Here is a 72,089-nt window from a genome sequence, read left to right on the forward strand (position 1 = left end):
CCGAGAAGGCCCTCTGCCTGGTTCCCTGTAACTTGGCTTCTCGCAGTGAGGGAACCGCAAGAAGGCCCTCAGTCCTGGACCTCAGTGTCTGGGTAGAATGATGGGGTGGAGACGCTCCTTCAGGTATCCTGGGCACAGGCCGTTTAGGGCTTTAAAGGTCAGCACCAACACTGAATTGTTCTCGGAAACGTACTGGGAACCAATGTTGGTCTTTCAAGGCCGGTGTTATGTGGTCTCGGCAGCCGCTTCCAGTCACCAGTCTAGCTGCTGCATTCTGGATTAGTTGTAGTTTCTGGGTCACCTTCAAAGGTAGCTCCACGTAGAGCGCATTGCAGTAGTCCAAGTGGGAGATAACCAGAGCATGCAGCACTCTGGCGAGACAGTTTGCGGGCAGGGAGGGTCTCAGCCTGCGTACCAGATGGAGCTGGTAAACAGCTGCCCTGGACACAGAATTGACCTGTGCCTCCATGGACAGCTGTGAGTCCAAAATGACTCCCAGGCTGCGTACCTGGTCCTTCAGGGGCACAGTTACCCCATTCAGGACCAGGGAGTCCCCCACACCCGCCCGCCCCCTGTCCCCCCAAAACAGTACTTCTGTATTGTCAGGATTCAACCTCAATCTGTTAGCTGCCATCCAACCACCTCCAGACAGGAGAATCGTCTCTGTTATGTACATTGGACAGAGGCATAGATTCACATTGGAGACCACTTCAGATGGCCAGCTGCAGTAGGCAGGCAATGAGCTGGATTGGTAGTGAAGTAATCTTTGAGTGTGGTTTTGAATTAAGGGAACCTATGGGCCTCCAGGTGTTGCTGGACTAGTTTTCACCAGGACTGGCTCAGGATGTTTTGCTGCTTCAGGCAAAACAGAAAATGCCACCCCCCCCCCACTGTTCCTGCCTTCATCTGCAGCTGCCCATAGCTGTGGCCGCCTCTTCTGTGTCCACCTATGGCAGCAGCTGCCTTCTTTGTTTACCTGCAGCCGCCAGGCACAGAGAAGGTGACTGCAGTGGCGAAGGATGAGATGATGAGATCTGCCACCTGAAGCAACTTCCTCACCTTGCCTCATGGGAGGGCTGGCCCTGGTTTCCACCATCCCTGATCACTGGCCTTGCCAGCTGGGTCTGGTGAAGGTTTGTTTATTTTCTTATATTTCTATCCTGCCTTTCTTCCACCATGGAACTAAAGTTGAAGTCTAACAACATCTGTAAGGTAAAAGCTTCTCCTCCCACCCTGGATATTGTGTGCATGTGTGTGTGTGAATAAATCTGTGGTGTGTCACCCTTTCCCCAATATAAGTTGGTCATGATAAAGAAGGAGCAGTAACATAAAGTTGGAAACGATACATTTTGGAGAAAGTTGCTTAAATTAGAAACGCCTACCTGAATAAATTGGAAATCTCTCTCTTTTTAAGAAGTGCAGCCCTGTGTCTTCTAAAAGTGACATTTAAGCTGCAATGATAAATCAATGCCTTATTGTTCACTATGTTATTCTTAGGCCTGAGCGCCCTAGTTGCTATGGAGTACTCAATGTAAGTGTCAATGAATCAATCTGGTCCCTGATGAACGGCCTGAGGCCTTTAGAACTGAGCTATTCAGATTATATTTCACTGTGCTGGGTTATACTCAAAGCCACACAGGGGGAGTCACAGAGCAGATTCATGCCCCGTATTTAAAGCACATTCAACAAACATTTAAAGCATATAACTTCTCCCAGAGAATCCTGGGAACTGTAGTTTGTGAAGAATGCTGGGAATTGTAACTCAGTGAGGAGGAAACCAGGATTTCCCAGGATTCTTTGGGGGAAGTCATGTGTTTTATATGTGCACCGAATGTGCTTTTAATGGATGTGGATGTGTTCTAAACTCTGCTATTCCACCCCCGCTAAACACTATTTTAATTTTTCGTCTGCAACACCTAGCATCTTTTCCCACTCACCTGCAGCAGGAGGAGAGCTCGCTCAGCCAGCAGATCCGCAAATGCTGAAAGCTTGCTGTGACTAAGGAAGTATATTTAGCAACTTCTAAGGATGACTCAACCTGTGGATGTGACACTTGGAACAGCCACCTGAGACTTCTGGAAAAGGTCAGCCTCTAGAAGGCGATCAGTGACCTATTTCACTCTCGCCATATAGGGACAGGGAAACTCCCAAGGTTTCACTTTACAATAGGGGTGGGGAACATGTGGCCCTCCAGATGTTGTGGGATAGCAACTCCCATCAGCCTCATCCAGCATCTCCTCCTTAAAAGAAAACGGTGGTTGTGCGCTTGGTATAATTCTATCCTGCAATTGTCCCTGACCCCTTTTTGAATCTTGACACACCAGTTACAGGCCAATGCCCCCCAGGGCTGTTATCTTTCACCTCTCTGCTGCTACTCTCAGGCTACTCTCTCATCAAGATCGGCTGCTCTCAGGCTACTCTCTCATTTCAAGATCGGCTGCTCTTCCACATGCAACCAGTTTCATCACGGCATGATCTCCTGATTCCCCGTGGTCTTAGCCAAGTAATGGAAGTGAACCAGAGTTCAGGACTGATGAGCAGATTATGAACTCACCTACACCGCAGCTCAAGGCTACCTGGAACCAATGTCCTTTGAGCCAGCATCTCTCCTCTCCAGCCGCCCTAATTTGAGCCCTGCAAGAGCTGACTGCAGTGACTCAGTGGCAGTGTAACACATACAGTCCAAACATACAAGTGAGCCTTGTAAAAAAACAAAACCCAGCCTTGAAGCTCAGCTGTACCACAAAATTGCCCAGGTTTACCAAGCACATATCAACATATCTCTCATTATAGTGTACGTCTGTGTGGACTTTAACCATTAGATCAGGAGTTGCGGAACCTCAGGCCTAGGGGCCCAACACAGCCCTCCAGGCAGCTTCAGGAAGTATGGGCCCCAAAATGGTGGGTCGCCTCCAAACCAGTGCTAAAACTTCTGTAGGGCTTTGTAGCACAAACCCCCCATTTTTAGCACCTCCAAACTGGGTAGCTGATATTCAAAATGAGTGGTTATAACACAGAAAAATTAAGCAACTGAGGCAAGCAAATATAGCATGTTTGATTGGAAGGGATCCAAAATTTTGAGGTTCTCACTTAATGAAGCTCCTCCAGGTGTCTCTTTGGGCCTTTGGAACTTCCCTCAGGTCACAAACCTCCCAAGCCACATTCTCCACCAGCCATGATTTGCACCCCCTTTGAGTATTTTTTGCCAGAACTCTGATAGTGCTTTTTAATTACCTGGATGGGAGATAGAGGGGTGTGTGAGAGAGTGTGCAGAAACTAGCCTACTGTACAAAAGTAAAATTTACATTCATTGCTCCACCCACCTTTGCCCCTGACTCCACCCACCACTGGCATTTCAGAAGGGAATGGGGCCCTCTGGGTAAAATATGTTCCTTGCCCCCATATTAAGTGCTTTTGGAGCTAATGTGGGGAGAGAAGATGGGTTTTAAACATAATAAAGACCCCAAAAACCCTTGTTGACACAGTGGAGACAGTTCCTCCTAGATTTGAGCCTGCCTGCCAGCTCATTCCCTTCCATCCACTCAGCCTCCTTCTCTCCCTTGGGTGGTTGACCAAAATGCAAATTCCACAGAAGACTTTTGCCTCATTTTGATCTTTTGGCAAACAGCAGAGAGGAAATCAGGAGGCAATAAATAAGACGCCCTGAAATCCACTCAAACCGTCACTGAATGAGAGCGACAGACCGTCAGCAAAACTTAAGCAAACAAACCCATCTGCTTCCGAATCATTTCCGAAAATGCTGCCGTACCAGTTTGCAAAAGCACACCCTGCGTAAATCTTCGCTTAAATCAACACGTGAGTCATAATAAATCTGTTAGTCTTTTCGTATGATTTTGGTCACACTAAAACTATAATTAGTGAAGTGCAAAGGAAAACACAGTTGAAGCAATTCTTTGGTGCTGTCAAGCACATGGCAGGCATTTTTCAAACTAGTTCATATTGGAAGAGGCTTTTTATTTTTTAAAAAAGATAGCTGCCTTTAGAGATTAGTGTGTTGCTGTTTTTAATTTTTAAAAAATTATTATAATGCATTTTATGTGTCTACTGGATTTGCATCCTGTTTTTTGAATGAAGCCCTGAAAACAGCTCACCCCACATTCCCAGGCATCTTATCATTTATTGCTTGGTCCCTTTTGCTCCTTTGTCCTTTATTCTTAATTCCAGTCCCCTTAGGGCTCAGCCAATCTTTATCCCCTCTCTCCCCCATCCCAAGTTCCTCTTCTGCTTTCAAGTGTTATCAGCTGCCTCTATCTTGGGATGATCAATTCTTTCCCTCTTTCTTACCCAATATCTTTGATTCTTTCCCCCCACTACTTATAACCATCCACTGAAAAAACAAACCAACCCAGAACTGGGGCACTCAAACCATTGCACCCAAGCCTCCCACCTAATTCCTTCTGATTCTTAGCCAAAAGCTTTCCTATAGCTTCATAAAAATCAGCGTTTTCCTTCTGATATCCCCTCCAGCCGGATCTCCTGCTTCCCTCCATTTAGCAAACAACCTCTCCCATTTCTTGTTCCAATTCTTACTGCATGCATCCTAGTTTTAATGTGTGCTTTTAAGAATATAATTAGTTTTTAACTCTATGAAAATTAGCAGTTAAGTGTGGTGCTTACTGGTTCTATTTAATTAATATCCCAATTCTGTTTTGCTACATGAAAATTTATGTTTATGTTTGATGCCCTTGTTAACTCTTGGGCTACCAAATTGTGCGCATTCAGGTCTCGATGTCAGAAGATCCGAAAAGGGGTATGAGGATTATGTATGAGAACTGCAAGTTTGTGGGCAAACTGCACACTTCATGGCACACCGTAGGTGGCTTTTACCATTACTGTACTATTCTTGTTTCTTAGACAAATAAAAAAATAAGGATTTCCTAGTTGGAGCCATACTGATTGCATGGCATTTATTGCATCAAGAATATTATGTTCCCATGGACATTTAAGTATGCTAGTTACTTTGTTGTAAAGTTCCTTCTCTCAACAGTTCCAAGAGATAGAAAGGTCAGTATCTGTTTTGTAATGGATACATTCTGTTACGTAAGTTCTAAGAGTAGCCCTGCTACTCAACTTTATCTTTTACTTTGGGGAGCGGAAGGGTTTATACAAAGGCTGTTATCATTACACCAGAGCGAAGATCTGGCAAACACACAATTAACCTTTCAGAAATGGTGTAACATTAAAGGTCCTTTAAAGGTTTCTATAAAGGACTGTTACAACTTTTTCCTCTGATCAGCAGAAAGGAAGACTGGTGGAAACGTCAGTCATCTTTTGCAAGCAAAACGTAACGGTAAGTCTTAGTAAGTTAGAATGGAGAAAGTGAGCATGCTATGCTGGTGCGGGAATAACGTTGAAAAGAAGTTATTGCTAGGGGTGCAATACATAAGGGTATTTAGCTCATTTGCCACAGGCAGTCAGCCAAACCAGTAGTTTTCTGACCACATCCTTGGGATGGATTTTGGTTTACCAGGGCACTTAAACCGTATCTTGTATTAGACATGGCATGCTGTCTCGCCAAACGGCATTATGACAAAGGTCCAAGTAACGCTGCTTCATAAAAATGAACTCTTCAGTGACCAGAAGAGGAACTGTGTGAAATGGCTAAAAGCCTACTGTTCCGAACCTTGCTGAAGAATATTCTCACACATTCTTCTCATGCTCAGAATTATTAAAATGTAAGCTTCTGGTCAGATGCCAAGCAGAACTGGGAAACAGACTCCAGTGGTTTCTGATTACTACTTATGTCGAGGACCAGGAAACTGCACACTTCACACACCAAAGCCAATAATATGTCACATGCATTCTCATGGCATGGGCCAAGCACTTTAGCATTAACTGGAACGAATCAGTAAATACAGTGTTAGCACGGACCCCCCAAAAATAAAAAATCGTCTGCTTTTACTAACGTCTTGATCAGACACAAACTAGAAAGGAAAATCATTACATAAATACCTTAGGGAAATGTTAACAGGTTTTACAACTCTGTACCTTCAATCAATCTGTTTCATTATAGCTGTAAAAGGTGGACACCCGCTCCCTGCACTGATGCTTTGGAGAAAAATCCATGCAACTTCACAAGCACGTTGAATATAAAAGATGAAGTAATGGCAAGATGGATAACTTTTTACTTGTATGAAACAAGTCTCCAGTTATTTTGCTTTTGCAATGCAGGTGGCTATGCATTACACAGCTATCCCAATTTTGAATATACCATCATTTTTTTTTTTTTTGTTTAAGATTAGAATGAAAGAGTCACAGGTAGAAAGGTCAGAGCTTTCTCCTCCTTCAGACAATGCTGGAAATGGCATGCTTTGCCTGAAATGCTTTGTATGAAAAACAGCACACACAAGGGGGAAATGTTTCCATTTTAATTCCTTACCCTGCCACAATTGTCATTTCCTAGACCTGGGAACAAGCTTGAAACTGATTAAGGCTCATGTCTTGCAATTACTCAAGGCTATCTGAAGCACTCCCATGTCAAGACAAAAGAATAATTTTTGCTGGCCATGTTTTTATTTGTTTCTCTTTAAAACAGGGGTGCCAATGATACATAGTTTCCCAAAAACAAAAACAACAAAAACCCAGAAGGCAAAACAAACTGTCAGAAGACCGAGATGCTACATGCTACATTTAACCTAATTATACTCATGCTTGCTTTGGGGATGAGACAAAGGGCATCATTCAGTAAAAACATACAGTAAAAACAAAATGTCTGGCCATATAGAACTTTCAACCTACAGTAATGTTGTACCTTAATTGCTTCCATGCACACAACTAACATTACAAAAAATGTTTTTAAAAAATTAACACAATTAAGACTTCTAGGAGCATTTTATAATAAAACAATTCCTAATTTCTTTGTAGAGAGATCAAGCACCTCCAAATTGCAAATTCCTATACACAGTGAGTGCCTTACTTGAAGTGAAATCTCTTTAAAAACTCATATGGATCACCTCAGAATAAGGGGATGTTATTTCATCTCTATTTCAGCTATGTAGGCAATAAACCACAGTGCTAACAAGAACTTTATCTGTAAAGCAAGTTCAATTTTTTTTTTTTACTTTCTATCATGACAGAAAATATAATTTGCTAAAATAAATAAAACGCTGCATATTAACATTTCCACTATAAAGAAGGCATACCAGAATATTTATAAATATTGAATGATTTCTCCATACCACCTACTACAATAATGTTGGCTAAATAGAAGTGCATTATGAAAAGCACTATGGGTGGTTAATGTTTTGCCACATACTGCTGTTACCTTGAGGTAGATAACACATGCGTACCAAATTCTGCATTTATTTTTCAGTTGCTGCTGGTATCATGTGTCTAAGAAATGTGTACAGTATGAAAAATTCTAAAATACATATGAATGAAAATGTTTCAGGGAAAAATAGATATTTTCATGCAAATATGTATAGTCTCACTGTGTAATTTTCAAGGCAAGATTCTTATTTTTCCTCTGCAAAGCATGAACTGTTTAAACTGAAGAGTGTTTCTACTTGGTTTAGTGCATTTTCTTCTTGTTTCCTCCTGCAATGTGCATTGTTTTGCTCTGTTCTTTACCTTTGTGTGCAAATGACATGCCAGTTTTTTAAAAAAAGAATTGTCATGTAAATAAAGTAATTCTGGATTGTAAAAACAATGGTAAACAGAAAACTAAGGAAATTCATACCAAAGTTAACATTATCTGATTTCAAGTAAAAAAATTACTTACAATAAAAAAGAACACACATTTCATGAATACAAAAAGAAATGTCTGCCGTTTAGTTTAGGTGTTTCAGAATGCTGCTGTATGTTTTGTGGGGAATCTGAGGAGATGATTTCATAGCAGACGGCGTTAGCGTGGCCTGTATGGATTTAAGTGGTGACCCAACGGGGCTGTGAAACTGAGGAATACCTATCGCTTCAAGGTGCTTGTTAAAGAGAAATTCCCCACTATTGCTTAAAAAGCTCCCCTCTCTCTCTTTCTCCCCAAGCTTCCCATCTTCTACTGGCTCAGTTTCTAGCATCTCAGCATCTTCCTTCTTGCTAAAAAACCTGTCCAGGTAACTGGTGTATGGATTCTCCTTCTCAATCTGCTCATCCTTTCTGACTTCGCAACAAAACTGGTCTATGAGGAAACATTCCTCCCCACCATTTACGAGCTGCCCATCCCATGAATTTTGGTAAAGAGCTTCCAATTGGGCCAAGTTGGCCATTCCTTTTTCCTGCTTCTCTCTGCTTACTGACTTGGATATGCCTTTCGACTCTAGGTGGGACACTGAGCTATTCAAGTCATTTAATTTGTCAATATCAGTTGACTCGTGCTGCAAACTAAGCTGAATAGTTCCTGCAATAAATGAATCAAAATCAAACCCTTGATTCTTCTCCTTCTCTTTTTCTGCAAGCTGCGAGGCTTCCTCAAGAGCTATCTGAGCTTTCACCAATCCATTCCTTTCACATTTTGACTTGCCTTTCTTATCTGACTTCTCTTTGCTCTGCTCCTTCCAGTTAGAAAGATCTATGATAAGCTTGGGCTCATAGTAATGGTTCACTTCACTCTCTCTCCAGACCAAATTATCTAGGTATGAAGAGGACCTCATTTTGTAATTACAAGTGTGGCTACATTCCAGATCGCAGTACTTGTTTTCATGATGATCTGGATACTGCCAGCAAGGCTCAATGGAAAAGTGGGTATCAAACGCTGGATCCTCTAGATACTTTTCACGATCGCCATCCAAATATTTGCGAGGGTCTACTTGTACTTCTTCCTCATCAGTCCCATCAGAAAGAGCCTTTGGATCACGCTGAACTTCATCAGCTTCAAAATTGTTATGACTAGGCCAGTCATGGTCTGAAAATTGACTGTCATGATATCTGTAATATTAACGGCTTATGTTAGTAAATTACAGGCATCCACTTGCTTACATAGTGCAGAAGAGTCAAGACAGATAACAGCAATGAAAACTATGAATAGCCACTCATTTTAGACTCAATGGTATGGCAAGTCAACTGGCAACTTCCCACACTCTTCAGAGAGCTTTAATTTTGAAGCTTTTCTCAGTGACAGCAGAACTCATTCCTTAGCATACAATTTGCGAAAGGACTGCATCTTCATTTAAGGTGATGTTAACATTTCAGTGTCCTATTTCAGTTGCAGATTTCTTAGCAGAAGGGAGAAGAGGAACCTTGACTCCCAACAATCATATTTTAAAAAATGGTTTTTTTGTTCTAACTGCTGCATTTAGCTTTAACCTGAAACTGCAACAGTTTGAGAACTGTTTCAAAATTACACATTTAGATAATGGTTCCAAATATTGGCAGGTGTCATCAATCAGAGTTATAAAGTGCAAACTCTTATGATAAAGAATTTGTGATGCTTCAGTGAGTACAATGTTAATTTTACTAAATGCTCACAGCAAGGTTTCCTCCCCATTGGGGTATTCACATATTGGTTATAAAATGGAAGTCAACGTATTTGGGGAAGTACATTAACAAAGATGCCACTATTCTGGAAAGTCACATTATTTTCCCAATACATATTTTGCATTGGAATGTACAAGATTCCATCATTCTGTTGCAAAACTAGCTAGAGAACACCCAGTGCACGTGGACTTTTATCCCCTTAGCTGGTCAGCTGAAGCTAATGGGGTAGGTGGTTTGGGACACCATGCAAATGGTAGCAATTAATTATAATAATTAGAATGGAGAAAATTCTAATCTAATTTATGGGGGCGGGGGGAAAATGAGAAGAATTTATGCTCCAAGATCCCTTTCCTCCTCGTCATGGAAATGCTTCTCCCACCTCACAGCATTCCATCACTGTTAAAAGAAGAAATCAACTGGTGTTTCAGGCACAGTTGCAACATGCAAACAGAATGATTTTGAAGCTGTTTACCTTTCCCAATTATAGATGTGGCTGTGACTTTCGTCCATGAGCAGAATATCGTCCACCTCGTCCTCAATGTGGAAAGGATGGCTTGAAATGGGCTCATCAGTTGGAAAAGAGTAAATACTCATATAAGGATGGGACAAAGCTTCTTCTGCTGTCAATCGATCCATGGGACTAAACGTCAGTATTTGTTCCAGGAAGTCCAGTGCTAAAGAGGGGAAAATGAATAGCTGGCTGTTTGTTTGTTTTTTAATCATTCTCTAGTAAGATAAAGTATGAAATGCAAAAACAATCCTTACATTATTTGTGGACAGGTCTTACTTATTTCAATTTTCTGAGCACTAGAACCAAATATTTAGTAGCCAGAAAAAATGATTAGAGTGCCAGTACTATGCAGAAGCAAGGATGTTTTCTTATTTTTTACAGCCTTTCTCTCATTGTGGAACCTCATTTGCTCCACTCTGCTGCTTGTAGAAGACTATATGATTTGTACGATTGCAAAAAGAAAGCACTGTAGTGTTTTTAGCTCACTTCTACAAGCAGCAATGAATCTGATAGAGACAACAGAAATAAGTGGGGTGGGTGTAAATATGCCAGGCTTGTCAATACTGTAGCTACTTGCACCTGGTTCAATATGAAAACAAAGAGTTAGATCCTAGCAGCTACATAGGTAAACTTTATGAAGGACAGCTCTTTTGTCTCTTTTAGGGCACAAATCACTAGTACTTCCCCAAGAGGGAACACAAGAAAAGCTTCTTAAGATTATACACTTTGTGGACTTGTTTGGACAAAATACATAGTGTCCACAGTAACAGCCATCAACGGTTTCTACTACCCACCATGATTATACATTTTTCCCCAACCAGTGCAATTCACTAGGGAACTAAGCTCTCAGCCTTGAACTGCCTGGTCTGATTCTCCACGGAATACTGAGTTTCTGTTTAACTCAGCAAATCAGACAGCTCAAGGGGAAAAATGATATTCCCACAGAACACAACCCTTTCCCAAGAGGACTCAGAAACTGGTATAATAAGACACACAAAAACAACTCAATCCACAATTCACCAGAGATTGTCTTGCCCCCAACATGTACGGAAGGCAGTGTCCATGGCATGCACTAACGGCCTGAAATGTAGATGCTGCTCTTGCCAAACCAGCTCTCTGATGACAAAAAGAAGGGGGAGAGGAAAGAAGCCAAATTACCTTCAGGGCTAATGCCTGGGAGGAGCTGAGTTAAAGGTTTGTGTGGCTCAGTCATATCATTTTTAATGTAAACTGGGATTACACTAAGAAGTTCCTGACGATCTTCCTCATGCACAACAGGAATTGATTCTAAAATCAGCTGCATCTGTTCAAGTTCATGGGCACCTAAATGTTAAGACAAAAAGCACATCAGCCCTGTTCCAGACACCCATTTATTCATCAACACAGCTAAGAAATTCCTTATAATGCTCTATGTACTAAATCCAGGCTTCAGAGGGAGAGTGTAGTTAGTTAGGTAGTCAAAGTAGCAGTACCCACACACATCACAGGCATAGAAGAATACCAAGTATAGAAGTAGTACAACATACATTGGAGGGGGGGGGGAGGCTTAAGTAACAGCCCAATGGGGGCTGAACATGCTCAGTCGCCACAGAACTATAGCTGACTGACTTGGGGGCAAGAAGCAGTGGAATGCCTGGAATCCTGAACAGCAACACCCCAAACTGGAACATTTTGTTGCAGCCTCTACTTACAGGACTCTCATTTCCTACCCTTGGAAAGAGTTAATAGACGTTTCCCATGCAAACTCCAGAAAAAGCTATCAGAGTTACCTCTTCCTGCCATTAATTAGTTACAGACTCTAGTTGGCCATTAGGTTTAACTCTTGACTTTAAAACAGGTTCCTCTACCTTAGTGGTGAGTTATCATTTTCCAAATTAAAATGCCCCCAAAGCAAACAGAAACACCACCCTGTAACACCCCATTCCTTTCCAACATTTCCTTGTCAGTCATTAGTTCAAACAATACATGAAATCATGAAAAAGATCTGCATCATTTTCTGTACATTTCTCAATCTGTAGCATCGAACAGGTACCAACTCACCTATTGGTCATGTTGATATATAATTATTTGCTATTAAAATGTTCCAAGACGGAATTGCTATGGATTTCAAAACAGCTGTTAATATGTCACACCTCTAGGCACTAACATTCATGAATGGATTAAAAGCATTGGCCACTTTGATTCCAATAAGCTCTTTGCTTTTCCAAACTGAAGTTTTACTGGCTACATCAATATAACGCACAGAGGTCTTATACTTAAAATGACAGGTTTGCACCCATCCTTCTCCACCAACCTGCAAAGAGAGTTTTTCCTGTGAGCATTTCAGCAAAGATGCAACCTGCAGCCCACATATCAATGGCTTTAGTATAGTTGTTGGGCGATAGCAAGAGGCGAGGTGATCTGTACCATTTAGTAACCAATCCTTCGGAAAGATGGCCCTACAGAAAGAGAAATTTTACTTGCATTTGATTTATCACATTTGTAGCCTGCCCTTCCTCCAAGGAGCTCGGGGCAACATATTTGGGGTGATTTCATTTTCACCTCTCAACTCTGGAAGGCCAAAGAGCAGCATGGAGAGGTTTGAAAGGCCTTTGTAAACCTCTCCAAGCAGCTCCTTTGTAGGAAATTTGTAGATCTTTGGCACCACCAAGGTGCTGCTGGCTTTTACTTTGGTTTTATTCTGATGGATCTTTTGTTTCTTATTTTATGCCTGTATTGTATTGCCCATCTTTACGTACCTTGTGAGAATAATGAGGATCCATGATCCGTGCAAGGCCAAAGTCACCAATTTTCAGCACCAAATCTTCAGTATTAATGAACAGGTTAGCTGGCTTGAGATCTCTGTGCAGAACGTTTGCAGAGTGAATATATTTGAGCCCACGTAGCAGCTGGTACATGAAGAGTCTGGCATGTTCTTCCAGTAATGGCCCCTGCTCTAGCAGGTTAGCCAGATCTGTCTCCATGTATTCTTGAACAATGTAAACACAGTTCAGTTCTGTAAGAGAGCCTACATCATCTGTCAGTTGACTTCCGTTGGGACCAAGGATTTCAAACACCTTGACAATGTTATCATGGTCAAGTCTTCTAATAATTTTGATCTCACGCAGAGCATGTTTAACGCTCTGAGGATCTGTCAGGACAATTTTTTTGACAGCCACTCGTTTGTCACAGTCATTATCGACAGCAGAAAAAACTAAGCCATTGCCACCACAGCCCAGAGGTTTCAAGTCCATATACCGAGAACCTACATCAAAACCATGAATGTTCATTAGGCTTTCAAACTTCTCTGCCATTATGTGGAAATTCTTTTGTGTTGTTTTTTTCCTTTTAAAACTACTAAGCTTCTGCAAACATGTACAGATGCTTCCACTGGTATATGAAGGGTCTTGCAGAAAAGGAGAAGAAAAACTTCAGGTTGAATGCACGATAGTTTTCTGACGCTCTCATTGCATTGCCAATCAGGCCTGTTGTATCCCCGTTATAATTAGAACTTGAGCAAAGATAGAGAGGTTGCAGCATTCATAGTTCAAGGAAGGTGCAGCATATCCGCAGACATTAAAAGGAAATACAAGGAAATCAAACGGAATGAAGTGACATACTATAGACTCCACTCTACTGTGCTAAACTGCATTTAACGAAAATGTGAATAAATATGCACGTAATAGGCTTCTATTAACATCCTCCTCACAGTGCAGATACATTCAGTGTTGGACTGGTCCTGAGCAGCTTCATTCTATGGTGTTAAATAAGCACTTTTCTCTCCTCTTCCTTTCTTCTTTTCTTTTGTTTAGTTTGTCAAGGAAGAGGCAGCTTACAAAAGAGGCTGTTAGTTAATGATCAGGTGGCTCCAGCTCACCACAATCACAATCAAAGCTACCATCCATCTTGTTCTGTGAAAACCTGAAGAAAAAGAAAGAAAAAGAAAAGCCATATATCAGCACTCCCAAACCATACATGCTTTTCAAACAAAGAGTGTTTAACAGTGCACTCTTTCATAATTGCTTGCTGTGCACCAGAATGTAAAATACAGGGGCAGAACTAGGCATTACGAATCTTTTGATCTACTGGAGAAACCAGAAGCAAGGCTCATCTCCTTATGAACAAGTTGCTTCTGGTTCATCAAGAATTCTCCACCCCACACACAGTAAAGAGAGGCTCTTAGTTGGTAAAGTTCTCAAATTTCTTCTTTACAAGCAAGTTGATATTCAACTACAGTGGTATCTCTACTTACGCGCACCTCTCGTTATGTATCCTTCGGGATACGCACGCAACAAACCCGGAAGTATTCTTCTGGGTTATCGTCATGCACGCATGCACAGAAGCGCTCTACTGCGCCGCGCGCACGCACAGAACAAGCACCTCTGGTTGTGAAAACCTCGGGATCCAACCGGAGCTCCAGAACGGTTCCCGTCCACAACCGGAGGTACCACTGTATCTGGTAAGAGCTTAGAGTTGAGGCTTCAGCTCACTGGTGTGTGTTTTTGAAAGGGAAGTTTAAGAAAAGCTATTGAACTACCAAAGTGGTGCATGTACTTAAAGGAAACTTGTGCCTCTATGGAGGAGCATTTCATACTTGAAAATAAAGTCTGGAAATAAATCTGAAAAACTAAACATGGGGTAAGGTAAAGGTAAAGCTACCCCTGCCCATACGGGCCAAACATGGGGTACAAGAAGCAAAAAAATTCAAATTCTTCAATTTGTTGTTGATTCATTAAGTTATGTATCCATATGCTTTATGATGTATCCAACATAAAATATAGAATCTTGGTTAAAACATCTATGTGGTCTCACCCTAGAATGGAGCAAATTTTACACCGTTTATGATATTTATAGTGCTGCTATATGGTGGCAGAAGCTTGCAGGAAATATGAATATTGAGATAAAGTACAGTAACTATAAGCTATTTAATGTGAAGAGGCCATATTACTTGGAAGTATTGCTGTGGCTAGAAAGAACTTTTATTTATTTTACTAAATTTCAAACTAAGTGGGTTGTGCTTGAGTGAAATATTAACCCCTCCCCCCACTATCCTCTTACACAAATAAGTTCACCATTTAAGCCAGGGGTGACTAAATGTCCTTGAGCTGAGGACCAGAATGACCCATGGTCAAACCTCTGTGTATGTTGAAGTGTGCATGGCCAAAGTGTAAAAATGGTCATATTTTGGAAGCTGGGGTGGGGGGAGGCCACACAAAAATTAACATCACAGCTGGGAACCTATGGGAATAGCCAGTAAAAAAACAAAAAATATTTTTAAAAGTTAACATATTTTTAAAAAAAATATGGAGCCACAAAGGTTTTTTTTGGCATTGTGACATCACAGTGGGACACCAAAAGTACCAGTTTTAAACATATATTTTTTTTAGTGATAAATTTGAGGGGCCACAGAAATCTCTTGGGAGCAGTAAGGCTGCCCCTACTTTAAGGTATATCAACCTTTCAGGTTAGACACACAGCTTCTCACAGCCTAGCTTGATGATGTTACTTCAACCAGTGAAATCACTTTATATAAAAATGGTATTATTTTGGAAATCTTTAAATTGTGTTTCAGTATTATCAAGTAGGTGCCTATTTCTCCAGAGTTTCTGCATCCAGCTACAGTCCTCAAAGTACATATTTTGAAATGATCTCACTGACGTCCATTTGAGGCCTACAAAATTACAGTGGTACCTCTGGATGCGAACGGGATCTGTTCCGGAGCCCCATTCGCATCCTGAGTAGAACACAACCCGCGACTGCGCATCTGCATGTGCACGGGTCGGGGTTTGCCACTTCCATGCATTACATCATTTTGAGTGTCTGCGCATGCGGCGAAACCCGGAAGTAATGCGTTCCGTTACTTCCTTGTCGCCACAGAGCGTAACCTGAAAACGCTCAACGGGGAAGCATATTTAACCCGAGGTATGACTGTGCTTTGAAGAAATACATCTGAGGATAGCAGACTTAGAGAAATGTTTAATTATCTCAAGAGTGAAATGCTGAAATTGTTTTTGGCAACAGAAGAGAAACCGTCTCTCAACAGTCTGTAGCTTCTAGCATGAGAATTTGTTCAAACTATCACCGAGAGTAAAACTGATCACTCAGTGTTGGAAGGAAAGGTAATATTTGCTACAACTTTTTCATAATAAAGATGAAACATGTCCCTAGCTTACAAACAACTTGATTCCTGTTTCCATTGCTTTGCAGATAATCCAACAGAAAAACCAAAGGAGCCCAGTAAGATATTGGCTTGTAGTTCTGTAGAACTACCCATGATTCGTTTGGTTTAGGCTTGTGACAACTTAAGGCTTCAGCTCTCAGCTTTTCACCCAGCTTCCCATAGCAGTTAAGCAATTATGGCTACAATCTTAGAGCTCGTCATCTTTCAAGTCGTGGCTGAAATTTAAACTATTAAATACAGAATGGTGCTTTGTCAGAAGACCACAGGGCAGAAAATCAAAATGGCACTTCTGAGTCACAGTTGCATGCTTCAAACAGAAAGCAATGCTATTAAAATTAACTCATTAGGCACACTTTTCTGCCCATTCATATTATTAGTACCAATAATAATAATAATAATAATGAAATATTCAAAGTAGCTTTCTGGATCTTCCACATGCAAATATTCAAAATTGCCAAGAGCTTCTTATGACACATCAGTATCAGCCCTAAGTTTTAGGATCAGTCACAGCTGCCTTCCTTGAAATGACAGAGGAGGGGAGAGTACTCTACAGGAAGTAAGAGTATTAATCATTTCTGTAGGGCTTTGCCATTTTCACCTCATTTACACCTACAATAACCTTTAGAGGCACAATAGGCTGAAAAACTAACTTGCTTAAGGGCCACCCAGAAAGTTTTGCCACCAAGCCAAGAATTAGAAGCTGAATTAGAATCTTCTATTCCACATCTAGCTGGCCCTCAACAAAACATCGGTAGTGCAACAAGTGCTGAAGGAAAAATAATTTTACATGATGTCATGATTGAAACAGAAGGAAAAGGCAAGTGAGTCTTTTCCCCCGGATCACTGTAATCGTACCTTATTGTATTCAAGGAGCAAAAATTACTTAGCTGGGCTTTTTTAGAATAATAGGAATATTATGCAGAACCCAACTACCAGCCCCACAACAGTGTTCCTGGTTTACCAGAGAACTATGAGTTACATAGAAAATAATGTACAGTTATTTAGGTTCTGAATATAGATTTTCTGTTAGTGGCAACACATGCACGGAGACGGCTACCTCAATACTGTTGGCAACATAACCCTTTCAAACAGATACCCATTAAAAAAGAATATACTAGCCTACCTTTACAAGGAATATTGCATTCCACTGATCACCATTGTGCATTACACTATTTTTTGTCAATTTCACAATAAGAGCTCCTAGCAAGGCTAGCATTTTGTAATGACAGTTACACAACTCACTGATGATCAGGTCATAATAGCAACTCCTATTTTTATTACAAGTAAGAATCTGCAAGTGTTAAAAGAAAGCTGTTATACAAGGGGATAGAAGTCCAATCTCCATATATGTAACTATACAAGTGCTTATGTGGATTCTTTTTTATCTCAGCCACGTTGCACACTGTAGGGAGTGAGTCATCATAAGAACTCATGAAACTGCAGCTCTTTTTCCTCAAACCTCCCACCGAGTCTCCACACATTCCGAAATTGTTAACTTACATATGCTCAAAATGAATATATGAAGACACAGCACTTTCTCACCAGAAACAAGGGATCAGTAATTCACATCATTAAATAAACCACTCCTTTAAAAATTGTATACTGTTTAATCCTTGTCTTGATTTGCTTCCCAAAGTTATTGCTGTTTTTACAAGAATGAACTGCTGAGGGGAAAGACCCCCACCAACCAGCAAATAAGACAGTTCACAAAAAGTAGATGGTAGCACATAATAGAAATTACTACTTCTGCTTGAATGTTGATATAACCCACTACCTTTTCATTTTCTATTCTAGAAAATAATTAAGTACAGTAATTAACCTGGATTAAAGGCAAGTGATTTTAGCCACCCCAAACTGCCTTCAGCACTATCACCATGAAGTTTCAATAGTTAATCTGAGATTATGGGCCCCTCTGGTATGGCCCAATGCAGGCTCATTTTCTTTCATTTAGCCTACAATCATTTGTGCATGCTTCTAAGTTCCATTGCTGGGACATACTTCTGAGTAAAAATGCATAACAGTATCCTGCAGTTACTTGTAAATTAAAGAATATAATTTTCTTCAAAAAGAGACTTCCAACAGAGCTTAGTAGGACCTACTCTCATGCCTCCATGTGCTTTCTAGAGAAAAGCTATATACAGGGCTCCTTCTGACTGAACCACACAAACTGGAAAGTGATCCTGGGCCCTCCCAATAGGAGACAAGGAACCAGAACAGCTCCTGCATGTAGCAATCCTGGAAAACCACTGGTAAAAAAAGTTCACTTGCCTGCAATTATTTTGTCTCTTAACAATCCTTCTGCCACAGCCTCTTTGCCACAATGGATATTTTCCTCCTCCATGTCACTGTTACACACAACTATTGCCCTCTACTAATTGGGTGGGCCTGATACTTTAAACAAGGTCTTGGATGCCACTCACAGAAAAATCTACATTCAGATGTCTTTCAGTTGCCACAAAGGGAAAAGGGGTGATGCGGGGGAACGAGAGAAAGAAAAGGTTCTGAAAAAAATCCACAGTTCCATTCAACCGCAGGGCCCCCCTTAAAACCTCCGTCGTTATTATAACGCAACTGATTTGCACACCACAAGTTGCTGCTTTCCTGGGGCAGTTTTTAAATAGAGGAGGCAAGTGCCCGTAAGATAAAAGGGAAAGGGGGCAGTCGGGTTCTCTAGTTCCTCTGGATGAAAAGAAACACTGCAGCAGTTGCTTTTAAAGGCGCAGAGCAGGAGAATGGAGGCCGGGAAATGAATGAAGAGTGTCCTAAGGGCGAGAGGGAAGCCGCAAGTGCCGCAGTGCCTGGTGGCCACCGGGGGAAGGGGGAAAAGAGCAGACGGGGACAGGCCCCTTTTGGGCAGAAAATTTTGTTTCGCAACGGAGACTTCCACGTCAGGCGACACCCGCCCAACGCATCCTTCCCACTCCACAGATGAAGAAATCCGCGAACGCGTCACTGATCCGCCCTCGTGGTGATCAGAAAACCCCTTTTCTGTCCACTTTAAAAACCAACAACAAAAGGTCGGCCAGGCAGTGTTTACTCGGAAGTAAGCCTCGCCCATTCCCAAGCAAAGCATGCCCAGGGTCGCCAGATTTCACAACGCAACCCTATGCGGCTTTTTTTTTTTTTTTTTTTACACGGAAGTAAGATCCGTTCGCGCGTTAAACCCCCGCTGGAGGGTTATGATCGCGGATCCCAGGAGGAGAGAGAGGCCCCTTTGCGGGGATCTACTGCTCAATGCCACCCGGGCCTTCGCGTCCTCGGAAACCCGCCCACCGCCTCCCCTCGAGCAAGAACACGGGGGCCGAGGGAGAAAGTCCCGCCGAACTCTGCCGGGCTTCCCCGCGAGTAACAAAAAGCAGCGCGTGCCTGGGATCGGGGGGCTGCGAGAGGCCTGGTGAATGGCCGCCACGCGGGACCGCCCGCCGCCCCCGAAGCACGGCCTCCATTGTCCCGGGCTTGGGGCGAGGAAACGGGAGACGGCGGGGCTTTTGCCCTTTCCCCGAAGCCGCCGCCTCCTCCTTCACCCCGCTTCTCAGAGGCGGGAAGGGCCGCCACGAACCGGCCCCAGGGTTTCTCTTCTCTCTTTCCCACCCTCAACTCTCCGGTCCTCCCTGGGCACGGAGCGCCGGCCGCCGGGGAGGCTCCGCCGCACTGCGGAAGGCCTGGCCGGGCTTCCCTCGCAGGGCAGAGGCCCCGGCAGGGCGCGCGAGAGGCGCCAGAACAAAGCGCCTTTGTGCAGTGGCGGCGGCGGGAGCGAGACCGCTCGCCCTGCGGCCCGAGCCTCGCCGCCGCCGCCGCTGCTCTCGGCCCTCCGCCTCCCATGCCGGACCCACCGCCCGCCGCTTTCCCGCAACTCACGGGGCTGCCCAGGCTCATGGAGAAAGGAGAGAGAAGCCTCGGAGCTCCGCCGCCGGGCCTTGGCGGAAGGGTCTGGGCGCCAACGACAGAAGCCCTGCTCCCGCCGCGGCTACTTGCCATGTAACCCGGCTACGAGGACAAGAGAAAGCGGCGGGCGGAGAAGCTCCGCCTTCGGGTGGAGCGGCGGGCGGGCCCGAGCTGAGGCGGCTCCGCCTCGCCAGGACGGGGAAACGTGGCGGTTGAGGTCAAGGCGGCGGCGGCGCGCGGCCTTGTCCCCGCTGAGGGGAATCTGCGCCTGAGAGGCTCGCGCCGACCGCTCGCCGCACGAAACAGCAGAAGCGGGCGACGACAGCCGGGTCATGGCATGACTGTCATACATAATAATAAAAATAACATGACGACGGCGACAGAAGGGGGATGATATGTTAAAAGGCAAACATGATAATGAAGCGCGAGAAGAAATTGGGGGGGAAAAGGATGCCTTCTCTATTCTGGATGTGGATGAGGAGAGCTCACACGGAGCATAGTGGCCCTAAAAGGGAATTAAGTGCAGAAATCAGGCATAGGCAAACTTGGCCCTCCAGATATTTTGGGACTACAACTCCCATCATCCCTGACCACTGGTCCTGTTAGCTAGGGATGATGGGAGTTGTAGTCCCAAAACATCTGAAGGGCAGAATTTGCCTATGCCTGCCCTAAATCATGTCTGGACAGATTAGGAAACATCCTCCTTTGCTGAAGGATCCTTCATCTCCAGGCCCACTTTTATCTGCAATCCTATGTCAGAAGTAAGAACCAACTGTATTTGCTGATGAGGCCTCCTTTCTTAGGGAGTTTAAGCCTAAATACATGAAAAATTGAAAAAAAAAATCCTACAATTTTAACTACAGCCTTCATTTTCTTCTTCTTTCTCTGTTCCCTAACCTGTATCAATTTTTTTACTTGTAAGCTGCTTGGGGCAGGGACTTGTTCTCTGTGCAGAGACAGAGTACAGAGAGAGATGGTGCTATACATAAATTGGGACTATTTCACAAAGCTTCGAACCCCTTATAGTCTGGGTGATTTAATCTGAAGGAGGGCTTAAGTTGAACCAAGTCTAGGGATTTTATAGAGTTTAAAACCACTTATCATAGCAATCGCCATCTGGCACTCAAACCTCATTGAAGCTTGAGGCCCATCCCTTGATTTTAAAACCAGTACAATATGCCATTACATGAATCAACACAGATAAATTTACTCCTTAAAAACAAGTTTGTTTTGTTTACTCCTGTTTCAGTGCATGCTGTAGACACATCTTATTAGAAGTTAGGAGGAGGCTATTTAGTATTGCCCCCTTCAAATACCCCAAAACATTGTGCCAAGAACAGAATGAATGATCTGCCATAATGGTGGAAAATATATTAGAACTAGAATAAAAGAGATGGGAAGAGGAAAATAAGTAAGAAGAAGAGTTGGTACCTGAATTTGCTTATTATCCTCTTCCCTCCTGACCCTTTTTCTTTTTGAATCCCATCTATTAGATTGTATGTCATTATTTTGAATGACAGACCACCTGAAGGGCACCAGCAGAAAGACAGTAGGTTAAACAAGTAAAGTACAGTAAATAAATAAATGCGTAAATTGTTACATAATGGCCCCAGTGGAAAGACAGTTCTGGGACGGGAGGAGTCAAATGGCAGTTGGTCCCAGCCAGGCTGATGGAGAGAACTATGTATGGCACAATAACATGGCATCATAATGCAGAGTTCAAGGGTGTGATCTTATTATGCAGCAGTCAACCTGTATGGGGATCAATGGGCTAAAACTCCAATCTTTCTATCACCCTGATTGTGAGGTCAATAAAAAGGTATCTGGATAATGGTAAGAGCAATAACCTTGATGAAAGGCGGTTAAATCTGGAGTAACTATGGCCATAACAAAAACATATATGTAAAGTATTACTGTACCGGTTTAACAATCAAAAAGGTAAAGGTACCCCTGACCGTTAGGTCCAGTCGTGGACGACTTTGGGGTTGCGGCGCTCATCTCGCTCTATAGGCTGAGGAGCTGGCATTTGTCCACAGACAGGTCATGTGGCCAGCATGACTAAGTCACTTCTGGCGAACCAGAGCAGCGCACGGAAACGCCATTTACCTTCCCGCCGGAGTGGTATATATTTATCTACTTGCACTTTGACGTGCTTTCAAACTGCTAGGTTGGCAGGAGCAGGGACCAAGCGACAAGAGCTCACCCTGTCGTGGGGATTCAAACCGCCAACCTTCTGATCAGCAAGCCCTAGGCTCTGTGGTTTAGACCACAGCGCCACCCGCGTCATAGCTTTCCCCAAATAATCCTGGGAACTAGGGTGCTGAGAGTTATTAGCAGACCCCATTCCCCTCACAGAGCTACAATTCCCAAAGTGGTTTAACAATCAGTCCCACTTCCCAGGGGGACTCTGGGAATTGTACCTCTATTTTTTCCTAGCAGGACTCATGCATGACAGACTGAAAAGTAACAGGTGAAGTGCTCCCTGGCATGATGGAGAATTGCTTCACCTGTTGAAGCCAGAGGAGTCTTAGCATTCTGTCTTCAGTGACTCATTGGATAGCTCTGTGATAGGGGAATGGGATGTGACCTTCTAGGCCATCCTTTTTTGGTCCTTCAGCTTTGCTCAATTAAAAAAGGAACCTGCTAAAATGAGTTGCTGGCCAGGGAGGTAGATTGATGACTTGACCATTCTTCACAGTGGGAAAGTGTAAACATTACGTTTTGAGGAGCTATGACACAAAATCAGAGCTTTTTTCCAGGTGGTCTTCAATAGTGCAGTGGACGCTCGGGTTGCAAACGTGATCTGTGCAGGATGCACGTTCGCAACCCGCAGCGTTCACAGCCCACAGCTGCGCACATGCACATGCGCAAAGCGCAATCTAGCGCTTCTGCGCATGCTTGACCGCCGAAACCCAGAAGTAACCCGTTCTGGTACTTCCGAGTTTTGGTGGTCCGTAACCCCAAAAAATGTAACCTGAAGCGCCTGTAACCCAAGGTATGACTGTATGTGGTACCAGCACAATTTTTTCTTTCGATGGCTGCAACAGGGCAGGGCTTGGGAGGTGTCCCCAATACAGGCACCTGACTCACGCTTACATATTGCCTTCCCACCATTTTAAGCTGTGGCAGTAGGTGGGGCCCAGAGCTTTAGGTGGGCATGGAAGGACGGAAAAAGAAGCCTAGAGCGCAGGGGTGGGGGATAGATGTGGCTTCCATGGTCCCACGCACACACAGTGGTTCACCTGTGAAAAGAGTGGCGGATCACCATGGGCGTAGCCAGTATTTATTTTTGGGGGGGCAGGCTTTATGTTAGGGGGGCAGGACTGAGTTCTCTATGAGGTAATTGGTCAGATAAATATTTTTTATTTATTTACTTGATTGGTGGGGGCAGTTACCCTCCCCCCCCCCCGCACAGCTACGTCCATGCAGATTGCCATGAACCTGGTGATTATTGGCACTTTTTTTCTAGCAAAAAGGCACTGCACAAGACCATGATTAGGGTGACTGGATGAAAAAGGGGGGGCAAGGACTCTGCTCTTTAAGAGTTGCATACAAGAAAGCATATCAGTAGGCATCATGTGCAATGCATTAAAGCAGCTCTGTTCTCTTTCACATGAATATCCTATTTCAGTGGTCCTTTCCCAAAGTCCCCTCCCCCCACTTGAAAATTGCTGATGGTCTTGCCGGACCACTAAGTGATTTTTCTGTTTGTTGTAGCAATTGTAATGTGTGATGCTGTCTGATTTTTATTGTCCTTTTATTGTCGCTTTTATTTCTTGTATTGTATTCACTATTTGCACTTCCATATAATTCGAATTGTTACTCAAGAACATGCAATATAAAAAAATAAATGAAGCAATAAAATGGAGTTAAACATCACAATGAATATTTAACATGGGTATACTGCAAGCCACCTGCATGAAGTTTGTGGACCACCACAATTTAGGAACCCCAGCCTTATGCATTATCAGGAAATCGACATAGATGTGTGAACAGGGCTACAGTTATGATCTGTAAGATGAACCAAGTACGATCTTGCATCTATCACGCTTCTGCCAAGTTCAGACAATAAATCGTATTCTCAGCAGCTGTCTCAGTGGGGAACTCCCTTCCCCTAGTGACTTGCCAGAACATGAGCCTCTGTATCTTTTGGAAGCACTGTAAAACCACTCCTCACAGATACCAGTAAGGAACTATACCTCACACTGGAGGCTGCCTATTTAAGCTAGTAGAATTAGTTGGCCCAGGTGAAAAAGAGGACAAGGCTATAATACCTTTGTTGTGTAAAAAAGCACATTTCAGCAGATGCAGCTCTGGGATATAGGAAAGACCTTGGGAAGGAGGGGTGAGACACAGAAAAGAACTCCAAAACTGTATGAAGCATCCTACTTTCAGCAAACTTTAGGTCAAAGAGAGGTCACATCCAGCTCCCCAAATGGTTACTTTTTAGAAAATATTTTTTTGTAAAAATTATTGTTGCTCCCACAGATCCCGTTAAAAAGTTCAAGACCCTCCAAATTTGTCCATTTGTCCATTTAATTTTTACGTATTTCATTCATACACACACACACACAGACAGTTATTGCTCTCACACCCCACTGTGATACCAAAAGTTGTCTTTTTTTTGGTCTCTCCCTCCAAATTTCATAATTTTTTAAACAGTAATGTATCCAGTGCTAGTCTTACTCAAAGCAGACCCATTGAAAGTAATGGACATGGCTAATTTAGTTTCATTACTTTTAACAGATCTTCTCTCAGTTAAACCTAGTTGAATACAACCCAAGAATTATTGAAACAGATCACTCCCATGGGTCTTCTACTATGATTTTGTGAAGCCAAAAGGTTATTTTTGTCATCCCCTGAACGTTTTCCTTGCTCTGAAAAAAAATATGAAATTGACCACACCCACTTTTACACTTTGGTAACACCCATTTTGACACGAGTGGGTTCATTTTGGCCATTGTTGGCTTGTTTGAGGGCTGGAACAATTAAATGGATGATATTGCATAACTTTGATTATTCTTGGGACAGTGCTTGGGTTCTGGGAAAGGAAGGATAATAGCAGGTCTCATAGCTGGTCCCTTATCATATGGCAGGTGTGAATTCCTTTTGTTGCATTGTAGCTGACCTTCAACATAGCAAAAGAGACAAGGCCTGAGATTTCTAATCATGAGCTTATTGGAAAATGACAGGCAAATCTCCCTGTCATGTTCTCTGAATAGAGACATATACAAGAGATGCTTTGCAAAATTAGTGACAGAAATTGAGGCTGGGTGGTATTCAGCTAAGTTTAATGCACAGTGGACCTATTGAAATTAATGGACCTAACTTCATTAATTTCAGTGGGTCTACTTTGAGTAAAAAAATAGCTGACTACCCCCATCTCTCTCTACAGAAGGAAACAAGAGGGACCTCCCTGGTTGATCGCAGAGAGTAGGCAAGTTTATGTCAAAGGATTTGATCTTAGGATCCGTTAAGCAGTTAAAGGATTTTAAAGTCCTAAGCAGAACTTTGACTGGGCCCGGAAATAGACCATTAGACAATGAAGGTGATGTAAAAGGGGATATACATGCTCCTCAAAACTGACTGTGACCAAAGGTTTAGCTGCTGAGTTTTGAACCAGCTGAAGTTTCTGGATATTTTTCAAAGGAAGGTCCACAGAGTATAGTAATCCAGTTTTAATGTAACCTCCATGTGTGTCACCATGGTGAGATCTGCGTTTCCCTGAAACTGTGAACAGCTATTTTAACAGCCTAAGCTGGGCAAAAGCCCTCCTGGTGACCCAGCTGAACCAAGAAGGATGTGGACAGCTTTATAATAGTAAAGAAGACTCACTTTGCCACTGATGGATCGTCCACACTATCCCACTACTCAGAATGGGGTAGGCCAAGAAAGGCACACTGAATAGCACTGCATGGATACGAATGGTGAGTATTGTTTCTTTGCTAACTGCCACTGCCACAGAGGAAGCAACTATACCCTACTATATTGTTTGAATCACACACACCCCTCAAGGACTTCTGGGAACTGTAGTTTACTCATAAGGGAGTTCTAATTCCCAGCATTCCTTTGCAAACTACACTGCCCATAATTCGTTGAAAGGAGGAGAGTGCTTTGGATGTGCTTTAAAGGTATAGTGTGTACACAGCCAGAGTAAGCTCATATATGGGCTCTTGTGTTTGTTCAAATTCACCCCATGTTTTCTGCCACCTTCATTCAAGTCATGATCATGTCTTCCTGGTTAATCAAGGAACTGAATGAGCTGTGCTCTTTGGGGGTTATCACGTCAGCCACCATACTTGGTAATGGCTTGAAGACAGAGTTAATGAGATAAGAGATTGATATGGAGCAATAAATGTCAGGGTCAAGCTTGGTGGCATCAAACTGCAAATGACATGAGGGAGAGGTGGCATGAATGATCACTCATCCCCAAACTCACATTGACAGAGTGCAGAGGGGAACGTTCCCATTTTTTCCAGCATATATTGACACACAGCGGAAGCCTATAAGCTCTACCAGAGATTTGTAACTCATGGCACTCCAGATGTTGTTGAACACCACCTCCCACTAGCCTCTGACAGCATTTATTGATTTAGGAAAAGCTATAAACCACTATAGACAGCATCTTAAAAAGAAGAGACATCTCCTTGCCAACAAAGGTCCGTACAGTTAAAGCTATGGTTTTCCCAGTAGTGATGTATGGAAGTGAGAGCTGGACCATAAAGAAGGCTGATCGCTAAAGAATTGATGCTTTTGAATTATAGTGCTGGAGGAGACTCCTGAGAGTCCCATGGACTACAAGAAGATCAGACCTCTCCATTCTTAAGGAAATCAGCCCCGAGTGCTCACTGGAAAGACAGATTCTCAAGTTGAGGCTACAATACTTTGGCCACCTCATGAAAAGAGAAGACTCCCTGGAAAAGACCCTGATGTTGGGAAAGATTGAGGGCACAAGGAGAAGGGGATGGCAGACGATGAGATGGTTGGACAGTGTTCTCGAAGCTACCAGCATGAGTTTGACCAAACTGCAGGAGGCAGTGGAAGACAGAAGTGCCTGGCGTGCTCTGGTCCATGGGGTCACAAAGAGTCAGACACGACTAAACAACAACAACAACATAAACCACTTAATATAAAAAAACTTCTAAGTAGTGTACATAAACTACTACAAAGTAGTTAGCAACAACACAGACATCAAATCAGCTAAATTCAAAAAAACAAGTATATCTGCTGTCTCTGAAATAAACAAATTTTTAAGAGGCGTCTAAAACAGGCAAGGGTGCTGATACTGACACATTAAAATATTGACCCCCTCGGGTCAATAGAGCACACATAAAGTACAAGTTCCACAGATCTAAGTGGGCAAATAGGCATGTAGGGGACAAGGTGATAGTTCAAGTAAACTAATCCCAAGATGTTAAGGGTTTTATATATTAACTATAAAACCTTGAACTTGGTCTGGTAGCAAATCATCAGCCCCTGCAATTCTTTGAGCAAAGCTGTACTACACTGATAGGATCTCATTACTGTCAACACTTGTGCTGCAGCATTCTGAACTAGCTGTTGTTTCTAGACCAATGGTAAGAGAAGCTCCGCACAGAGTGCCTGGCAATAATCTAGGATTGGTCACCAATGCCTGGCCCATTGTGCTATCCCTGTCTATGAATGGTTGCAGCTGTCACACTTGCTAAAGCTGATAAAAGGCACTAGTAGAATAATGGCCAGGAGTTGCAGTCCAGGAATGAGCAGCGAATCTTTCAATTTTGTTTTCTCTCAACTTCTCATTTGTCTAATCTTAAATTCAGTCTTCCACATTTCCACATAAATTTGAGGGGTTTTTAAAAATTGTAATGAAGATTCATCAGCATTTTAGTGCTCATGTCTTCTAATAAACACATTTTTGTAAAGCAATCTTTCCTAATGTAATGCATTTTTAAAAGTTGCCTTCACTAATATATGCATTATTATGCACCCTCTACCCTAGTATATGCATTTTTGTACACATTATGTGCCTGGAGAACTGCACTGAAAAATCTGGAAAAAGTGCAGATTTTGAAATATGTATGCATATTGTTTGTGCATTGTTTCAAAAAGTGCAAATGAGGTAGGTTTGCCTTTAGATGTGAACAGAAGTGATTTTCTCCTTCATCTCTAATATTCTGTAGAGACACAGGTTCCCCACTCCTAGGCTATACATTTAACCACTGCACAACAATCAGTATGAACTAAGCTCAAGCTGACTGAAGAAACTGGCAGAAGTTAGTTGTTCGTACTTAGGGCTCATCCACATTTCCACTTTCCCCAGTCTTTACCACTGAATTGGAGCAAATGTCGATCAAATGAATTGGAGCAAATGTCGATCTGGATTGACATTTTTTCTGATTTAGTGCTAAAGAGCAGGTTTTCTGAGGGAAAGCGGCAGGACAAAGGCACAACCGCTTGGACCCATACCTGGAAAGCACGGGGCAAGCAGAAAACCACTCAGACCTATGCTTTTTAGGCATGGGGCAAGCAAAAGTTTGGACAAGCCCCATGTCTGGTTAAAGGTGCATCTGCTTTAAAGAGACAACAAATTTGGTCCAAGACTTATTTGACCCAGGGTGGGGGTGAGGGGGTTGATGTTAGGCGGCACCCTGAGCGATTAAAAGACACTTAGAATGGAAACCGACAGGTTTAAGGGTTTTCTTGTGCAACCAGAAGCTTTTCCAAACATAGTTTTTTTCCATGTGACTCACTTTTTCCACTTCTCCCATGGTGTGTCTGTCTGTTGACCCCGATGCCCCTTTCACCCCTTTCACCTCCTGCATCAACCACCTACTTTCAGCAGCCAGAAAACATCATAACCAGACACTGGAGAGACCTGTCAGGAGTAAGCATGGCCCAATGGTACCAAATAGTATGGGAAACAGCCTCACTAGAAAAATTAACCAATAAACTGAAACTGACACAGGGACAAATAGAAGAAGACGCCTTCAGTGTGGCTCTCCTTTATCACATACACAGCCCAACAAGACAATGACAAAAATCCACCAACAACATACAAATCAATATGGCTAACCTGATCCAAAACACCCACCCACCAAACTCACACCTGAAAACAAAGACCACCACAGCCAACCACAAACAAACAACCACACCCTAGGCCAACCCCAACCTCTCTCACCACCAAAGAAACCACAAGTTAATAGCAGAGAACCTGCACAAGCGATGCTGACACAAAACCCCACATATATTACCGTAAGTAAAATAGAAACATCGCCACCTGACCCCATCCCCACTCACCTTCCCCCCCACCTCTTCCCCACTTTTCTTCCTAATGTCTCAACAAATGAAACAGATCTGTAAAAAAATGTTACGGGGGGGGGGGGAGAGACATTGCACATACTTTTGTAAACCAAGAAAACCTTTAATAAAAATACATTTTTTTTACACACCAGACCTTCCTTTGCATACTACCTTCTACATGAATCTCTCTTGAACATGCACATTCTTTTACAACATGTTTACTCAGACGCAAGACTCACTGCATTACTCAAAAGAAGTTGGCGCACACAAGATTGCAGTTTGGACCTGCCAATGTCCTCTATTTAAAAACTAACAAAACAGTAAAGCAAAAAAGATGTCTCAGTGTTAAAGAACTTAAATACCTTTTCAAAAGTTTGGCCAAAATGATCTATACCCAATATAGTTGTAATCTGATATATGCTTACCTGATAGCTAGTTCCACTAAAATCAGTAGAGCTGGCCATTGAGTATTTATTACCTAATTTTCCATGCTACTCTATAACCCAGAGACTGGGAATCTGTGGGTATTCAGGTGTTTTTTGGACTCCAACAACCATCATTCCTGACCTGGGCCAATGGCAGTTGGAATCAAAAATAATCTGGAGAGCCACAAGTTTCCCAACCTTATACAGCTAGTGCTCTCATACACATACTCAACAGAACATGTCCCAGCCATGTACATTTTAGATGCTGTCAAGTAGTATTACACTTCCCTTTTCTCCGAAATTTGGTGAATTGCCAGCTCTTATTTTTTACTATTTTTACCCCCACGTGCTCACAGGCTGACAAGGACTAGACTTTTTTCCTTTGCTGGAAGGTTTTTATAGTGCTCCCAGCAATATGTCATAACAACTCTTTGACATAGTCTGAATTTTCTTCAGTATCACCTGGGCCTTTTAAGCATTTTATGAATAAACCATTGACTGTGGATCTTTTTACAACGCCTCTTTTTGATGACGCATTTCCTCTTTTTTTGATGATGTACGCAAAAAGTCTCTGCACTACAGGTACCTATGAAAATGATGCCTCTTTCGTCATTTTTAACCTAATGACCCCGGATTCTTGCATAAAATTTAAGCAATTCTATATTTCTTAAGCAGTTTGTTGTAAGGAAAGCAATATCAGTCACTTCTGACCTAAAGATACGAGAGCATTGCTTTCCATTGCATCTGGTTGCTTATTTTGCATGTTCCATCTCAGTTACGAAAACTGACATGGAGTTGTACTATAAAATCATACATAGTAGTGTAATCCATAGAAGCTGGGAAGAATTTAACTGCTGATTAATTTGTTCAAGGTTCAACTTTGGCATAAACCGTGTGTTAAATATCTGCTTTTAACTCCACCCATTAAAACAAACCCTTCAGCATTCAGTAACCAAGAGCTAATGAAAATATTTAAGTTGTAAAGTTTGCCAAGAAGGACTGGTGTTTTGCTAACGTTCGCCAACTGAACAAATCATTAGAATTTGACTGGATACATTCGCTAAACCCAGCAACCTTCCCCAACCTGTTGCCGTCCAGATGTTCTGAACTATAACTCCCCGTACTAGCTAGGGCCAATGGGAGTTGTAGTCTTAAAACATTTGGCAGGCAGCAGGGTGGGGAAGGCTAATTTAATCATCTTGGCATTTGGGAAGTGATTAGATCTTTATGCTCTTGTAAAAAGCTAAGGTCAGTCTACGTGGTCCCTGTTAAGTTGTGGGTGAACATATCAGACAACAAAGCGATTCTTCAACAGCTCTTGTTTATTCAGAGGCCAGAATAGAACTGAACTGAAGAGCTGTCAGCCTGCTTATATAGAGCTCCAGAACAACGTACCTGTTGCAACTTTCTAAAACTATCCAATCACTGAATGTCACTTTCAATCCTTCATTTGCATACAAACTATCCAATCACTGAATGTCACTTTCGATCCTTCATTTGCATAACTATCTACAGTATCCCCCTGCTGGCCCAGGGTGAGAACTTCAGTACATAACAGTCCCCATTTCTATTTTATCCTCACAACGACCTTGTAAGGTAGGGAAGCCTGACACAGACTGCTCCCGACTATTCAAAAGCTTAATGACTGAATGAGGACCATCTACCTGGCTTAAGTCCTTCCAACGTACCAACTACTAGATCGTTGTTTCATGAGAACTAAAACCTCTCTTTCATTCACAAAAAGGAAATTTGCCATGCTACAATTTTTGTCCCAGTAATCTGTCCAAGAAGTTACTCAGTTATTAAAATCCATAATATTTACATTGATTATAAAGGTGACTGGACTGTGATTGCACTATTTGCATGATATCACTGTACAGAGATAATTACTAAAATGGAGAGAGAGATTACTGCTAGTGATAAACATACTGAACTGCAGCTATTTATCAACTTTGCTGTAATTTTATAGATGCAATATCTAGTATCTCGTATCCTGGAAGAATGAACATACCTCCTTCTGCTTAAAATATACAGTGGTACCTCGGTTTTTGAACGTCTCCATTGATGAACATTTCCATTTTCGAATGCCATAAACCTGGAAGTAAATGCTTCGGTTTTGAACACGACTCGGAAGTCGAACATGCCACGGGGCTTCCGCTGAGCGCAAGATCCTGAGGCCTACCTGTCGGCTATTGAGTTTCCAGTTTTTGAACGTTTCAGAACTCAAACCGTCTTCCAGAACGGATTATGTTCGAAAACTGAGGTACCACTGTACAATAAGTTGCAGCTTAATTACTGTCAGTTTGAATTACATAGAAAGAACCTCTACCAGAAAACTCTTACTTGAAAATCTGACAGATTACAGTTTACAAGCTAAAAGCTCTGTTCAGGGGGAATAAGTCATTTTGAAATCTTCTGGAAATTGGCATTTGGTGCAGGGGTATAGATAGAAATGCAAAAGGCTCAAAGCATAGGCCAGGTAAAAATGCACATGCTAATTTATATGTATAGATGCATATTTACTTATTTTTTGTAAATTTCAGATGAGGAAAACCAGCTCTGGCTATCAGGACTTACTCTGAGCTGTGGGGGCAACAACAGGATTTTCTGGTCCCAGTACAGTGGTACCTCGGGTTACATACGCTTCAGGTTACATACGCTTCAGGTTACACACTCCGCTAACCCAGAAATAGTGATTCAGGTTAAGAACTTTGCTTCAGGATAAGAACAGAAATCGGGCTCTGGCGGCGCGGTAGCAGCAGGAGGCCCCATTAGCTAAAGTGGTGCTTCAGGTTAAGAACAATTTCAGATTAAGAACGGACCTCCGGAATGAATTAAGTACTTAACCTGAGGTACCACTGTACAATGAATGTGGTGAATAGGCCACATTCTGGATTAGTTGTTTCTGAGTCATCTTCAAAGGTAGCCCCACATAGAGTGCACTGCAGTAGTCCAAGCGGGAGATAACCAGAGCATGCGCCACTCTGGCGAGACAGTCTGCGGGCAGGTAGGGTCTCAGCTGGCATACCAGATGGAGCTGGTAGACAGCTGCCCTGCACACAGAATTGACCTGTGCCTCCATGGACAACTGTGAGTCCAAAATGACTCCCAGACTGGGCATTTGGTCCTTTAGGTGCACATTCACCCCATTCAGCACAAAAGATCTGGGGTTCAGACTCCCCAGGCTAGCCCCAAACACCCTAATTCTAGTGTATATACTAAAGATCACAAACACAAAGGGAATTGCAGAAATTTAATTCCTGCAGGAAGATGCCTCTACTTTACTACGTCAGCCCGTTGTGTCCTTACTATCTGCCGCAGTGTACTCTCTTGAAAAAGGCAGTGATAGATTTACAGTGGTGCCCCGCAAGACGAATGCCTCACAAGACGAAAAACCCGCTAGACGAAAGGGTTTTCCATTTTTCGAGGCGCTTCGCAAGACGAATTTCCCTATGGGCTTGCTTCGCAAGACGAAAACGTCTTGTGAGTCTTGCGATTTTTTTCGCTCCCCCCCCTTTTTCTAAGCCGCTAAGCCGCTAATAGCCGCTTAGCTGCTTTGCTGCTTTGCCACTTTGCCACTAATAGCCACTAAGCCGCTAATAGCGCTAATCCGCTAAGCCGCTAATAGGGTTGCTTCGCTAGACGAAAAAACCGCAAGACGAAGAGACTCACGGAACGGATTCTTTTCGTCTTGCGAGGCACCACTGTACCATATTTTTCGCTCCATAGGGCGCACCTGACCATAGGGTGCACCTAGTTTTCAGAGGGGGAAATCAAGGAGGAAAATATTATTCCCCCCCCCCCAGCTCAAGGAGCAGCCTGTCCGCTACTCCAAGGGCTTCTTGGGGCTGCCAGGTGAAGCCCGGTTTCCTTTCCCCCCCAGCCCCAAAGAGCAGCTCAGGGAGCAGCGGACCCTCTAATGTGGCCAGTCAGTCCCTTCTCCCTCCTCGGGGAAAAGCCCCCAAAAGTGGCGTGCTCTTTAAAGGGTGTGCAGCTGCTACGGGCTTTTCTATGAGGTGGGGGAATTCTCCCGCAAAAGCTGTGGGCTCCTTAAAGGGTGCACAGCTTCTGTTGGCTTTTCTACGAGGAGTGAGAAGGGACTGACTGGCCGCGTCAGTCCCTTCTCCCTCCTGGGGAAAAGCCCGCAAGAGCCGCGGGGGCTTTTCCTGCCTGCCTCGCCCCTGCATTCGCTCCATAAGACGCACACACATTTCCCCTTATATTTTAGGAGGAAAAAAGTGCGTCCTATGGAGTGAAAAATACGGTAGTTACTGAAGAAATTCAGGCAGCGGTTACACTTTCAAACATTTCTTCCTGAAGTTATTGCATGAGCTTAAGCCCTGGAGGAAATTTTGGGTTTGTATCTGAAACAGAAATAAATTATCTCTATTTGCTACTACCCAGACAAACAATGAAATCAGAAAGTGCAAGCCAAAATGGTTTCAGGCCTTATATTTGTGCTCTGGGCTGAATAATACATTGCCCAAAGCAATGATGGGGGTGGAGACGCTCTTTCAGGTATACTGGGCCGAGGCCGTTTAGGGCTTTAAAGGTCAGCACCAACACTTTGAATTGTGCTCGGAAACGTACTGGGAGCCAATGTAGGTCTTTCTATGACTCCCGACAGCAGAATTAGGTAGCAAAACGGACTGTACCACTTCAGATTGTAGGTGTAGGCTTTAGAATTTTGATTCTGCCCTAGCAACTGATCATGCCTCCCCGAAAACTTCACCTCCCCTTGTGCTTTGTAAACCTTTGCTTTAGAGATGCCCTCCAATTCATTTGTCATCATAGGTTTTGGACCTGCCTTATTTTGCGCTATGCTGCTATAAGCCGTCAGTAAAACAATCTCCTCTGCCCGTGTGCCTTGAGTGAGAGAAATTTCCATTCCCCTTTTTGCCATCGTATCTCACATTACAGCACTTACTACAGCTTCTTAATTTAAATTACCCTGCATGACAAGGCATTTCTCAGACGCTATCCCTGATTTACAACTTGGCATTCGAATTATATTGCACTGGCAAAAGATAATTTCTAAAAAAGCAAAGTGTGGACTTTGATCTGAAATGGTTATGGGCCCATTCCTGGAATTGGTTTACAAGAAGCAAAGTTATAAACATTTGCTCTTAAAAAAAAAAGTTATTAAAATGTTACTAGGTAGAGTTTACTTTAAACAGTCTTTGCCACTATGGAAGTAAAAGCCCTGCCTATAAAATGCTTTATTCCGGGCAAGTTTTTTTGCACATTCGGAGGGATGAAAACAATTCCTGCATCGCCTTGCCCTCACTCCGACTGAGCTTAATTGGTCCTTAATGATATTGTCACTGAGACTTCCCTCCCACCACACACACACACACACACACACACACACACACACACACACTGTAAACTGCTCTAGAAATATTTATTGAAGGGAGGTATGAAAATCTGTAAAATAAGTTCACCTATGTAATGTCACTGATGACAGCAAAAAGAAATCAGGGTCAAGTAACAAAAAGAAAAATGGAAGGTATGAAGGTATGAAGTGAGAAATGCAAGTCTGGGAAAAGAGTTTGGACCCCACAAGAGTATGATCTTCAGGTGAACATTTAGCACAATACCTAACTGATGCTCCAGAGCCAACTGTGGGGCAGGTTCGGGGTTTTGGAGATAAGGCAGGGTGCTTTAGCTGGACCTGGATCCCTTCAGGAGAAGGCTGGACCTCCTAGAACAGGCACCCCCAACCTGTGGCCCTCCAGATGTTTTGGCCTACAACTCCCATGATCCCTAGCTAACAGGACCAGTGGTCATGGATGATGGGAATTGTAGTCCAAAACATCTGGAGGGCCAAAGGTTGGGGATGCCTGTCCTAGAAGTTGATGCTGGCTGTTCTCCACTAGCCTTCCTGCAAACTGATGCTCAGCTGATAAAAGCACACTTTCCATAGTAGGAGTTCCCACAAAATCACTCCTCTTGTTTGACTCTTTTTTCCCTTAACCATACTGAATACCCAAAAGGCGACTCATTCCCATCCGTGGATTACTTTCCTGCAAATGCACTGATGTCATCAATCTCTCTCAAAGTACCGGTACTTTCCTAGCCTGGGACATGATTCCGACCATTTGAATCTTTGATAGTTGGTGGCTGCTGGAATTGTGTCGCACCCATCAGCCAGAAGGGGGGCGGATGGAGGGGATGCAAAGTTTTGAGACTGGAGCAGATTGGAGAAGTTTAAGAGGGCTTTGGCTGGCAAAAGTAAACTTCTGGGACATGCAATACTGTTCTGAGAATTGTGCTTCTTTCACACTAGTGTACTTCCTTGGTGCCACAGCACTGCTTAGTGGGAAGTGGGATAAAACTGTGATGCCACAGAGCACTAAACATAGTACAGTGGTACCTCGGGTTACAGACGCTTCAGGTTACAGATGCTTCAGTTACAGACTCCGCTAACCCAGAAATAGTACCTCGGGTTAAGAACTTTGCTTCAGGATGAGAACAGAAATCGTGCTCCGGCGACAGCGGGAGGCCCCATTAGCTGAAGTAGTACCTCAGGTTAAGAACAGTTTCAGGTTAAGAACGGACCTTCAGAATGAATTAAATTCTTAACCCGAGGTACCACTGTACTATGCTCTGTGGCATCGCAGAAGAACGGTATCAACCCAGCATATCGAAGAAGACCAAAGACCCATCTAGTTAAGAACATATGAAGATCCTGGCCTATCTAGTTCAGCATCTTCTTCCATACCCTCCAGCACGTTGAGGCAAAACCCCCGGAATGCACGTCTTCCAGGGCCACTTTCATGTGCGGGACTGTGACCTGTGCGAGATTGTGGCCCCAAAAGACGTGCTTTTCCCACGAGCACAGTGCCCAAATGTGTGCCTTTTGGGGCACCACAAAAGAGTGCTGTCCCCCCAAAAGCACAATTTTGTGGGGTGATATCATGGTGCTGTGTTCTTGTGTGAGAAAATGGGATGTCTTGGTTTTATTGGGACAGTTAAGGGGGTTATCATTCTCTCAGTGGCCAACCAGTTTCCTATGAGGAGCCTAGACATGAGCACAAGAGCACCCGCTCAGAAGCTGACATTCAGGGTCATATTGCCTCCAGTGATGGAGACAGATCATAGCCATCACGGCTAGTAGGCTTATCCAGTGGCTGACACACATTTTTGTGGCCCTGAAGCTTGAACAGTTATGGGGGCCCCTTCACAACCAGTAATGAGATCTGGGTAACCACTGTAATCTTCTTCAATGGGGTTGTTCCACGACAGATCACCACATTTTAAAAAACAAACAAAAAACGACTACATCTCAGATTTGGGTTAAAATTGTTGTACAGTGGTACATCGGGTTACATATGCTTCAGGTTACATACGCTTCAGGTTACAGACTCCGTTAAGCCAGAAATATTGCTTCAGGTTAAGAACTTTGCTTCAGGATGAGAACAGAAATCGGGCTCCGGCGGCACAGCAGCAGCAGAAGACCCCATTAGCTAAAGTGGTGCTTCAGGTTAAGAACAGTTTCAGGTTAAGAACGGACCTCCGGAACGAATTAAATACTTAACCCGAGGTACCACTGTACTGGATTATCCCACATGTCAGAGTCACTGGTGTGAATAAAAATTTCCTATGCCTTATAGTTTTTGGGTTGTGCGACTCAAACTGAGTCTCCTAGACCCCAAATTTTTGAGCAATAAAGTCACTTCTGGGGCCCCTCTGGGACTAGGGTCCCTGAAGCTTAAACTTTATTAGTTTCATGGTAGATTCGCTTTATCCTCCAATAATTTGTCTAATTTTGTCTATTTTTCTTTTAAAGTCATAAAAGTTTGTTAAAAGGTTTGTTTACTTTTGTAGATAGTATCAAAGTCATGGCAAAATGAACCTCATGTATGGATTTTCAGCTCTTTCTGCAGATCAAGCAGAGCCTTTGTGAAGAATGGCAAGTTCAAAGCAAGTCTAAAATAAAAATCCACCAGCCTTGTTCACTTAAGAAGCTTTTGTTGTTTGTGGCCATTTGTCTTTTCTGGAGATCTATCTGTTAAGTGTTCCTGACCCTGGAGAAGGTATTTCATCAAATGTGTTAAGTAGAGCAATCCGCTTAGCAGCAGCAGAACATTTTGTGAGAGCTTTAAAATGGGTTACATAAATTTATTTGTAGTTCTAAGTGCAAACTTCTCTTCTGATCACCAGGTTTTTTGTTACAAGGCTGATTTGCAATTCCAGCAGATAATCACCTGACCCGATTTGGGAGTTCAACTTTGAGGATACGCATGCTGAAACACTGACGTCTGTGCTTTCCAAAGTAAAGTGTGTGTTTTTTTTTTTAAAGTACATTGATTTTCATCTGGTGCACTGCTGCAACGAAACTTTATTTTCAGTAAAAAAAAAAGGAGCAGCAAGTTTCAGAACATGCTCCAGGGTCCTTTCCAGCACTAGCAATGCACAAAGAATGTGCACTGCTTTGACTTCCAGCAGTGGGGTTTTGTAGGCAGTTCCTGCATGCACTGATCATGCTCAGACTTATCACCAAACTTAAAACCATGGAGAAACCTGGTCTGAACAAAGACCTTGGATTCTTATCTCATTATACATGACAAAGCCATTTTTCACCTTTTCACCCCTTGCTTTTTCCTGTAAGACCTATTGCAGTTGTTAAGAGTCGTCAACAGGCTCATCACAGCTATCTGCCAATCACCCATTCCCACCACCCTTCTGAGTAATACCCCTCCCCACCTTCTCACTATATAGAAGGGTCTGGAAACTTCTGTTTCAGTGTATCTGAAGAAGTGTGCATGCACACGAAAGCTCATACCAAGAACTGACTTAGTTGGTCTTTAAGGTGCTACTGGAAGGAATTTGTTTTGTTTTGACTATGGCAGACCAACACGGCTACCTATCTGTAACATGCTCAGACTGTAAAGGTAAAGGGACCCTTAACCATTAGGTCCAGTCGTGGCCGACTCTGGGGTTTGCTGTACTCATCTTGCTTTCTTGGCCGAGGACCCGGTGTACAGCTTCCGGGTCATGTGGCCAGCATGACTAAGCCGCTTCTGGCAAACCAGAGCAGCGCATGGAAACACCGTTTACCTTCCCGCCGGAGCGGTACCTATTTATCTACTTGCACTTTGACATGCTTTTGAACTGCTAGGTTGGCAGGAGCAGGGACCAAGCAACGGGAGCTCACCCCGTTGTGGGGATTCAAACCGCCGAACTTCTAGGCTCTGTGGTTTAACCCACAGTGCCACCCGCGTCCCACTCAGACTGTAGTTCCCTCTAATAATGAACTTGGGTGTTGAGGGTCAACTGAAATAGAGTCCAAGTAGGGCCAACTGAGAAACTAGAGGGAAGCTATCCCCAAACTCAGGGTAACTTTGAGGTTTTCAAAGCTACGAAAACACTTTAAAAACAAAAACAAAACCCCAAACCCTAATAGGGCATCAAACTGAAGAAAAACCCAGAGCAAATGAGTCACAGAATGTCAAGTACTAGTTGGAAAACTGTGGTGTGTGGGTTTGTATGGAAGGATGTAAGGAAGTACTCTAGACTGGCCAGAACCTTGAACCACAGTGCTCTTATTAAACGGGGAGGACACATTTCAGCATTGTACCACAGGTCCCATTTGTTATCCTGAAGATAAAAGAAATGTCCGTGGAGGAAGGGCAAAAAGTAAAGATTACACCCAACAGGAAGACACAATTGGCACGGGAATGTGTAACATCAGTAGATACAGATAGGCCAGAAGGGACGAGAAGATGACCCACACTTGTTATTAACCAGGTAATTTCAGCAGGAGTGGAATGGTTCTCCTCTTTTGCATCTAAACAATGTCTGAACTTTATACTGCAGACGGCCCTACCATTAGCAGGAGTGCAGCAGCCACCTTAGGCAGCAGATGTTGAAAGGTTTGATTCATAAGGGGTAGAGCTGTGTGAGCTGCATGGTGTGCGCTGCACACACCCACCCAAGCTAGCATGCTGTCCTCGGGTGCAGTGAAAGTCTGTTTCATGGATGGGAAGTGGGGGGGGGGCACCATCTTCTCCTTTGCCTCAGGCAGCAAAATGTCTTGGGCTGGCCCTTATCTAGCCAGAGTCCTAAATAAATGATGCTGAAAACAGGTGCATGACTCAGGAGATCCACGGTTGGATGTTTATCCATATGTATTGTCTCTTTTTGCTTTTATACCCCACCTTTCCTGTCAGGGAGCTCAAGACGGCATTCGTGGCTCCCCCCGCCCCCTCTTCATGCTATCCTTGAAACAGCCTTGTGAGGTAGGTTAGGCTGAGTCCAAGGTCACCCAATGAGTTTCTTGGCTGACTGGGAATTTGAACCTCGAGTCTTCCAGGTCTTAGACCAACACCCTAACCATTGCACCACACTGCATCTAATTTAAAACAGCAACATTAAAGCAGCCAGTGAAGGCTTCCATCATGACTGAATCAATGGCACCAGGGAAAGGGAGAGTTTCCCTATAGTTTTCCCAATCAAAACCACCCACTTAATGCAGCTATTTATTAACTCTGCTTTGGGAAGAGGGAGGGAAGAGGTCAAAGTCAGGTGGAATGCAAGTACCTGTTATGAGTTGCAGGGTCAGACTCCCTATAATTTATGGAGTTACAAAAAGGTAGAATTAATCAAGGTAGAAATTGTGGGTGGCCAATAACACCAATGCAACACCTGGGATTTTCAAGAGGAATAACAGATGAAGCAAAAGGGTTAAACACGCACAGAGCTCCCCCCCACCCCATTGGCTGTTTAAAAAGAGAGAGATCCAAACAGAGATCTCTTGCATCACATGTTTTGACCTTAAGATCCAACCCTGGAAGAGAGATTATATTGCGTTACTACTTGCATTAAGAACATCCTGATGATGTAAGCTCAGTTTAAATGGGGAACTTTCAACAGAATGTAATAGCCACATTGTGGTGGTGGGGAGATTAAGAGACACATTAAAATGAAGGCATGCAAATAAAAATAACTTGGGCTGCAATCCTATACGTGCTTACCTGGGAGTAATTCTCAATGGGTTCAGTGGGGGTTGCATATGTATATATCTCAGTACAATGCACAGAACAGGATTCTGCCCAGAAATCTTTTTTAAAAATCTTTTTCAATGTGTTGAAATAATAATAATAATAATTTCCCACCCTTCACCATAAGATCCTAGGGCAGGTTTCAGCAATTTATAAATACAATATTAAAATCGGTTTAAAACATGATAATGCTAGATAACATGATATCCCTTTGCATATTGTCTCAGATAAGCAAACTAATTTGGAATAATATGGGATCTTCTCAAGTCTTGCAGGTTCCAGTGCCACGAGCACTGAGTGGGCTAATTGCCACATGAGTGACGAGAGTAATATCAGATTATATGTCATATGTAATCATATGTAGTAGCTTCCAAATGGATCATGCACATTTTAACATACACAGTTTTCCTTCATACTTTGACAGGTGTTGGCAATAAAATGCCACTGGCTTGATTTCAGGACCCCCCCCCCCATTTTATTTCATGAATAAAACCCCTCAAATAATTAAGCAGTATATCCTTTCCCATTGATATCATGCTAAAGAGACACTTGTGGACTAACTGCCAATTCCCACATGCCAGAAAATGAGTCTTAGAGCTATTTCAGCATGCTGGTACATTTGACACAACACATTTCAACAATTTCCTATATAAGTTTAATTTTAGCTGATTTAAGCTTTGCAAGTCATAACAACTACGAACCTCCCACCCAGACAGTTCTTCTTTTGGCTTTTGAAAGAAAAGCGCATGCAAGCCTCCTTACCATTATTGCGATTATCCTGCAGGCTCTTGGATTGCATTTCGACTCCCTAGAGTTAAAAAAGAAATGATTTGAACTGGAAGTGAATTTTTAAAGCAGGCACCCTGAGCAAATGAAATCTTCCACCAAAAGATTGCTGGTCAAAAATAGAAGTGATCTGGAAGAGGAGAGGAAAGTTATATTGCTGTGATATGAGCCCTGCTAGTCTACAGCTGTTATACTAGCAGTCATTCATCATAATATTTAAATGAGAGAGGAGGGGCGGGCATTTGACTGTTTAGGTCCCTCCCAGATCTTACACAGAGCAAACTCAAACCCATCCCAAAAGTGAGTAGAAATCAATCTGAGCAAATCAAAGCTGCAGTTTTCAGAACAGAGTCACAAATAAACAACACGATTTTGCATTTCTGTTCAGGGATCCATGCTACTGAGTGGCAGCCACAGTGGGCTAAATTAATCCACAGTTATTCATTTCCTCAAACCTTAATTAAATTACATCTAGAATGAATAGGGTGCTTATTGTTGGTCAGTTGACGTTTGCTTCTTAATTTTGAAAGTTTCTCTGCCAGGGCTACAGGTAATGAAAGAATAAAAACAGCAATTCTTTAAACCGACAAATACACACATACATGTGCAGAAGTTAAATCAAAGCCATACATTTAATGGAAGATTAAAAACCATAATCCAGGCAAATTAGATCCAGTGTTGAAATTTTTCTAGGCAAACAGAAGAGGTCTCTGGCTGGTGCCCAAATGACATGAGTGACATGCCCTCCATGATGCAACCTGGGGGTTTTGGCCGACTAAGCTGTACTCAGAGTAGACTCATTGAAATTACTCAGTGCTTTCTTTTCTAAAAAAATGTTTAGGGGTACTCTCATTTTCCTACTCATATTGAAATACTGCCCCTCAATGAGCCCAAACTTAGATTCACAAAATGTTTAGGGGTACGCATCCCCCTGTGTCCCCCCAGAAAAACGCACTGAAATTAATAGCCAACCCTTTGCCTATTCATGCTTACTACAAAATTTTCTATAAAATTCAATGAGACATACTTCCAAGTAGCATGTCTAGCAGAATGGGGCAGTGGGAATAAGATGGCAGATTGCAGTGGGAGGGGAGGCTCTTCCGAACACTCCCCCTGGATGAAAGATTTCTTGCAAAACAGAAATGGACACAGTAGGGCTTAACTAGAAAATTTCCCCTAATATGCTTACTTATTTATTTTTTGCATTTATACCCCACTTTTCCTCAAGAAAATTGTGTACGTGGGTCTCCCACTCCTCATTTTATCCTCACAACAAACCTGTGAGGTACAGTGGTACCCCTAGTTACAAACTTAATTCGTTCCAGAGGTCCATTCTTAACCTGAAACTGTTCTTAACCTGAGGTGTGCTTTTGTTAATGGGGCCTCTTGCTGCCGCTGCACCACTGGCACACAATTTCTGTTCTCAGCCTGGGGCAAAGTTCTCAACTCGAGGTAACTCTTCCAGGTTAGCGGAGTTTGTAACCTGAAGCGTTTGTAACCTGAGGCGTTTGTAGTCGAGGTACCACTGTACTGTAGGTTAGGCTGAGAGTGAGTGACTGGCTCGAGGTCACACGGTGAGCTTTATTGCCAAGTGGGCATTCAAACTCTGGTCTCCCAGGGTCATAGTCCAACACTCTAACCACTGTGCCACACTTTTACTTGTGTTAAGTTTTTATTTGGGATATCAGTGATTGTTACAGGCTCCCACCCTTCAAAACATGGCAATGGTGCCCCTTGTTTGAAAGGAAGGATCTTTATTCAGGTTAATTAGCAATACAGGCCCAGCAGCAATCGCATGGGCCAGAAGCCAAGGTTCTGAGATACATGAGCAAAGCAAGAAGTTCAGAGTCAAGAGGGAAATAGTGGAATGTCCCAACAGGTGATACGTCCCTCCAGCCAAGCTTTTAAAGACTCTCTCCCTCTACAGTCCTGCTGTGCTCATGCATGTGTGTGTGTTTGGGGGGTGTATCTCAGGGATGCCCAATCTTTTTTCAAAGAGGGCCAGATTTGATGAAGTAATAATAATAATAATAATAATAATAATAATAATAATAATAATAATTTATTTATACCCCGCCCATCTTGCTGGGTTTCCCCAGACATTCTGGGCAGCTACCAACAAAACACTAAAATATAATAACCTATTAAACATTAAAAGCTTCCCTAAACAGGGCTGCCTTCAGATGTCTTCTAAAAGTTTGGTAGTTATTTTTCTCTTTGACATCTGGTGGGAGGGCGTTCCACAGGGCGGGTGCCACTACTGAGAAGGCCCTCTGCCTGGTTCCCTGTAACCTCACTTCTCGCAATGAGGGAACCGCCAGAAGGCCCTCGGCGCTGGACCTCAGTGTCCGGGCAGAACAATGGAGGTGGAGACGCTGCTTCAGGTATACTGGACCGAGGCCGTTGAGGGCTTTAAAGGTCAGCACCAACACTTTGAATTGTGCTTGGAAACATACTGGGATGAACATGCATGAGGGCTGACCATTTTTTTTACGATTTTACCCCAAAGTTGTTTAGCTTTCTTTAGGATCGAAGTTTTGAGCTTTTTTAAAGGATTTGACCCCAATAAATAAACTGCCACAGGGGCCGGATATAATCAGTCAGGGGGGGCCGATTAGGCCCCCAAAACAGACTTTGGACATGCCTGGTGTATCTGGTCCCACCTACAAAGGTCGTCAGAGGCAGATTTAGGGCAGCGTGACCAGTTTCCCCTCACTGGTTGCCAAACCGAGGGGGGCAATGGAGGGTTTCACAGCTATGACATGCACAGGACAGAAGGCGGGAGGTGGGACTGCTAAATTTGAGGCTCGTGCAGGGCACCACTGAAATTTGAAAGATCGCCTCTTGCCTGGATCTCAGCGACAAGGGTGTCTCCTGCCCCTCTGCCTCAGGCTCCAAAGCCACCCACTCCTGTTCAGCCAGCTCCTACCTCTGTCTGATCAGTCACGCATCCTCTTTGGCGAGGCTTAGTGCTCCATAGTAGGGGCGTGGGAGAGACACAGAGGAAGGAACTCCCCCCTCCAGCTCCAGCTCTAGCACAAGCCTTCCGGCCCCCATCTCCTCCTCCTCCTTCCTCCTCCTCCACCTTCTCCTCCATCTGCCACGGCCAAAACATGCCAAGTCCTGACGGGGCCCACAGAAGACAGTCAGTACAAAAAACCCCTCTTCTCTGAGCTTGGGTGCTCAACAATCCCAGGGAGCGGTGTCGCAGGAAACCGCCCCCCGCCCCCAAATCATTCAGTTTCTACAAACTCCACACACACACACACACACACACACACACACTTCTGTTATAAATTCATAGAAAATCAACCATGCATCGGATCTGCACCGTTCCACTTTTATTTTACTCCATGAAGGAAGGACTACAAAATAGGGAAGGTTTGATACAGGCCAGCCATAATCCCTTGAGCATACCAGCACATACACAGGAGCCCTATTCCAACCCTGATGGTCCTAGACAGAAGACCATCAAGGTCACAAAGGACTTGCATATGGGAGTGGATTCAATATGGACTGGAACAAAGGTCAATGATCAGATCTTCTCTCTGGGGGCAGGAAACTGCCAACTCCCCTTTGTCCTCTGGAAATGACTCATGGGGAGGGGGAAAGGAGGAACCAGCCAGGTGACAAGATACTCAGGTTACCTCCACAACTCCTCCCTCAACCCCTCCTTTTTGTGATGTGTCAGTGATGTAGTCCTGATGCAGTTGTGATGTAGTCCTAGGGGTGTAGCTTGGGGGATTAGTAACTCATAAAAGTTGGGGTCTTCTTTTTTTCTGGGCTTCCATTTTGTTTCACCTGGTGGCAGGTGGGAGTCCTGTCGCGACAGTCTTCACTAAAGATGAAGCCTACTGGCTGCTGTTTTGCTCTGGTATTCCTGGCTGGTGTCCTTGTTTTTTGTCCAAGGGAGCCCTCGGATTTCTCCGTTAACAGCGGAAAAATCAGCACCGAGCCAGGGGGATAAATGATGCCAAAGGGAAGGAGACAAATATAGGTACTGTGCCTGTATGGTCAGTAAACCTGACCATACTGAGCCATTTATAGGATTGCATAATTTTATTCAGCCGCTCTGCCTAAATGGTACCGCCCACCACCGATTCTGTGTTGGTACAGATTCTTCTTGTTTTGCTCAAGAAAATGACGTTGCCAAGGCATCCCTAAGCAGAGGTGTAACAATATGTTGCTTTTCTTTACCTTTAAAAGAGAAAAGGGAAATATGTACCATTGCAGAGGTCTGATAAGTGCTCATAACCGCGGAACAACAACAGAACACGCCGTGCCAAACCTGTTTAAATCAACTTCACACAGGGGCTGCTGTGAACGCACTTTGGGTGGCCTTGATGCAGAAAAGCAAACTGGCTTTCTGTGCCTCTGACGTTTGGGAAAGGAGGGTTCTTTTTTCTCCCCTGGGGATGTGAAGATTCTACTCTCTGTCGAACTGCAAACGGCACAGGCAAAGTGTCTGTGCAGGGCTGGAGTACACACCGTGCAATTAAAACACATGACACCCCACCCCAAACCTGGGAACTGTAGTTTGGCCCCTCACAGAGCTATAATTCCAGGGGAAGACAAAATCCAGAGGGAATAAATTAGGAGCAGCTACTGGGAAGGGTTGCCAGTACAGACCTGGCCATACTGGGGAGGTGGCGGCAGGGCAGTGGTGAGGTTGGCGTGGTTCGAGGGCACCATCAGGAGGCCTGCGTCCAAACTGCCCTGACCTCACTGCCACACCCTGCCCATTCTGCATGCCAGTAGGTGGGGATGAAGCAGCTGCAAGGAGGCCAAGCTTGTGGCACTACCCATGGCCGCCAGCTGCTGCTGGTGGAAGGAACAAGCTCCTATTTCCCATGTATATATATTTTCTTAATTTTGTGCAGTGGTGTAGCATGGTTTGCTGGTGTCTGTGGCGGGCACAACACAGCCCTTGGTGGGCAAATCCCCCCAACACCTGTGGATGGGGTGAGGAGGGCACAACAACCACGTGCCCTTCAACCCCAGCCTCACAAAGCTCATTATTTCCTTCAAAGAATTCTGGGCACTGTAGTTCACCCATCGCAGATGAAATATACTTGGAGTCGAGAGTGGATTTCATGCTCTTTATTCAGCTCATAGTGGTGAGGAGGAATGGAAGTCCCCCCAGAATGTCTGCCTTATATACATTATTTACACAATGGGCCCCACATGATTGGCTAATTCCAGGATTCTCTTGTAGGCCAATCAGGTTGCGGATTCCCTTCCACCTGGAGCTGGATTGGGTGGCTCCTGTGGACCAATCAGACTGCTGCATTCTGGATCCTATTGTTCTAGGACCAATCAGACCGCTGCATTCTGAATACTATTGTTCTAGGACCAATCAGACTGCTGCCTTTTGGATCCTATTCAACTCAGTACATAACAGCAGAGGTACAATTCCCAGCACCTGCCCACAAATTACAGTGCCCAGAAGAATGCACTTGGAATGTGCTTTAAAGGTGAAGTGTGTATGCAGCCTAACACAACTTTTTTTCTTAAAAAGAAGAAGACAGAATTGTGGAGGGCCACACACACACAAGATAAATAGGTACTGCTCCAGAGGGGAAGGTAAATGGTGTTTCCGTGCCTGCTCCGGTTTTGCCAGAAGCGGCTTAGTCATGCTGGCCACATGACCCGGAAAAACTGTCTGCGGACAAACGCCGGCTCCCTCGGCCAGTAAAGCAAGATGAGCACCGCAATCCCAGAGTCGTCCGCGACTGGACTTAACTGTCAGGGGTCCTTTACCTTTATCTTTTTACACACTTGCCACTGGAGGGCCAAATGGAGCATGGCGCAAGAAGCCCCAAATTTAATAGTGGGGGGGGGGGGAGAATCAGATTGAGGCTGCAGTCCTGAAGGATAGAGGGACTCATTTTCCCCATGCTGTTTCCCTAAATTTTGGGGGCGAAAGCTCCCCCTGAAATTAACATTTGCTCCATGGTGGTCCGGAGACACAGCCTGGGAATGCCATTTTGGATATATATGACATCATTTCCAGGTAAAGTGCTATTGTACTCATGTGGACTCCTCCTTTGTTGTAGGATCCCCATAGCTGGGAACAGAATGCTGGGCCTTTGGCCTGATCCTGCAAGGCTCTTCTTATGTTCTTATACCAGGCCTAGGCAAACTCCAGATGTTTTGGGACTACAACTCCCATCATCCCTAGCTAACAGGACCAATGGTCAGGGATGATGGGACTGTAGTCCCAAAACATCTGGAGGGCTGAGTTTGCCTATGCCTGTCTTATACCCATCAATTTCCAACTCTGCAGTTGTTAAGATGCTACCAAGGCGAGGTACCAATCCTTGCAAGCAAATCTGAGCTGCAGTGTGGACAAGTTCCACAGAGAGTTGTTTCCTTCCATCTCAGAAGTGCAGCATGCTATTCGGTTGATTTGATCTTGGATGTCAGCCTGACATCTTCCTCTCCACAACCATGAATTGAAGCCAACTCTTTGTTCTTCACCTCACATGCAAATCCCCACTCTCTCATTTCAGGCTTATGAATATGCTACAGAAGAGCCTTTCTTTGGAACATCTTAGTGTCCCACACAAGTGCTGACCTCCTTCCAGCTGGTCTTCACAATAATAAGTTGTTGTAACAAGCAATTAAGAGCCGTGCAGTGAATGCTAAGAACATTCTAGTAGGCTCTGAGAAAGGACACCAAGCAAATATGACCTCAAAGGACTGCTTTCTCCAAAAGAAGGACTGTGGGAAAGCAGTCGTCCCTCCTGCCATCTCATCTCTTTCTTTCTTCCACAAGGCAGGTTTTATTATTGTGAAGTGCACCCTTCCAAAATGCTTTAGGGCCTTTCGAGCCAATAAAACTCCAGCAACTTTCTCTTAGCACTATACTCATCTATTGCACATAATGAACCTGTAGCCTATGCAAAGGAAGGCCAATAAATTCTTGTACCGAGGAGTTTGTGTGTCCGTGTGTGCTATATTTGCTGCAACAGTTTTGGATCATTTATAGGGATGAATTTTTGCTCTGCTGAATATCCAGGACCTGTATAGGTTCTGTTGCACCTATATGGGTCTTCAAGGAGTGGGTTTCATGGCTGGTTGGATGTTTCGTGGCTCCGGAATCATGACTAGGTTGGGATTCGAACTCTAGTCTTCCAAGTCCGAGTCCCACACTGTAACCACCACCTCATACCGGTCTGGTGATTTCACTAGACAGATGAGTTGTGAAGCTGGAGAAACAGTTAAATATGCCCTTGAGGAAATAATGTTTCAAGGAAACCAAAAATGCAAATAAAAGATGTGATTGTGGTGTGGTGTGTGTGTTAAAATAAAACTGTGATAATGGAAATTGTGTTTTTTGATGGGGGCAGGAGGTGAAGTGGTGCATTAATGCACATTGGGCTATTATCATCCTATAATTACAGGTGACAAATAATGCTTCATTGACCCACTAGTACTGCTTCTTCCCGTACCAATAAAATGGTTTGGACAGTAATGGCCCAGAGATTCATGGGTTCTGCTATGTACAGTCCCTTAAATGGAAAGTAATAATAATGAATATACACTATTCAGCTCCTCCAACAACTATACCGTTGAAGGAAATAATGGGCTTTGACCTTATGCACAGGTGCGCTGGTGTGCAAGTGTGCATTCAGTATGGTTTTTTTAATTAAATAAACTTCACAAGTGAAATCAAACGACAGATACTTCCTTTACCACTCCCAAATGCCCAAGGTTAAAAGTCAACAGGGAAAGGAGGAAGGTGGAGGAAAAAAAATAGCCCAGCCAGTTCTGCTGGTTCTAAGACACTCCCACCAACTATGGTGATAATTCCATGACTTAGCAGCACACGAGAAGAAAGGCATAACTAAAATGCTACAACTGGAAAAAGGGTCACAATAAAACTAGTCTTAGAAATCCTGGACTCAAAGGGTCCATTGCCGAAGGGTCCAGTGACTAAAGGGGTCCATTGCTGGAAACCCCAGGAGGTGGGGCTCCTATGGTGCTCAGATCTTGTGGGCTTCCCATGGGGATCTGGTTGGAGACTGGGAACAGAATGTTGGACTAGATCCAGCAGCTGGCCTGATCCAACAGCTAGACTCTTCCCATGACTTCCCCTTCTGGTTCTTTAAATATTTACTACTTCTGCTTAATTATTATCTTATTTTTATAATCTTACACCTTAATACTCTTATTTTCTTATCAGTTTTATACCAAATCTTCCTTCATGATTACATCTTACAGTCAATTTCATTCCATGTTGTCCTTACTTAACCTTTGATCTTATTTTCTTACTTGTAGGTGTTTAATCAAACCCTGCTAGTGAGTCCATATCTTTACAGTATTTCCGTAAATACAACATAAAAGGTTCCCAGTCTTTTTAAAATTCTTCATTATCATTGTCTCTCATTCTTTCTGTCAGTTTCGTCATTTCTGCATATTCCATAAGCTTGATTTGCCATTCTTCTTTCGTTGGTTTCTTGTCGTCCTTCCATTTTTGAGCTAGTAGAATCCGAGCCGCCATTGTAGCATACATAAACAACTTCTTCCAGTCTTTTGGTAGTTCCTTTCCTATTATACCCAACAGAAAAGCTTCTGGTTTTTTAAACAAAGGTTATTTTAAACATCTTCTTCAGTTCATTATATATCATTTCCCAATAACTTTTAATTACAATTCCACCACATGTGGTAAAACGTGCCTTCTTCCTCGTTACACTTCCAGCACTTACTAGCACTTGTTCTATACATTTTTGCCAGTTTGACAGGAGTTAAATACCACTGGCACATCATTTTCATATAATTCTCTTTTAAAGTTGATCTTCTTAAATTATTGTGTTCAGATGTAGCGGTGCTAATTCAAGTGTGTGGTGGTGAGGGGGGCACTGCTTTCATTGTGAGTACAAATAGGGAACGAATTCTATTCAGTTCACATTTCAAGGTGATGCTACCTCATTCTGACTTCCTGAAAGAGCAGGAAGCATCTGAAACCTAGCTAGCACTTGAAATTTGCACTTTCCCAAATTTTGCAATGCAACTTTCCAGCCAAATAATGTGTGCAAATACTGCATAAACTACTGTATTTTTCGCTCTATAAGACGCACCAGACCATTTCCCCTTACTTTTTAGGAGGGAAAAAGTGAGTCTTATAGAGCAAAAAATACGGTAAGTGTGCCTTGAAATGCATATATTAATGTTTAATAAGTTATTGTATTTTAATATTCTCTTGGAAGCCGCCCAGAGTGGCTGGAGAAACCCAGCCAGCTAGGCGGGGTATAAATAATAAATTATTATTATTATTATTAGAGTGATAACATGCAAAAAACGCACTGTATTAGGGGGAGTTGCTTGTAAAAATGTCTGTCTTTGGCAAAAATGCATGCAAGAATGTGTATACTATATTAGCAGTCATGGATTCTAAAATATGAATGAATTTTTATTGGACTCCCCCCCCCAACACCCCATTCCCCCCCCCAAACCCCCTTGCATGTGGAAATGTGGAAAGCTGAGCTTAAAACTGGGGAAATAAGAATATGAAACTTGTGGATTCATCCATCCCCCACTGCGATGAGGCAAGAAGCAGTAATGCCTGTAAAAGGAACCCAAACCCAAATGTGGATCCAAGCTGGGCTTTTTTTCTGTCCCTTCCAGCTCTGTAAAAAGAGGGTAGGTCAAACCAGTTTCTTTTGGGAGTCAATAGCCCTGACCAAGTCTGTTAAGTATCTCCTTTTGTAATCTAAGTTTGGGACAATAAATCTCTGGAGACACTTCAGGGAGGTAATAATAGCCAATCTGACAAAAGAGGGCAAGTGTTTGTTCCCCGCTCCCATGGCTTCTGAGGATGTCACCAAGGGTAATCTGTGTGAAAGAGAACAATAGGCTGTGGTCCTGGAACTGTGTGGCTTCCAGACTGTCACTGTTTTCGCGTGGGATTCAATCACCTACTGGCAAATCCAGGGGACACTGCCAAAGTTGATTTGGTGCTTTTCTGCCACAAACCCACTTTCCTTAAAAAAAACACAACTAGACTGTTTGCAATAAGGAAAGTGACAAGGAAGTGTAGGATAACAATTTCTGGATGTGATGTTGGCTAAGACCTCTTGCAAACAAATGGATGCTCAAATTAACAGCCACCTCGCTGTCTCACCTCACTGCAAACTTTGTGCAGACAAATCAGGATAACCGCTCTGTAAACAAGTCATCTGGAAGCAACCCGAGTCTAAGAAAAGCATAGAGGCCCAGATTGCTCTCTGTGATGAATTTAGTGCTGTCAGGGCTGGCACAATGCATTTTGGTAACTGAGATGAACCACAAAATGGAGGAGATTTACCTCAGGCAGCAGGGTCACTGCCACTACAGCAGCAGCAGAAGCAGGCAGCGATGCATTCTGCTGCCCCTGTGAACCCTGTCACCTGAGGTAGGTAGCTTCACCTTGCCTCATGGGTGGGCCTGACCTGAGTGCTGTGACACAGGGGATCCCCTGGTAACTTAATGGGCAGCAGGATCTCTTGGGGTGTTAATACTGTGAAGTGATCCCTCATGTGATGCTCAGTCTATCTATCATCTATATCTATCTATCTATCTATCTATCTATCTATCTAGCTAGCTAGCTAGCTATCATCTATCTACAGTAATACCTCTGTGAACGTCCACCCTTTCTAGTGTCCATTTCAGCAAACGTCTGTGGCAAACCCAGAAGTACCAGAATGGGTTACTTCCAGGTTTGCTGCTCGTGCATGCACAGAACTGCTAAATCACGCTTTGCGCATGCGCAGAAGCACAATCTGCCCCGAACGCATGCGCAGCCGCAGCACTTTGCCCTGTGTCCTTTTCAGTACGACTCTATATCTATCTATCTATCTATCTATCTATCTATCTATCTATCTATCTATCTTTCTATCTATCTATCTATCTATCTATCTATCTATCTATCTCTATCTATCATCTATCATCTATCTACCTATCTATCATCTCTCTCTCTCTCTCTCTCTCTCTGTAAATAAAACTGTATCTCGTAGCAAGACGAGAAGTCTCCAGTGATCTCATTCAAAGGAAATCAACTCTGGATCATGTACTGGAACACCTGAAACCTCTCATCACTTGCTGGCTAGGGTACATGTATGCATAAGTTTGTGCTAAGGATGCTGTAAGATGTCATATAAGCTGCCCTGAGGTAAGTTAGGGACAGGGCAGGCCAATAAATTTTGTTGCCTGAGTCAGAGCAAATCCTAAAATCTCCTCTCCCACTCCCTGGCAGTAAAAGTATAATTGTAGTAAGTTTAGCTACTAACAGTTTGTTGCCCTGTCATGAAACCCTAGATCTGCGACCTAAGGGTTCTATCCAGCTATGTCCTGCTCAGAGGAGACCCACTGAAGGTAAAGGACATTACTAATTTAGGCCCATTAATTCCTAACTTTTATTTTCCATTTTTTGTTTGTGAAGAAAGAAAGAAAGAAAGAAAGAAAGAAAGAAAGGTGCTTAACCATCATAATAGTAATAATTTAAAAATCAGGGTCGATTAATTTCAAATGGTCTATTCTAAGAATAGCTTAGTTGGATACAACCCATTGATTCCAAGAGGCAACTGCTCCACTCTGTCCTACGGTAGAGCCGGCCCAAGTTTGAAGTCCTTAAAACAAACAAACAAGACTTTTTCAAGGTGCCGAGATACAGTAGTTCTTCATGGAGAAGGCTAATTGAATACCACCCCCTGACTCCATCAAAACTCCTTCCCATCTTTAACTAAAGATTGCTAGTCCCATTGCAGTCCCCATACAGAACGTTGACAATATCTGCAGGCAAGACCCCTCTCTCTGTGCTCTCTGCTTGCATGTTCTGCTTGCCCATTAAAACGGATCTCATGACTTGTTGGCTACCCAGCTTGTTGCTTCCCTGACCCACAAATGACCCAGTTTTAAAAATAGACATTCGTTTTCATTGCAGCAACCAGACGCTCAATATTATGTTACAAAGCATTTACACAGTAAGGAAAGCGAGAAGGGGGGGGGGGGAGTCAGTCTCTTCCTTTCCTGTTAAGTCACAAAATTTACCAGGAAAACTGGTACAACTTAAAAAGTCAAGGTCTCTGGCCCTCCCTTTATGCCACTCTGCTCTTTGTGGAGTAAAACATGACTTTGCCCTCGCACAATGAGTCCACTTTGAAACAATGGCAGACCTAAAGTGGTTAGAAAAGTGATGGGCAGATTCACGGGAAAACGTGGGAACATGAGAGAATGTATGAACACAACACAAGCAAATCAGGATGGGCGCTCATTGTCATCTAACTTCGCCATAAAAAAGGCAGAACAAATGTTCAGGAAAGACCAAACATAGCCTCACCTCCATTCAAGATCAATAAACAGGCTATCCAGAGGAACCCATGGTCTCTTGCTTATGAAGATGAAGTTGCAGGGAACCAGGCAGAGGGCCTTCTCAGTAGTGGCCCCACCCAGTGAAACGCCCTCCCATCAAATGTCAAGGAGATAAGTAACTTTTAGAATACATCTGAAGGCAGCCCTCTATAGGGAAGTTTTAATGTTTGATGTTTTATTATGCTTTTGTATTTGTGGGAACCACTTCATGGATCACTGCCTTGCTGTGGCGAAGGGGCTTGAATAACTCAGAGAAGCTATGAACTATGCCGAGCAGGGCACCCACTCTGAATTATGGTGCTGGAGGAGACTCTTGAGAGTCCCATGGACTGCAAGAAGATCAAACCTCTCCATTCTTAAGGAAATCAGCCCTGAGTGCTCACTGGAAGGACAGATCCTGAAGTTGAGGCTCCAATATTTTGGCCACCGCATGAGAAGAGAAGACTCCCTGGAAAAGACCCTGATGTTGGGAAAGATGGAGGGCACAAGGAGAAGGGGACAACAGAAGACAAGATGGTTGGATAGTATTTGCGAAGTTACCAGGATGAGTTTGGCCAAACTGCGGGAGGGAGTGGAAGACAGAAGTCCCTGGCGTGCTCTGGTCCATGGGGTCACGAAGAGTCGGACACGACTAAACGACTAAACAACAACAAATTTGTGGGAAGCTGCCCAGAGTGGCCGAGGAACCCAGTCCGATGGGTGGGGTACAAATAATAAAATTATTATTTAATAATAAGTTGTATGAGGAAAGTGTGAATATTTTACTCAACAGCTCTGTTATGTAAAAGTCCTGCTGTCTTTCAGAGTCGAGTGATTCAGAAGCACTTGAACCTCCTTTTTACATTTCGATTATCAAGTCATAAAATACTTAAAAATCCATTAGACTATTTTTATTTACACCCTTGCTCTTTTGCTGTGACGTATGTCGCTTCTCACAGCTCTGACCTCTGACCCTAACAGCTCTGGCCCTGAGCCTTGTCATATTTGGTCACACACATTTGATCTATTTACTTGGCTAACCTTTTTTTTGGCAGAAGATCCTCTCCTAAACTAACTGTCTCTGCAAAGTGCGAGAAACAATCCCTGCCAAGATAAAACATGCGCAGCAGAACTGCCTGCCACCTTCTTTCTGAGCTATGGAAAATCTTGCTGCAACTAACAGAAACATTAGGAAGTTCTTTGTTTATATCATTGATCTGTCCTCCAAATGTTGCTAACAGAGATAACTGTGCTACTGATTCAAATCATTTCACGTCTTACATGGGCCAATTCAGTAGGTTAAAAAAAAGGTAAAGGTAAAGGACCGCTGACTATTAGGTCTAGTCGTGGCCGACTCTGGGGTTGCGGCGCTCATCTCGCTTTACTGGCCGAGGGAGCCGACGTACAGCTTCCGGGTCATGTGGCCAGCATGACTAAGCTGCTTCTGGCGAACCAGAGCAGTGCACGGAAACACCGTTTACCTTCCCACCAGAGCGGGACCTATATCTACTGACACTTTTTTGGCATGCTTTCTAACTGCTAGGTTGGCAGGAGCTGGGACCGAGCAACAGGAGCTCACCCCGTCGCGGGGATTCGAAGCACTGACCTTTTGATTGGCAAGCCCAAGAGGGCCAGTGGTTTAGACCATAGCACCACCTGTGTCCCTCTAATTCAGTAAGTAAAGGCAAAGGGTAAAGGGACCCCTGACCATTAGGTCCAGTTGTGGCTGACTCTGGGGTTGCGGAGCTCATCTCGCTTTACTGGCCAAGGGAGCCAGTGTACAGCTTCCGGGTCATGTGGCCAGCATGACTAAGCCACTTCTGGCGAATCAGAGCAGAGCATGGAAACGCTGTTTACCTTCCCACCGGAGTGGTACCTATTTATTTACTTGCACTTTGACGTGCTTTTGAACTGCTAGGTTGGCAGGAGCAGGGACCAAGCAATGGAAGCTCATCCCATTGTGGGGATTCAAACCGCCAACCTTCTGATCGGCAAGTCCTAGGCTCTGTGGTTTAACCCATAGTGCCACCCACGTCCCTAATTCAGTAAGTACTGCTCCCCAAAAGGTTTGCTGGCAGGTCCATTTCTGATCGCATTACCTGGCTGGAGAACGGCATAACCACATTTAAACAAAAGGATGGGGGGGATGGGGGTCCCCTCAAACCTGACCCCCCCCTGCTCTCAGGTACACTTTTACCATGTATTGCACATTTGCTTTTGAACATTGTGGTCTTACAGCGCTTCCATTTATTACACTTGGCCTTTTGCAGGGCAGTTTCCCAAGACATTGCCCCCCCCCCCAGGCTTATCCCTTTTAGCGACTTTGCAACAACAAAGGCCGTTGGGCCAATGAGATCAGACGGAAGGAGCTGACGCTCTCTTCCCACGGAAGCCCAGGGCAGTTGTAATTTCCTTCTCTGTGTGGGAGCAGATGCAGGAAAGCTTTCTTCCTGTACTCAATGGGAATACCACATTTCCTATTTATCTGCCTGGCTCAGAGCCCATGTGCCTCACTGCTGTGAACGCGGCCGGCTGAATTTCTTTTGAACAGGGCTGCGCTGTGCTCAGGGGGACCAGTTATGCAATGGACAAATTGTTCAAGGCAAGCAGAAGTCGCTATTTGGTATGCCATCGCAACGCTGGAGGGGATGGTCATGGGCTGAATGCCAAGGGGCGCTGGGAGGTGATTTCCCCCCACATCCTTCTCTTTCTCCTTAGCCTGTGGTTATGAATTTCTTTGGGGTCGTTTGGAGCTTTTCGTTCTCTTGATTCACGCTTTTGGAACATGGTGCCAAAATTGGGCAGAAGGTAGATTTCTGAGTGATTTGTGGTAGAATCATAGAATCACAGAGTTGGAAGAGACCACAAGGGCCATCGAGTCCAACCCCCTGCCAAGCAGGAAACACCATCAGAGCACTCCTGACATATGGTTGTCAAGCCTCTGCTTAAAGACCTCCAAAGAAGGAGACTCCACCACACTCCTTGGCAGCAAATTCCACTGTCAAACAGCTCTTACTGTCAGGAAGTTCTTCCTAATGTTTAGGTGGAATCTTCTTTCTTGTAGTTTGGATCCATTGCTCCGTGTCCGCTTCTCTGGAGCAGCAGAAAACAACCTTTCTCCCTCCTCTATGTGACATCCTTTTATATATTTGAACATGGCTATCATATCACCCCTTAACCTCCTCTTCTCCAGGCTAAACATGCCCAGCTCCCTTAGCCGTTCCTCATAAGGCATCGTTTCCAGGCCTTTGACCATTTTGGTTGCCCTCCTCTGGACCCGTTCCAGTTTGTCAGTGTCCTTCTTGAACTGTGGTGCCCAGAACTGGACACAGTACTCCAGGTGAGGTCTGACCAGAGCAGAATACAGTGGCACTATTACTTCCCTTGATCTAGATGCTATACTCCTATTGATGCAGTTGCATTGGCTTTTTTAGCTGCCGCGTCAATGTTTCTGAATTCCAGTGTGGTGCAGTGGTTCAGGGGCCAGCAAACTTTTTCAGCAGGGGGCTGGTCCACTGTCCCTCAGACCTTGTGGAGGGCCGGACTATATTTTGAAAAAAATAATAATGAACGAATTCCTATGCCCCACAAATGACCTAGAGATGCATTTTAAATAAAAGGACACATTCTACTCATGTAAAAGCATGCTGATTTCTGGACCGTCCACAGGCTGGATTTAGAAGGCGATTGGGCCGGATCCGGCCCCCAGGCCTTATTTTGCCTACCCATGGGTTAGATCCTTGGACCAGGCATGTGTATGCACTTCTAAAGCACATTTGAAGTATGTACCCGCCCGCCCCATCAAAGAATAGTTTGTCATGAGTTGCTAGGAACTGTAGCTCTGTCCCCAGAATTCTTTGATGGAAAGAGCATGCTTTGAATGGGCTTCATAGTGTGTGCGAAGCAAAGGCCTGAAGAGGCCTGGGTTCAGATCCTCTCTCAGCTATGAAGCCATGGGCCAGTCACTCTCCCAGGGAGCTTAACTTACCTCGCAGGGTGTTGTGAAGATAAAAAGGGAGAATGGCGGCAGCTTGTCGGTGGTGATGGAGTAGAGGGGGCAGCCTCCCACCAGTACAGTATTTCTGCTTGCCAGGTTAGGAATGCAAATACAAGTAATGAAGAAATGAACCGATGCTGCCAATTCTCGTAGTAGACCGGTATAAAGTAAGCAGCACGTAAGCGGCACACAAAACACTATCAAACCATTCTACGTACTAAAACTTATATTAATAATCCAAAAATTGAGAGAGCTATGTACAAGATCTACTACAGAGGCCACAAACAGAAAACTCATTCATATTGTGTACAAAAGGAAGATTCAGTCTTTAAAGTTCCTTTAGCCAAGCTCCTGTAGATATCAACAAAGGTAAGTTTGATCAAATGATGTGTTGTGATGTTATGCACAAGGGCTCCCCCCCCCCACTCTCTGCACCACTGCTGGGGGGAAACAATGCACACTGAGCTTCTTGGAAGAAATGGTGGGCATTAATGTAAAAAAACAACAACAACCTAACAATAGTAAGTAAAACTGCAAAGTTGCTTTCTTTCTTTTTTAACCCCACCCCGAAAACAGCCTATGCCAGTCACTTCTCTCTCAATCTCGAGTAGCTTTGAGATGGGCTGATTTTCTTTTTAGCATTCCTTCACCCTGGTTTGTTTGCAAAAAGTTTATGGGGAGGTTATACAGCACTTTCTGTTTATTGAGAGTTCATTCTGATTTGTTTGCCGGGAGGTAATATCTAACATGAGCAAATGGTATCCTTACACTTCCCAGTATTTTTCCCATCACTTTCCTCACCACGAAGCCCATTTTTTAAACATAAGAAGCAGATTTGCTTGCAGAAGAGCACCAAATCTTACGTGCCCAGTCTGAATTTGCTGGCACGTGATTGAATCCTGCCAGAAAAACAGTGACAGGCTAGAAGAGCTTCTGTGCTCCTTACTGTTGAATCATGAAATCGTGCAATGCTGATGTTCAGTTTAGAGTTCTGTGTTTGAATCCTTGATCTGCAGTAAGCCAGATGTAGATTGATAACCTGCATTTTCAAGTTATCCCAAGGGATGGTCATGGGAAACACTGGTTTCCATTGGCTCCATCCTGTCTTGCACCCGGCTCCACCTCTAGCACTGTTTTGTACATGGCTCTGGTTTTGTACAGTATGTGGCTCTGGTTGGTGAACATATTAGATGTTGCAAGCCTAAAGTCTGACCACCAACTGATCCAGGCTGGGAAGATGGATATAAAAATACTGGGATGGAGGCAGAAATTGTATTGCCTCTGGGCAGGGAGCTGAACTCAAGGATGTTTGGTCTCTTCCAAAGAAATTACCGTATTTTTTGCTCTATAAGACTCACTTTTTCCCTCCTAAAAAGTAAGGGGAAATGTGTGTGCATCTTATGGAGCGAATGCAGGCTGCGAGCTATCCCAGAAGCCAGAACAGCAAGAGGGATTGCTGCTTTCACTGTGCAGTGATCCCTCTTGCTGTTCTGGCTTCTGAGATTCAGAATATATTTTTTCTTGTTTTCCTCCTCCCAAAACTAGGTGCGTCTTGTGGTCTGGTGCGTCTTATAGAGCGAAAAATACGGTAGGCTCTCTTTGCATCAGCCCATTTTCATGTCGGTAAAAATGTCAAAGTTGTTAAGAACAATTCTAAATATAGTAGAAATGGGGGGAAAGTAAGTGATGTTGTTTGGATTAGGGATAGATAAATAATTTTGGGCAACTGCGTAAGTGTAATAATTTCATGTTTCCGTTTTTTTGGCTCAAAGAAGTCAAACAAACTTTTTGGAACGGCATGGTTCCTGCACTATTTTGATGGAAATCCTTTCAAAATAACAACCTGCTGTTGATATTCATACAATAATTAATTGCTGGGATGCTGAAAACATTTAGTTTTTTCGGAATGCGTGACGCAACCCTCCCGAGTCCCAGCAGAATCTCACCCACTCAGAAATACCTGCCGTTAGCCTCACCCAGCCATACTCTCCAAGCTGTCGTTTTCATGATCAGTTAATAAAGGTTGCCTCACACGACCACTCAGCGCACGGTAGCTCGTGAAATTACAGCACAGTCCCTACATGCATCTTGGGTCCTTGCCCATAGCCAGACAGTCAACCATGAGCAATTGCTATGCACAAGATCAGCTGAGCGTGCAGCTACTTTAATATTGCTCACACCAGTTGCTTTTCATTGTCTGTTGAAGACCTACCTGTGTTCACAAGCCTATGAAGCTGGTTGAGAGATAATTAGCTGCTGAACTGCTTGCAATTTCCAATTTTTGTTATTTTTATATTTCTGGGTTGCTGTTTTTAAATATAATTCTGGTTTCTGTTGCTGTTTTATGGGTTCTGTTGCTTGGTGGGGGGGGGGGGTGAGCATCATAGAATTGTAGGTCCCAAAGTGTCATCTAGTCCAGAGCTCTGAAAATAATTATGAGCAGATTTGGACATACTATACACAAAAATCAAATTAAGGAGCTCTGTTACCAAGCATATAATAGCAGTGCAAATCTATCTTTGGCAGGTGATACGCTACAAAGTCTCAAGTGACATAGCGTGCATAACATGTCGAAATCCGTTAATTATTTTCAGACGTCTGACACTTTCCCTACAAAATAGCCTAGCCTAGTGATATGTGACCTTGAAAATGACCTCCCAGGTCATTTTTGAGGATGGCAGCCACCCACATTTCCTTTGTCACTTTGTGTACAATTGAACTGGCATGCTTCCCTGTTTTCAATTCACCAACACCGGTAATTCATTTTCTAAAGCACTTTCTGGGTGTTCCGTGGCCTAATAGAACACCTTTAAGATGGTGCTTGCCATCTCCAGTTTTCATAATTCATTGTATTTTAAATTTGTTAGGAACATAAAGGTAAAGGGAACCCTGACCATTAGGTCCAGTCGTGACCGACTCTGGGGTTGCACGCTCATCTCGCTCTATAGGCCGAGGGAGCCGGAGTTTGTCTGCAGACAGCCTCCGGGTCATGTGGCCAGCATGACTAAGTCGCTTCTGGCAAACCAGAGCAGCACACGGAAATGCCATTTACCTTCCCTATTTATCTACTTATACTTTGACGTGCTTTCGAACTGCTAGGTGGGCAGGAGCAGGGACCGAGCAATGGGAGCTCACCCCGTCACGGGAATTCGAACCACCGACCTTCTGATCGGCATGTCCTAGGCTCTGTGGTTTAACCCACAGCGCCACCCACGTCCCTTGTTAGGAACATAGAACACTGCCTTACACCAAGTCAGAGCAGCAGCCCATCTAGGTCAGTATTGCCTACTCCGATTGGCAACAACTGTCTAGAATTTAAGGCCAGGGAGATTCCCAGGGGGATGCTGGGGATTGAACTAAATGCCTTCTGCATGGAAAAGCAGATCCCCTGTCACTCAGCCACTGTCCTTCCCCAAGGAGTTAAACCTATACCTATAAAATTAATTTAGGGAACTTCTTAGTGGGTTGTTGTTGTTTTAATTGATTGATCTAACTGATCCATCGTTTAATTTTTCTTAGCCATGCTTAAATATGCGCTCAAATATTATGGGCACTGAATATCCTGATACAGAATTTATATCCAAGCTGTTCTTAATCAGAGGGGGGGGGGGTGGGACTTGAAAATGTTGGCATTTGACTTCACATATCGTGTTACTGGTTCATTTACTTTTGTCGACATCACAGAAATGTGTACCAGCAGAAGAGTCAAGTCAGGTAAGGAGGTCAGTGGCATAAATGTATTAGGATTGCTTTGCAGTTAAACAATAAAATGTTGAGTGGTGAAGCTGGAATTTGACCATTTATGATGGCACAAATGTACTCTCTAGGCTATCAAACCGACTGAATAGCCACCAAAGACTCAAGTAGTTAAGTGGGTTTAGGAGGCCAATAGAGTTCATTTCACCAGGACGAAGGTTCTTGCTTAGTCACTTCCTTCATAGGAGTACCAAATACATAAATCTGTCCATTTCAATTTCCCCTGGTCTCTCTTTAAGGTAAAGGTAAGGGACCCCTGACCATTAGGTCCAGTTGTGACCAACTCTGGGGTTGTGGCGCTCATCTCGCTTTATTGGCCGAGGGAGCCGGCGTACAGCTTCCGGGTCATGCGGCCAGCATGACTAAGCCGCTTCTGGCGAACCAGAGCAGCGCATGGAAACGCCGTTTAACTTCCTGCCGGAGCGGGACCTATTTATCTACTTGCACTTTGACATGCTTTCGAAGCTGGTCTCTCTTTACCCACTCCTAAATTCAGTTCTCCTCATTTCTCCAGCAATCTGCATTTTTCATGAAAAAATGGTCAGCGTCCTATTGCAAATTTCTCCTTTAAACAACAGCACATTTTTGCATGTAGTTTTGACCAATTATTATACTTTTTTTGCATGCAGTTCCCTCTACCATACTGGATGTGTGTGTGTTATTTTCACTAATATATCCATCTAACAAAAAAAGAACCAAATAATAACAAAGTTTATACTTTAAATATCACAGAGGAAGGACTAGAGCTGTGGTTGTGACTTGAAGAAGGAGAGTTGTCAGGTCCAGTCAGAACATTCGTGAAAGGGATAAGCAAAGATGCTACCTTCTGCGTGCTCCATATCACAAAAAACATCATCTTGCAATACCCACAAAACCCACAAACCAGAATAATGCTAGTTAAAGAAGGAGCCACCTGTGTACCCACACACACACCCCAGAAGGGAGTTTATTAGTCATGTTCTTTTTTTGGCATGGAGCATAATTTTGGATTCACTCCAGATTGACAGAATTTGGTGGCAAGGATTCAAGCTCATGCTTCTCCTTTTAAAGGATTTTTGGTGGTTAGGGAAGCGGTGGACAATGCGCTGAAAAGTGTGGGATGAATGAAGGATGTGTTAGAGGATGCATAAGCACTGCACAAGGGACACGGGTGGCGCTGCGGGTTAAACCACAGAGCCTAGGACTTGCTGATCAGAAGGTTGGCAGTTCAAATCCCCGCAACGGAGTGAGCTCCCGTTGCTCGGTCCCTGCTCCTGCCAACCTAGCAGTTTGAAAGCACATCAAAGTGCAAGTAGATAAATAGGTGGGAAGGTAAACAGTGTTTCCGTGTGCTGCTCTGGTTTGCCAGAAGCGGCTTAGTCATGCTGGCCACATGACCCAGAAGCTGTACGCCGGCTCCCTCGGCCAATAAAGCGAGATGAGCGCCGCAATCCCAGAGTCAGTCATGACTGGACCTAATGGTCAGGGGTCCCTTTACCTTTAAGCACTGCACAAACAATTCAGGATGAATGCTCATTGCTGTATAACCTCCCAGTAAACAAACTGGGATAGACCTGACATAGTCTAGCCTCTGCATTAGGTTTGTGCAAGCAAATCGGGACGAATGCCCTGGGCTTCTTTGGGAAGAAGGGTTGGATATCAATTTAATAAGCAAATAATAAATCATATAGTTACCTTGGATCCCGAACGTCTTGTGAGTCGAACGTTTTGGCTCCTGAACGCTGCAAACCCGGAAGTGAGCGTTCCGGTTTGCGAACGTCCTTTGGAACCTGAACATCTGACGGGGCTTCCGCGGCTTCCGATTGGCTGCAGGAAGCTCCAGCAGCCAATCAGAAGTCGCACCTTGATTTCCGAATGTTTTGGAAGTCGAACGGACTTCCGAAACGGATTCTGTTCAACTTCTGAGGTACCACTCTACAGATCATCCGCAGGAGCCCTTGGGTTTTGTTTTGTTTTGCTTGGATTTGAGCATCACCAGTGTCACTTAAGGAGAATAAAGGCATTCCACCCATGGAAAAATCAGTGATTCCGTTTTTATCCAAGGGCACCACTGAGGGCAGGCATATTACAGCAGGGCACCAGCAACAGCCTCATCAAAACAGGTCACCAGCGCAAACATTTCTACCCAATCTCATCTAAGAACAAAAGAAGGACAGTGCACCAGCGGTCTGGATTTCTCCTTCTTCCCCAGGAAGTGGCAGGAAATATTTCTTGCCGCACGACACACACCTACACATTTCTGGTTCCTCCAGCTTTTCCTTAGCCATGAATGAATGCTGCAGATGTCATTGAGGCTTGATACAGAGTCCAAGGGACGTGGGCTGACTGTAATGAACAATTCACCTGCTACATGCGATGGTTGCCAGCTTCCTGGTTCCTGTGGAAAATGAGCACAGTGTCCAACTGTGTGTGTAAGAAATGGATGGTTGCTACTTTCCCCACATAGGTCTCTCCTCCTGCAGCAATGCCACATTTCTCTCTCTTTCTTTCTTTCTTTCTTTCTTTCTTTCTTTCTTTCTTTCTTCCCATTTATAAAGCAATTTAAAACTAGCATTTAAAGCCTTGGCAAAAAGATTAGCAGAACAAAAAAAGGGGGGGACCGGTTGGGTTGTATTCAATGCAGTGCTAAGTTAAAGTCATTTAGCAGCACGCTTGTTCTGCTGGGGAAACATTGCTGCAAAAGTGAAAACAGAGGTACGTTACTGTTATGTACTGAGTTGAATAGGATTCAGAATGCAGCAGTCTGATTGGTCCTAGAACAATTGGATTCAGAATGCAGCAGTCTGATTCATCCACAGGAGCCACCCAATCCAGTTCCAGGTGGAAGTGAATCTGCAACCTGATTGGCCTACAGGAGAATCCCGGAATTAGCCAATCATGTGGGGCCCATTGTGTAAATAATGTATGTAAAGCAGACATTCTGGGGGAACTTCCATTCCTCCTCACCACTATGAGCTGAATAAAGAGCATGAAATCCACTCTTGACTCCGAGTATATATACCAAGAACCAGCTCTCGCACGACAAGCTTCTGCTAGCACAACTGTTGTGCTGGCCTGTTTTGTTACAACACCTTTAAACTCTGCCATTCACTGGCACAAAGGTTTTTGACTAGCAGAGAGAGAAACGTTGGATATGGCCTAATTTTAACCCACATTAGTAACTGGGGGGGGGGGCAGAGATGTTATGTTACTTTTGTTAGCTGCCTTGATTCTCTGTTTTTCACAGGAATGGTGGAAATTGCTCTGGGACCAGAGAGCAGAGCAGAAGCAAACGTTGGTCTGCCACCAGCCGAGGGACTGAGAAGTTGTACCCCTGGCTTCATGGGACATCTAGGAGACCAGGGTGGCCCCATCCAGCACCCAGAGAAGGAGGAGCTGCTGGGAGGTCTATTCCTCTTTTCCTACAAGAAGTCTCTGCTCCCACTGCTAGTTGCCTTGGGACTTCTGAAGCCAGGGAAATGGACACCATGGCTTCCCGCCAGAGGTCAAAGAGCTCCTAAGTCAATGACAGCAGTCTCTGTCTCAGGGTTGGTTGCAGGACACCGGAGACAAGAGATGGGGTAGAAATTGGGTTTGGTTAGGATTTTAATGCAAACTTACCTGATTCGCCATGTGTGCCAGCTTGAGCTCCTTGGACGAAAAGGTGGGATATAAACAACAACAACAACAACAACATAATAATACTGCCTCGTTTCCAAACAGTGCATGTCCCCAAGTTTCCTGCTGCAATTCTGTAACTTTTCTTAGCAGAAATGTTCTGGGGATTTTTTTGTCTTGCTTTCGTTGTGTTGTAGTGCACTTGGCAATAATGCGGCAATACCAGGAAAGCACCGTAGAACAACTTAGTCAATTGGAATGAAGTGTGGACAGTCCAGGATAAATCCATCATTTGTACTGCATCACTGAAATGTTGCGGAACACACCCACCAACATTCCCCCCAGTTTGGAGGGCCATGGGCGTAGCCCACAGCTGTCAATGTTTCCCTTTTTAAAAGGAAAATTCCCTTATCCTGAATAGGATTCCTTGCAAGAAAAGGGAAACGTTGACAGCTATGGCGTAGCCAGGGGGTGGGGCAGTTGCCCCCCAAATTCAAGTAAAAACATAAAAATACTTAACTAAAAGTAGAAATTGTAGAAAGATTTTGACAGGTTTTTCTGAGCACTTCGGGTCAAAAGAAAGTAATCGAAAACAACTATTGCTGAGACATTTCATCCCAATTCTGCAAGACAGAGCCAGACAGAGGATGATGACAGTGGGTGTTCTGCCCCCCCCCAAACACAAATCCTGACTACCTGCCCTTCCAACATAAATCCTGGCTCTGCCCATGGGGAGGGCCCCAAAATATCTGAGTGTGACCCAAATGTATGCTTTTAAATCGAGCAGAGAGAATGAAGGATGTGCCTAAGTCCTTCCCATTAAAATCAGTGGTACTTGGAAGCGCTTGGCTTCGGATCAGTGCTGAGATTTAGTGTTCTCTCTCTCAATTTGTCCCTTTGTCTCCCTCTCTCAGGGAGGTAGATGTCAACGTTCCAGGACTAAAATTAAACCTAGGTGTGAATGCACACAAATGTTCTTCACTCTGCCCTGCTTCAATAGAGGCACTCTAAAACTTTCCATACAAAGTCGACCTGGAAAGTTTATGGCGGAGCACGAACAACTTTGCAGTCGTCTGCCCTGATCTACCAATCAATTAAGCCATAAGACTTGAGTGGATGCTTATATTCAGGGCTCTGCAAAGTTAAACGCACCTCCTTCGAAGTAGGTCATCGCTTCTTTGTCCTGGCATGCCTTCCTGCAATTTAGCTTTGGCATCAAGCATCATCTCTAACCTAATTAGAACTCCTTCCCTCTCCCTCTTAAGATAGTAATATGCTGCAGAATGGTCTTCAAGGAGGAAGGCACCATCATTGGTTCAGAGGCGTTGCGTTCTTTTTCAGCACCCAGGGTGCGCAAGCCGGGCAGGGGCAGGGCACAGAGGCCCAACAGAACTCACTGTGCCAGTCCAGCCCTCACCACCGATGCCACCAGGCTGGGCAGGCCCAGTCATTATCTGCCCCTAACCCCAGAGAATTATGGTGTTGGAGGAGACTCTTGAGAGTCCCCTGGACTGCAAGAAGATCAAACCTATCCATTCTTAAGGAAATCAGCTCTGAGTGCTCACTGGAAGGACAGATCCTGAAGCTGAGGCTCCAATACTTTGGCCACCTCATGAGAAGAGAAGACTCCCTGGAAAAGACCCTGATGTTGGGAAAGATGGAGGGCACAAGGAGAAGGGGACGACAGAGGACGAGATGGTTGGACAGTGTTCTCAAAGCTACCAGCATGAGTTTGACCAAACTGCGGGAGGCAGTGGAAGACAGGAGTGCCTGGCATGCTCTGGTCCATGGGGTCATGAAGAGGCGGACACGACTAAGCAACAACAACCGCAGAGACCAAATTTGATAGGTGGGCAGGACACCTCACCTGTCAATCACCTGATGTCCTTATGATGCCAGATGATTCACATGTGAACTTCCCCACCCATCTGCTGAAGACCCTTACCAAAGCTGTTCAAAGTTGCAGTGTGAGGGGCTCTGCCAGCCCCATACTGGCTCTCTAAGGTGACCTCACCAACCATCCACTGAGGGGGGTGTGTGTGTGACTTCGCCCCTGCTTTTTGCAACTGAGATCCACAATGAACTCAGTTGTGCAGCCAGTCTAGCTGCACCTCTACCTGCCCCACACCTGAAGTCACCTATGATGTCAGGTGTGGGGCAGCTGGGGGCAATTTGAGAGGAAATGCCCTTGCATATATGGCCCATGGTTCTCTACTCCCTGATCTAAAGAGTACAGTACCTCCATGGTAAGTCCATTAGGTCCTGAGTCTTAAATTACTTAAATACACCACAGTATAAGCCCGCAGGGACAAACAGCAAGCTGTTCTAGTCTAATAAGAATGGGGGACAATTGGAATTTCCCTAAGAAGCAGAACAGAACTGCTCACCCCTGGCATGTTTCCTTGGCATATAATTGTGCCTACTACAAGACAGTGAGACAAGTCCCTCCTCAGCCCCACTGCCGTTTAAACAGATGCATTGGGGCTAGGCTTTCATTTCCATTAAGCGACTCTATATGCAGCTATTCAGAAGCAAGCCCAGTTGTGTTCAATGGACCTTACTTCCAGTATATTTATTTATTTATTGAATATATGTTCCACCTGGAAGGACAGATCATGAAGCTGAGGCTCCAATACTTTGCCCACCTCATGAAAAGAGAAGACTCCCTGGAAAAGACCCTGATGTTGAGAAAGATGGAGGGCACAAGGAGAAGGGGATGACAGAGGACGAGATGGTTAGATAGTGTTCTTGAAGCTACCAGCATGAGTTTGACCAAACTGCAGGAGGCAGTGGAAGACAGAAGTCCCTGGCGTGCTCTGGTCCATGGGGTCACGAAGAGTCGGACACGACTAAACGACTAAACAACAACAACAACAACAAATGTTCCACCCCATACCCAAAGGTCTGAGGGCGGCTCACAGAACAGAACCAGAACAGGAAACCACAAAATACATAAAAACAACCCAATAACCCCCCCACAAAAAACCACATTTTTAAAGTCCATAGGATGTCACTATACAGAATGTGTAGAGTGTGGACTTACGCACACAAACAATGCAATCCTATGCAATTCTCTCCATAAATAAATCCTGTTGAGTTCAATGGAATTAACGCTATGCAATCCTATATATGTGCTCACCTGGGAGTAAGTCCCATTAAATACAGTGGGTTTTACTTCCAAGAAATTGTGCTCACTATTGCTCCATTATAGGGAGTAAACTCCTTTGAACCCAGTGGGGCTTACTTCTGAGTAGACATGGGTTTAACATGCTGCATGTTAGCACAGACTTAAGACTTATGGTGTAACTGGTCTATAGATCACAATCTTTGCCTATTGTGTTGCCAAGAACACTGTGGTGTCATTGCGGCACAAACCGCAATGTGTAGGAACATGTGTAGGAGAAACGTGCATACAGAACGCACAGTCCTGCAACTACACATCTGGCTGGTGTGTAATAACAGGAACTAGATGCCATAAAATCCCCTTTCCATTTCTTCTCTTTCCAAAGAACATTGTGTGGGTGAGAAGTCTTAGAAAACTGAGGTGGGGTAGATTTGTCGGAAGATGCCTGACAGTTCTCTACCCAGCGTATCGTTAAACTATGGAACTCACTCTCACAGGAAGCAGTGGGATGGCTACCAATTTGGATGGCTCTGAAAGAGGATTAGAATCAGGCATCTCCAAAGTTCGTTTCGGGGGCCTAATCCAACTCCACCTGGTACGCAGGCTGAGACCCTACCTGCCTGCGGACTGTCTCGCCAGGGTGGTGCATGCTCTAGTTATCTCCCGCTTGGACTACTGCAATGCGCTCTACGTGGGGCTACCTTTGAAGGTGACTCGGAAACTACAACTAATCCAGAATGCGGCAGCTAGACTGGTGACTGGGGGCGGCCGCCGAGACCACATAACACCGGTCTTGAAAGACCTACATTGGCTCCCAGTACGTTTCCGAGCACAATTCAAAGTGCTGGTGTTGACCTTTAAAGCCCTAAACGGCCTCGGCCCAGTATACCTGAAGGAGCGTCTCCACCCCCATCGTGGAGGTCCAGCGCCGAGGGCCTTCTGGCGGTTCCCTCATTGTGAGAAGCAAAGCTACAGGGAACCAGGCAGAGGGCCTTCTCGGTAGTGGCACCCGCCCTGTGGAATGCCCTCCCATCAGATGTCAAAGCGATAAATAACTACCTGACATTCAGAAGACATCTTAAGGCAGCCCTGTTCAGGGAAGTTTTTAATCTGTGATATTTTAGTGTATTTCTGGTTTTTATGGAAGCCGCCCAGAGTGGCTGGGGAAACCCAGCCAGATGGGCGGGGTACAAATAATAAATTATTATTATTATTATTATTATTATTATTATTATTATTATTATTATTATCCGGCCCCTGTGGCAGTTTATTTCCTGGGGTAAAACCCTAAAAAAACCCTCAACAACTTCAATCCTAAAAAAAGTTGGCCCTTTGGTTGGCTCTCAGGGCCCTTCACTTCATCAAATCTGGCCCTCTTTGAAAAAAGTTTGGACACCACTGGGATTAGATGAATTCCTGGAGGATAAAGGCTCTCAGTGGCTACCAGCCATGATGGCTGTGCTCTGTCTCCACACTTCTGAATACCAGCCGCTGGAAAATGCAGGAGGGCACAGGGCTCTTGGGCTTCCCACAGGCACCTGATTGGCCACTGTAAGAACAGGACGCTGGACTTGATTGGCCATCTGCCCTCTCCAGCATGCTCATTTTATGCTCTTAAGACTCTTACCAGTTTTAAATGCACAACGTGTGTGTTTTTAGTGTGCAACTGGCCACAAATTTTGTGCAGTTGGAAAGCTGAAGCTGTGAAGGGTAGAGGGGAAGAAAGGAGGAACTCAGACAAGTGCAAGTGTGTGCAATTTTTTAAAAAATCAAAAATTTTATTAGATTTTCATAACTTTAACCAATTAATTTCACACTTCAAATTTCTCTCCCCCCCCCCGTAATTTTTATTAAATTTTCTGTTTTACATTTTAGAGTACAGTGGTACCTCCGGTTAAATACTTAATTCGTTCTGGACGTCCGTTCTTAACCTGAAACTGTTCTTAACCTGAAGCACCACTTTAGCTAATGGGGCCTCCCGCTGCTGCCACGCTGCCGGAGCACGATTTCTGTTCTCATCCTGAAGCAAAGTTCTTAACCTGAAGCACTATTTCTGGGTTAGTGGAGTTTGTAACCTGAAGCGTATGTAACCTGAAGCGCATGTAACCTGAGGTACCACTGTATTCATTTAAACAACCTTAAAATATCAATGACTTCCCATCTTCTCTTTCCATGGTTCATTTTGCATAATATAAATCCCTGTATATTTTACATAAACTAAACCATTTAGTACTCCATTATTGCATCCATCAAAACTTATTTACACTTTGAATTTATCTTAATACTGCAAAAGTTTTCAAGTGTACACAATTTCCAATCTTCTTTAAACGTATGTTCTTCTTCTTCTCTTATTCTATATGTTAGGTCCACAAGGTGCGCATATTCCATCAGTTTAAATTGCCATACTTCTTTAGTTGGGACGTCGCTCGTTTTCCATTTTGGGGCTAACAAAGCATGGGCCACAGTAGTGGCATACATAAATAACCTTTTTTGACACCTGGGAATTTCCATCTGAATTATCCACCCTTCAAATATGTCATACATTTGTCTTCTAATTTGCCTTTTCGTCTTCCTTTCTATGCTGTCCTTATACGCCTCCCTTTTTATATACTGCATAATATCACACTTTTCACCTAATACAAATTCCTCTATTTACATCACGCATTTCATCTAATATAGATTCCTCTATTATCATTACTTCCCATTGCTCAAATTTCAAATCCTGCCTGCGATTTCATTTGGCTGTTAGATTCCCACCCCCCACAAAATAATCCAAAAAAGGCTTCTACTCTTCCGTAAATTGTCTGTCATTCACGTGTTCGGTAAACACAGATAGGGGTGTGTGTTTATTGAGGACTTGAACAACAGACAATGTCAGGGACTGCATGTACACAAATTATTGGGTACTTCAAGGCTGGATTACTGCAGTGCGGGGCTTCCATTGTGCCTGATCTGGAGCTGTAGTCAGTGCCAAATATTGCAGCACAACTGTTGAGAGGCGTGAGGCCTTGCCAGCATATAACACAACTGCTGTGAGATATGCATGGGTTGCCAATTTGCTAGGGTGCTGAGCTCAGGTGTGTTTGTGTCATAGCTATCAACTTACAGATTTGAAAATAAGGGACCAGCAGCCTTGAAAATAAGGGACCAGCAACCAAAATAAGGGACCTGCAGCCTCACCTGTTCCAGGCACTCCAGTCTTCCTGTCCTCCTGCAGTCTGGTCAAACTCATGCTGGTAGCTTCGAGAACACTGTCCAACCAACTTTGTAACCAGAGGTTCAACTGACTAGAATCTGAATCACATGCACCACAAGGCCTATGCAGCCTCAACTTAAGATGGCTCCCCGGCCTGGCTTTGCACTGCAAAGTTTGCAGCAGCACGTGCAACAAAATGGTGTCCAGCATTCAAAAAACCCCTCAGCTTGCATTAACTAGCCACACACACACAGCCTCCCCCCTCGCCACAAGACCGCCAGTCACATACCATTTTAGTCAACCAGCTCCTTTCTTTTCCCCCATAAATCAATCGAAGGAGTCTCCGAAACAAATTCAAAAGCCCCCCTCCCACGAGATCTCCTTTCCTTTCCCCCCACCATGTGCTCCCGCTCCAGACAGACCTTATCGCCGTCAAGGGTGAGTGTGCCGTCGATGACGTATCCATCCGATTCTGATCCGAGCACTCAGCACAGGTATGTTCAACTTCTGAGCCCCTCTGAGCCAAAGGCAGAAAGCCCAGCCAGCAGCCAAACGAAGCCTCAAGGGAAACCACCCTCACCTCTCCGCTGGGAAGCGCTGAG

General features: G+C 44.0%; 1 protein-coding gene across 4 annotated transcripts; it reads right to left on the reverse strand.

Moving 5' to 3' along the window:
* Positions 1–6,512: 6,512 nt before the first annotated feature.
* MAPK6 (mitogen-activated protein kinase 6) lies at positions 6,513–41,634 on the reverse strand. 4 transcript variants are annotated; one of them, XM_081838930.1, is made up of 6 exons: positions 41,464–41,634; positions 12,682–13,843; positions 12,237–12,381; positions 11,102–11,266; positions 9,905–10,106; positions 6,513–8,883 (listed from the first exon to the last, which is right to left on the reverse strand). In XM_081838930.1, the coding sequence occupies exons 2-6, from the start codon at positions 13,234–13,236 to the stop codon at positions 7,791–7,793; spliced, it is 2,160 nt and encodes a 719-aa protein (XP_081695056.1). In that variant the 5' UTR covers positions 13,237–13,843; positions 41,464–41,634; the 3' UTR covers positions 6,513–7,790. The 4 variants fall into 4 exon arrangements, with proteins under 4 accessions (XP_081695056.1, XP_081695057.1, XP_081695055.1 ...); XM_081838931.1 differs by lacking the exon at positions 41,464–41,634 and adding an exon at positions 21,589–21,689; XM_081838929.1 differs by lacking the exon at positions 41,464–41,634 and adding an exon at positions 21,420–21,560.
* Positions 41,635–72,089: the final 30,455 nt, after the last annotated feature.

The sequence above is a fragment of the Podarcis erhardii genome, assembly GCF_964252035.2.
Source record: "Podarcis erhardii genome assembly, chromosome: 14".
NCBI lineage: Eukaryota > Metazoa > Chordata > Lepidosauria > Squamata > Lacertidae > Podarcis > Podarcis erhardii.

Bases quoted from the DNA above. Each gene is read 5' to 3' on its own strand.
- MAPK6 (XM_081838930.1), bottom strand. From the start codon at position 13,236: ATGGCAGAGAAGTTTGAAAGCCTAATGAACATTCATGGTTTTGATGTA. The intron at 11,267-12,236 runs GTTGGTGGAGAA...CTTAACATTTAG, and splicing joins AGGAAAAACTCTCTTTGCAG to GTGCCCATGAACTTGAACAG. The intron at 8,884-9,904 runs GTAAACAGCTTC...TTAATATTACAG, and splicing joins CACATCTATAATTGGGAAAG to ATATCATGACAGTCAATTTT.